The sequence below is a fragment of the Fundulus heteroclitus genome, unplaced genomic scaffold (assembly GCF_011125445.2).
Source record: "Fundulus heteroclitus isolate FHET01 unplaced genomic scaffold, MU-UCD_Fhet_4.1 scaffold_370, whole genome shotgun sequence".
Taxonomy (NCBI): Eukaryota; Metazoa; Chordata; class Actinopteri; order Cyprinodontiformes; family Fundulidae; genus Fundulus; species Fundulus heteroclitus.
Genome location: NW_023396782.1, coordinates 14,911 through 86,999, shown reverse-complemented (window position 1 = coordinate 86,999; position 72,089 = coordinate 14,911). Strand labels below are relative to the sequence as shown.

The 72,089-nt window shown below is 41.2% G+C and overlaps 4 protein-coding genes across 4 annotated transcripts in view; 3 read left to right on the top strand and 1 right to left on the bottom strand.

Moving 5' to 3' along the window:
- The window catches only part of LOC118560058, a 2,195-nt gene extending 1,680 nt beyond the window's left edge, over positions 1–515 (top strand). Inside the window, exon 2 of the mRNA XM_036130697.1 lies at positions 1–515. This exon is cut by the window's left edge and continues 1,213 nt beyond it. Coding sequence (XP_035986590.1) covers positions 1–313 — 313 coding nt within the window. The 3' untranslated portion in view covers positions 314–515.
- Positions 516–12,871: 12,356 nt separating this feature from the next.
- Positions 12,872–28,742, top strand: LOC118560055 (bone morphogenetic protein receptor type-1A-like). Its single transcript, XM_036130693.1, has 11 exons — positions 12,872–13,105; positions 14,921–15,083; positions 15,319–15,421; positions 16,368–16,467; positions 16,547–16,634; positions 17,613–17,748; positions 17,978–18,170; positions 22,626–22,923; positions 23,118–23,293; positions 28,274–28,404; positions 28,560–28,742. The coding sequence occupies exons 1-11, from the start codon at positions 13,042–13,044 to the stop codon at positions 28,683–28,685; spliced, it is 1,578 nt and encodes a 525-aa protein (XP_035986586.1). The 5' UTR covers positions 12,872–13,041; the 3' UTR covers positions 28,686–28,742.
- A 2,376-nt stretch (positions 28,743–31,118) lies between these two features.
- LOC118560056 (NACHT, LRR and PYD domains-containing protein 5-like) lies at positions 31,119–39,391 on the bottom strand (the record flags this gene model as incomplete). The annotated part of the gene is made up of 7 exons (XM_036130695.1): positions 31,119–31,633; positions 31,773–31,819; positions 36,105–36,278; positions 36,728–36,901; positions 37,020–38,796; positions 38,940–39,168; positions 39,320–39,391. Coding segments are annotated over 7 exons (2,988 nt in total), but the record flags the coding sequence as incomplete, so codon positions are not given.
- Positions 39,392–42,685: 3,294 nt separating this feature from the next.
- On the top strand, positions 42,686–45,481 carry LOC118560057. The gene is made up of 4 exons (XM_036130696.1): positions 42,686–43,009; positions 43,878–44,802; positions 44,857–45,102; positions 45,378–45,481. The coding sequence occupies exons 1-4, from the start codon at positions 42,686–42,688 to the stop codon at positions 45,479–45,481; spliced, it is 1,599 nt and encodes a 532-aa protein (XP_035986589.1).
- Positions 45,482–72,089: the final 26,608 nt, after the last annotated feature.

Below are 72,089 nucleotides of genomic sequence, written 5' to 3'. Positions count from 1 at the left end.
TGTGCTTTATCAGGCATGCATTGGGGTGCAGGAGAGACGGGTGGACTTCCTGTTTGAGCTTGCCAAAGAGTTGGGTAACTCTCATGTGAGTGAGAAGAAGGCACACAAGGAGAAGCTGCTTCGGCAACAACCTTCCACACCCAGCTCAGGCAAAAGGGCAAAGTGTCAGGTCAACCATCGATGCAGGAACAACTGTGCAACTGTGAGATGCGTTGACTGCTACAAATACACATGTGGCAAATGCACCAGGGTCATACCTTGGCAGTGCCAGGTATGTTCCGACAGTGCAGACAGACTGCTAAATGAGTGCTGAAATGCCAGTCACACAAGGACATGCCACTCACACACACGCAGCCCCCCACTGTGCCTAGTGTAAATATGTGTGGAATTGTTTTATTTCTTGTATTTTTTGTATTGTTTTTAATGACAAAAATAAAAAGCATTCAAACAAATAACTGTTGTTCTTTTGTATATTTCTCATGCTGGAATTTCAGTCCTCTTGACTTAGACACAAATACTTCTGGTCATTGCTCACAGCTGTAACTGGCTGTAAAATATATCTCCATAAAAAATATTAAAATTAATTCATTGTGCTTTTTTGCTAAAATAAAACTAAGCTAAATATAATATATATAATCTTTATATTGTAAAATACAATATACTGAATAGAACTAACTAGACAGTTAGTAGGGAGTTAAGCTTCCCCCTTCCTTTGCTGCACCAGTAATGGCCTTATTTACAGAACAAAAGCGCCGGTTCACAATTGCTTATAGGATGCTAATTAAAATCCTTCAGGTCAGTTGACCCGTCTCTGGGCTCCAAAGGTAGAAATGTTAAATGACCCTTCTCTGGTAATTCTAGTGTTAAATACTAAAATATTGGAAAATCTTGGGGTATTTGTCTTACCTTCCACAGTGTCAGCACACTGATTCAATTGGTTTTAGTGTCTTCCCTGTGTTGTATTCTGATGTTTCTTTAATGACAACAGTTTACATAGAAGACAGACATTTTGCCTTCCTGCACACAAATCTTTTTTCAAACACTTGTATCAAACCTCTGCTTAAGAAGAACCTCTAAAAACATTTGATTTAAAATCCCCAAGCAATAAAAGCCTACAACCAAGGATAATTTTTAAACAACCAAAGATATTTGAAATAAGCAGCATTCGATCTGAACAGCTTACAATTTCCTTTCCACCACATACAGAGAGAGACACATTTATAATTCTTACAAGCTCTTAACAGATATACCTTACACCCTACAAAAGCTCAGCCTAACCAACACTCAGAAGCTTTGCCTTTAACGGTTACGCACACCACCAGGCGGGTGCCTTCTTCAACTTCTTCAGAAGTTGAACGTTTCTAGTTAGGCGCCCGCCTATGCATTGAAAATGCATGGCGGAGGCCTTATGCTATGCACCTAATAAGGGTTTCTTTATTATTATTAGGCGCCCGCCTATGCATTGAAAATGCATGGCGGAGGCCTTATGTTATGCACCTAATAAGGGTTTCTTTATTATTATTATTATTATTATTATTATTATTATTATTATAGTACCGTTAATACAGCCCGAACCGCAGGGTCTACCCCCACAAACTATATATCAAAACGTGCGTCTCGACGCCGCGATCAGGGCTTTTTGTACTTGACGCCATTTCGACTTACAGTTGGAACAAAATTCGCAAAAAACACTTCTTAACACAATTGACCTCTCAATAATCCTCGGCTGAGCACGACACTGGTGTTTTGGTCGAGTGGGTTAGGTGTCGGGCTGCAAAGCAGAAGATCGAAAGTTCGAATCCAAGCTGTGCCAATTTCAGAGAATTACATTTTCACCCAATATTTCATTTCCCTTTGGCTTTAAAAAACGATTTTTTCATTTAAATCATTAGCCAGATTAATTTATTCAGCATATATCTTAAATATACCAAATACAATATTTCATTTCCCTTTGGCTTTAAAAAACGATTTTTTCATTTAAATCAATAGCCAGATTAATTTATCCAGCATATATCTTAAATATACCAAATACAATATTTAATTTCCCTTTGGCTTTAAAAAACGATTTTTTTCATTTAAATCAATAGCCAGATTAATTTATCCAGCATATATCTTAAATATACCAAATAGTACAATAAGACAATCAAATTCATCACAATCTCTTTAATCTTACATATGAAAAGTTATCCCTCGAGCCCTGACGTCAATAGTCCGTCGATTTAAACAAAAATACGCCGCACAGTGCTGGGGTATCGTTAGTGTGTTCAGCTTGAATCAGCAGGTTAGGGTAGCAGGTCGACCGCCCCAAGATGGCGGCCGTATTCAAATTCATCACAATCTCTTTAATCTTACATATGAAAAGTTATCCCTCGAGCCCTGACATCAATAGTCCGTCGATTTAAACAAAAATACGCCGCACAGTGCCGGGGTATGGTTAGTGTGTTCAGCTTGAATCAGCAGGTTAGGGTAGCAGGTGGACCGCCCCAAGATGGCGGCCGTAATTCGAGGGGCGCTGTGTATTATTCAGAGCAGACAAGCAGTACTCTTTCAGGTCCGGGTCAGAGGTGAACTCCTCCATCTTGTGGCTTGCTGTGCTGTGCTGTGCTGTGCTGCCGTTTTTCCTAAATTACTGAAGGATATTGTTGAATGAAGTCCAATTTACCCAGACGAAGGGTGTTCCATTGGGTGTTTTCCTTGCAACTACGTGACGGTGAGTCGTTTATTTAATGTCGGTTTTATATTATGGTAGAAATGCGGTGGCTAGGCTACACGGCACTGAGGGATGGAAGAGCTGCATGAAGCTGACACCCCACCCACAGAAATAACTCCGTTAAATAGACGGAATGGTTAGTGCTTCGCTTGTGCAGGTTTGTGCCGTTAAAATTAGCGTTTGTGCTGTTATGGTTTTGAAGATATTAAAGAATATTTGTTAAGGTCATCCAGAATTCACCATCTCCCCAATTTGCTTCGAATCCGATCAAACTGGGCTACTTTTTTTAGTGCTTCGTTTGTGCAGGTTTGTGCCGTTAAAATTATCGTTTGTGCTGCTTTGGTTTCGGAGATATTATGAATTTTAATTTCAACCGATGACGTCATCCCAGCCCGCCGCTTCAAAATAAAGTGCTACGGTAAATCATATGTTATTGCCGTCACTGGAAAAAACGTAAGTCTTTTTAATATATTTCGACTGATAAATCAGTAACATTACTATGAAGTTGTGTCATCTACCGAGCCTCCCCCCCCCCTACAGCATTCTTATAAAATGATTTATATATTCCTGCTTATTGGCAAAGATCTCTTGGGACACATGTTTTTGTTTGTTTTTTTTAGTTTCCTGACTGAGGGGAGAGGCTGAAACAGTCTCTGTGCAGGATGGCTGGCGTCCTTAATGATGTTCCTCATTTGTGTAAAAAGATGTTGTCAGATCTACCTTTTGGTCTCAACACTTTTCTCAAGAAAGCAGTTATTAATTTTATATTTTTCTTTTATCATGCAAGTTGTTTTAGCTGCTATTGTAAAATGTGTGTTATATTGTTTTGTACTTTATTCCTGAATAGATATTGCGATTTATTTTGTCTCATTTAAAGAACTTTACTTTAGATAGCAATGTCAAGTGACATTGCCAAAAAAGGCATTTCATTTATTAGAATGTTCAACTGTTTTCATAAAGTCTATTTTTCCTAATCAGAAGGGTTTATTCTTCTTCGAGAGTATAATGTTTATAACATTTTCAAACAATAACTTGGTTATAGTTGATCTTAGTAGTCATAGTTCATTACTCCTCTGAATTAATTAGAATAGCAAACCTTTATTGCTCTACAATAGGGAGATTTGGGGGTGTCTGCACCTAACAAAAGGGAAATTAAAGTATACAGGCTTATATAACGCAGAAAACATACCCAAACTAAAATCAATAACAGAAAAACTGCAAAAAATAAATCACACTGGTCAGCCTATAAAGTATAACAACACTGTAAGGAACGATCTCCTAAAACGTTCCTTTGTCCACCTAAGCTAAACCTTTAATTAGGCTGAAGGACCATTCCACTTTTTATTGGCTTTATGCATGAAGTGGGAAATATTGTTCAACTATGAATATATTGACTGAGATGAGCGTGGCCCACCGCGACCCGAGTCATTGGATTAGAACGGGAGAAAATTAAAAATTATTATAAAAAAAATAGAAAGTACAGTAGGACAAATAGTGACTCGTGTGTATTTCACTGCTCTTTTGACTGAGGCGCTGCATCCGTGACTCCGCTCTGTAGCGTTTTTTTCTTCTAAAGCCTGCGGTGCAGGTGAGGTTTTTTTTTTGGGGGAAGAACACATTTTTATCGGTAGTTGTCACTCTTTTTTCAAAAAAGATTCTTATAAACCGACACGCCACCTGATGAGAACTGTAATGAACGGCTCATCAATGCAAATCTGTGAAGCAGCGAGACCGTGAAAGGTGAACCGCAATGGACCTTACCAGAGGGGCCGCTTTTCATTGGCTGATGCCCATTCTACGTCATAGAGTGGCTACAACGTTCGAAGAAGTCTCACAAACACAAGCTAATGTAGTGCTAGACTACTGCTGTACTAGCATACCGGCATAAAGTTTTCGAGTTAATAATCGAAAAATAATAAAAAATAATGGTTCTCCATTGCCAGTGGGGTATCTGTACTGGTGATGTCAGATATCCTGATCGTATTTGTGGTGGGAAAATTCACAGATTTCCAAAATCAGGTGCAGAATGCCGGGCTTGGATCAAAGCTTGTGCACGACCACACGAGCAGCTCAACCTTCGTAGGATCAACAAGAACAAGGGAGTGTGTGCTGGTGTACGTATTATAAATTTGCTTTAATACTTAAAGCAAATTTATAATACTTATTGCTTATTATTTATTTATTTATTAGCATTTTGTCGGCGGGGATGGGCCAACAGCGTCCCATCCTTATCCGACACCAGCAGACAGAGCGCGAGTGCATAAAGCTAGGCGCGCACCAAAAACAGCATCGGAAAGTGCAAGTAGGCAGGACAGCAAAGACAAGAGACCATCGATTAGAGCAGAGAGCTTGTTAGTACACACAATTTGGACGAAACTGTTCCTCGTGTTAGCCACTCTAGCACCAAGTACAGCGTATCAGGCTAGCCACACAAACATTTGCCAACAAACCACAGGAATTATCCACGGATTTCAAAAGTAACAGACAAAACGATGAATGCACAACTTACCCAGCCTTGCAAGAACAATAGGCATCAGTTATCTTGTCCACATCTATATTAATGCTGAGGGAGTGAGGGTCTGCCGTTTCCCTCATCGACCGATTTTGCTGTGACCTGCACAACTTTGGAGGCATCGCGTGGCTCAAATACCTTTAACTCATCCAAAAATGATGACATGAACTTGTTAATTCCTCTGTCCATTGTTGTCGATGATATTTTTTCAAAATCAGGCAGAAATGACGCACTAATCGAGTCAGGAATACTCCGCAAAGAATCAGTCCAAGTGGAAACCGCCATGTTTACATAGAAACTTCCGTAGAATTAAAGCGCTGCGAGGCTTTGTTTGTGAGACTTCAGAATTTTAGGTCAGTTGTGGGCGGAGCTTGGTAAGGTCCATATAGCGAGGGTTCACTATATATATATATATATATATATATATATATATATATATATATATATATATATAATGCTGTTTATTCACTAATGTCTAACAACAACTTTGTATCTCCTAGTATTAGAAAACTTACATTCTGATCAAAAATATAAACAATGTCTTTTCATCTTGCTTGTGAAAAGTTATCCCTCGAGCCCTGACATAAATAATCCCTCGATTTAAACAAAAATGAGCCGCACAGTGCTGAGGCATCATTAGTGTGTCAGCTTGAATCAGCAGGATTAGGTATCAAGTCGACCGCCCCAAGGTGGCGCCCGTTATTCCTGCGCAGCGACAGTCAATGCGGGGTCTACTCTTATATTATGTCTATGGACACAACCATGTTAGCGGCTAACGCTTAGCATGTTGCTAACCGGAAGTAGCTCTAGGAAGGTCTCACCAACTTCTGCTTCACAGAGTTTGTACTTCCTTTAGTAGTTTGTAATGCCTTTAACATTTTTATTCACATATTTAATTTTTTCATGTTACATTGAAGTATTTAATCATGTTTTAATAACACCAATTTTCCATGCTGCTTGGATGCAGACCTTCTCCTGTCGACTGTTTTTTTTGGGGAGGCTTAGTTGCTAAAGGAGGCCGATCTGACACATGGCCTTTGGTGAGCTTTGGTGACATTAAGTATTGGCACCCTTTTTGAGGAACTTCCCAGTACAGGATTTGGACCAAACTAACAGAGTACAATCACCCGGTGATACTGGACACAACCATGTTAGCGGCTAACGCTTAACATGTTGCTAACCAGAAGTAGCTCTAGGAAGGTCTCACCAACTTCTGCTTCACAGAGTTTGTACTTCCTTTAGTAGTTTGTAATGCCTTTAACATTTTTATTCACATATTTCATTTTTTCATGTTACATTGAAGTATTTAATCATGTTTTAATAACACCAATTTTCCATGCTGCTTGGATGCAGACCTTCTCCTGTCGGCTGGTTTTGACGAAGACAAATCCTTTTCACACTCAGAAGATTTGATTTAAAATCCCCAAGCGATAAAAGCCTACGACCAAGGAACTCGGAAGCTTTGCCTTTGACGGTTACGCGCACCACCAGGCGGGCGCCTTCTTCAACTTCTTCAGAAGTTGAACGTTTCTAGTTATTATTATTATTGTTTATTAACCTTCCGTCACAGGTAATACAGGCTGAACCGTAGGGTCTACCCCCACATACTATATATCGAAACGTTCGTCTCGACGCCGCGATCAGGGCTTTTTGTACTTGACGCCATTTCGACTTACCGTTGGAACAAAATTCGCAAAAAAACACCGAAAAATGGTAATTTTCAACACTCTACTGTGTCGTCATGCTTTCACCTACGAACATCGTTTAACTTCCAGTTTGTAGATAGATCTTTGAACTATTCAGAAGTGAAAATGGAATGTGCATATCTTTTATCGTTTTCTCATCACGCCATTTTCAGTTACCATGGTGACAAAATTCTCCAAAAAAACAGAACAACTTTAGCCTACTTGCTCAGTTTTCACTCTATGTGCACAAATTATACATCAACACGTAGGTATTTCTGTCTGGATTCAGGAAATGTAACCCTCATTGGTGTAGGTCTTTTAGATTTCTTGCAAATCACCTCAGACCGGCAACAACCCCAAAGTGAAACTTATGCGAAAAAGACCGAACAACTTCAGCCTACTCGCTCAATTTTCACTCTACGTAGACAAATTATACATCAAAACGTAGGTCTTTTTGTCTGGATTCAGAAAATGTAAACCTCATTGGTGTAGGACTTATAGATTTTTTTCATCACGCCATTTTCACCTACCCTGGTGACAAAATTGTCTAAAAAACAACAAACAACTTTAGCCTACTCGCTCAATTTTCGATCTACGTGCACAAATTATACACCAAAACATAGGTATTTCTGTCTGGATTCAGGAAATGTAACCCTCATTGGTGTACGATTTATAGATTTTTTCCCAAATCACCTCAGACCGGCAACAACCCCAAAGTCCAAATTATGTAAAAAAGACCGAACAACTTCAGCCTACTCGCTCAATTTTCACTCTACGTAGACAAATTATACATCAAAATGTAGGTCTTTTTGTCTGGATTCAGGAAATGTAACCCTCATTGGTGTACGATTTATAGATTTTTCGCAAATCACCTCAGACCGGCAACAACCCTAAACCCTCCCCAAATTGAGCTGTAGTTGTTGGGATTTTTCCATGCAGAAGAGAGCCAGCCAGGGCCGGTCAAAGCCATAGGCGTACTAAGGGGCCGCTTGGGTTCTCTGGTGTAATGGGGGGGGGGGGGGCCCTCAAATTTTTATTTTTTATTTTTTTTTTTACAAGTAACAATTCAATAACCTCAGTTATACGCACCACCAGGCGGGCGCCTTCTTCAACTTCTTCAGAAGTTGAACGATTCTAGTTATTATTATTAGGCGCCTGCCATAGCGTTTGCAATGAGGAGGCAGTGAAGCACAGCACTGCCTCCTCATTGCAAACGCATGGAGGCACCTATTACTATGCAGCTCTAAAGGCGTCTCTATCTTATTCTTTATTTTTCATCCGTCACGATTAATGCGGCCCGAACCGTAGCGTGCACCCCCACAATATAGGTATAAAAACGTGCGGCTCGATTACGAGATGTGTGCTATTACTTTTATTGGGGTTTCAAGTTACCATGGCAACGCAGTTAGCAAAAAACCACCCCCAAAAAACCCATAGGAATAAATGGAGTTGGGTAGAAAGAAAGCCTCGAAAAAGCCTCCAAATGACCATTTTCAACGCTGTACTGTGTCGTCATGCTTTCACCTATGAACACCGTTCCAGTTTGTAGATATATCTGTGAACTACTCAGAAGTGAAAACAGGATGTGGATATCTTTTATCGTCTCTTCACAGTTACTCCTCAAAGCTCATGTCCAAAAATCAGCGAAATCATTGTTTACAATGAAAGTCAATGACGGAATACTCCAACCGCCAGAGTGGCCCACTCTAGCTTTTTTAAAGATTTCAAAACTCCAAACAAGTTGAGCTTACTCGCTCAATTTTCACTCTACATAGACAAATTATACATCAAAAAGTAGGTATTGGTCTGGATTCAGGAAATGCAACCCTTATTGGTGTGGCATTTATAGATTTTTCGCAAATCACCTCAGAACGACACAAACCCGAAACCTCCCCCATTCATTTCCTATGGAGCGGTTTTGAAAAATGACGTCTGAAAATCCAAAACATCACATGTTTTCGCATCGTCGCTACTCCTAAACCGTTTTATGTACAGGCATGAGACTTTCACACATGAATGTCCCAACCCTTCTGGCACTCACAAAAAAGGAATTTTGTGGAATTTTTTTACATCGTCGCTGTGCCTACACAGATTCTTGTACAAACATAAAAATGAGCACCATAGTCCTCAACAGCCTGCTGATACTCGCGGTGAAAGAATTATTTTGATATCTCTTATACTTTTTGAGCTAAAGCGATTTGTTCGGGACCGTTTTTAGAGGATTTCTAAAATTCCATAGAAATCTCCTTTATATCATAATTTTTTACGCCTTTATTAAACTTTTTCCAGCAAAAAAACGATAGCTTGTGTTCTTCCCCTATCCGTTTCGAACTAAACACAGAAAAAATTACGTCTCTACCATTCACGGATCAGGAGATATGGAGCGTTGTTCGAGGCAAAGTTCTCCATTATAATCCAATAGGCAGACTCTGACACAAAGTGTCTGCACTTCTGTAGAATTGCCCGCTGCAGGTGTGTGAGTGAGTTTCCATGACGACGGAACTCTGAGGGCCAGAGGGTGAGGCTCCATTGAGATAGAATGGCAACTTTCGACTCTCACTGCAGTTGCCGTGATTAATGTAGAAATCTGAAATTCGCACAGTCACTTCTTCTTGACATTTCAAAATTTTCAAGTGACTCTCAGCCATGTGTCACTTTTCTGACCCATTTTGGATTTCACATGCTTTCCTATTGGGCCTTTGCTTCCAAGAGGACCTGGCATGATGCCCAGACACGACCCAATTGGCCAATACAGCACCACCCACCTGTGGGAAATGGCACTACACACCAATTTGGTCAAATGTTGAGTTCTGGGCCCAGATGTGGTGAGGCTGAGTTGCTAAAGGAGGCCAATCTGACCCATGAACTTTGGTCACGTTTGCTGACATTAAGTATTGGCACCCCTTTTTGAGGCACTTCCCAGTATAGGATTTGGACCAAACTAACAGAGTACACTCACCCGGTGATACTAAACACAACCTTGTTAGCGGCTAACTGTTAGCATGTTGCTAACCGGAAGTAGCCCTAGGATGGTCTCACTAACTTCTGCTTCACAGAGTCTGTTCTTACTTTAGAGAGAAAGCTCCACAAGAAATTTGGGCTACGTCACATAAAGCATCTCCAAGCTATGAGGTGTCAAACATACAATGCTTTTCAATGGGGAACCAAACCCCTTATGGTCCCATAATGCATGCCAATATATGGTGCTACAGTATAGCTCAGATGGAAAGTGCAGGCTTTGCATACAAGAGGTCGTGGGATCGATTCCGGGTGTGGAAGACTTGGAGTTTTGTATTATAATCCCCACAGTGTGTATATCAAAACATGTGTGCTGATCCCATGAAGTATATTTTTGTACCACCCGCCATTTTGAGTTATGATTGCAACGTTATAAACAACGTATTTTCTCCCTATTTGAGGCTCTTCCCAGTACAGGATTTGGACCAAACTGATTGAGTACAATCACCCGGTCATACTGAACACAACCATGTTAGCTGCTAACTGTTAGCATGTTGCTAACCGGAAGTAGCTCTAGGAAGCTCGGACAAACTTCTGCTTCAAAGAGTCTGTACTTCCTTTAGAGAGAAAGCTCCACAAGAAATTTGGGCTACGTCGCATAAAGCATCTCCAAGCTATGAGGTGTCAAACACCAATGCTTTTCAAAGGGGAACCAAACCCCTTATGATCCCAATAATGCATGCCCATATATGGCGCTACAGTATAGCTCAGATGGAAAGTGCAGGCTTTGCATACAAGAGGTTGTGGGATCGATTCCCGGTGTGGGAGAATTGGAGTTTTGTATTATAATCCCCACAGTGTGTATATAAAAACATGTGTGCTGATCCCATAAAGTATATTTTTGTACCACCCGCCATTTTAAGTTACCATGGCAACGTTATAAATGACGTATTTTCTCCCAATTTGAGGCACATCCCTTTACAGGATTTGGACCAAACTGACAGAGTACAATCACCCGGTGATACTGAACACAACCATGCTAACGGTTAGCATGTTGCTAACTGGAAGTAGTTCTAGGAAGCTTGTACAAACTTCTGCTTGACAGATTTGGTGACTTTAGGATTTTCTCCCTTTTTAGGCACTTCTCAGTACAGGATTTCAACCAAACTAACAGAGTAACATCACCCGGTGATACCGAACACAACCATGCTAGCGGCTAACCGTTAGCATGTTGCTAACCAGAAGTAGCTTTAGGAAGGTCCTATCAACTTCTTAGCCAGGGTTTTTCTGCCTTTACAGACAGAGAGGGCTGCAGCTGTCAGTGAGTCTCCATGACAACGCTGCTAGCAAGAGGCTCCTAGGAGGTCTATTGACTTAACATGGCACCTTTCAACGGCCGCTGCGGGGGCTGTGAAGACCGTAGGAAGCTGAAATTCTCAGTGTTGGTTCCTGTTGCTATTTCTGACGGTACGGTACGCACCAAGTGGCAGGCGCCTTGCTAAATTTCTTCAGATATTTTCTAGTTATTATTGTTGTTGTTATTATTGTTATTATTATCATTATTCAGCCCAGATGGTTGGGTTAGGCGTTGATGATGTTTCTGGGGAACCAAGCGTTCTCCTCTCTGCTCAGACCTGCAGCAGCAGCAGGACCTCAGAGGTTCTACCAGAGTCCAAAGGTTCAGAGTCGCTGCTTTTCTGCCATAAATATAATCTCAAACCTTCAGACTCAGTGAAACATCCAACTTATTAACCCTGAGGAGGATTAACTGGGAGGTTCTCCCCATAATAAAGTTTATTCACTGCTAATGTAGGCGTTCCTGTCTGTAGCTCTGTGACACGTGGTTTCAGTCCAGGTTCCCTGATCTGACGACAGGAATCAGGTTTGGACTTTTTGTCTGAAGCAGCATCAGAGCCTCACGTTCAGCTGATGGTGTGACGACGTCTGGTAGAAAAGATGAGGGGACATGTTCTGATTAGTTCTGATGGGTTCTGACGGGTTCTGATGGGTTCTGATTGGTTCCGATGAGTTCTGATTGGTTCTGATTGCTTCTGATGGGTTCTGACGGGTTCTGATGGGTTCTGGGGAAACTGCAGCAGGTGATCCTGGTTATTCTGGTAGGTTCTGCTTCCTGTTGGCGCTGAATTAAAGTTCACAGCTTTCAGACGGAACTGCATTTGATCGTTTCTGGTTCTGATCTAGAACCTTCAGAACCCACTTGAACTGGATCAGTCAACATGAACAGATTCTCCAGAACTCGCTGTTTATCAAACCCTCTCAGACTGGAAACGGGGTCCAGCACCAGGTCTGCTTTGGGCCTTTAGGCAATAAAACCTCAAGGTTCTGGTCAGGGTTCTGTTCTCAGGCCACTTTTATTCAAGTTGACCAAAGCAGCATAAATGTTTGGACCCGGCGGATCTGGACCGGGTGGTTCTGCACGGATCACGGGTCGATTCAGATGGTTTAAAATAAAATGAGAGGCTGTTTAAACACTCAGCTTGTTATCAGATAAGCAGGAGGTCCGGTTCTGGTGGTTCTGTTTAGCCGTTAATGATGCATCTGGCTCGGTTCTGGACAGAAACCCGTTTCTCAGCTGGTTCCTCCTGGAGGTTCTACGAGTGAACTGATGGGATCAACCAGCAGGTTCTGTCTGCTCTCTGGTGGAACTGTGTTTCATGTCCTGAAATAAACCGACACCAAGACGGTTCTGGACCATCAGAACCGCTGTCAGCAGAAGAAAAGCCCGTTTGGATCGGAGCAGCAGGAGTTTAGCTCCGTTCTGGAAGCTCTGAAGGCTTCTAGAAGGTCAGTGGACCATCTGGACCCGTTGGGTTTGTTCTGCAGAACCTGGAAGTTCTGGTTGGAGTGAACAGACTCCAGCTGCTGCTGCTGTAAATGTACTGGTTCTGGATCTGACCCGTTTGCTGAATCAGAACTTTCAGTAAAATGTTAGAGCTTCAGCTTTCATTAACTCTGATCTTTGTCTCCCTGTTCCAGGCGTTTGGACCTTCAGAACCAGTGAAACCCAGGAGAACCTGATGTTCTGATTGCTTCTTGACCTCCTCGTTTCTTCTCGGACCTTCTCTGCTGCTTCATCAGAACCGCTGCTGGTTCTGCTGTGGACCCACGACTCTCTGAAGCTGCTGTGCTGTTCTGGACCCGGTTCTGGCTGCAGGATGGCGGTTCTGTCCAGTTTGGCCGTGATGGTTGCTGCTGTCCTGCTGGTTCTAAGAACCCACGGTAAGATTTAAGGTCCAGTTTCTCTGTTAAGTCCAGGAGTATCAGCTCTGACTAGGAGATCCAAACACCCAGAACCCCTGGTTCTGTGGTTCTGGTCCCTGGAGCTAAAGCTGGAATCATCAGACCAGAACCGAGACAACAGAAATCTGTATGAACCAGTAGAACCAGGTTGGTGTTCAGCTCCCCGCTCCAACAGAACCGGTAAATGATCTCATCAGCACAAAGGTTCTGTACAGGCCCGGTCAGAACCCAGAGTTCTGTGTAAAGAATCCTTCAGCAGACTAATCGGACTCGTCTGGAGCTAAACGGGTTTCACTGGTTCCTAAAACTCTGACCTGCTGAGGGAAACGGGTCCAGGTCCGTTTCTCTGCAGCAGAGGAGCTGCTGGTTTTAGGCCCGGTTCTGCCTCCAGTCGGGTCGCTCCTCCTCCTCCTCCTCCTCCTCCTCCTCCTCCTCCTCCTCCTCCTCAGGAAGCTGTTGAGCTGATTGTTGCCGCTCTCTCTTCCTCTCACTCATAAACCGTTTCCTGTATGGCCCGGTCCGATCTGTCAGCGGCGCTAAGCGACCCAAACAGCCATTGTTCTCCGGAAATATCCTCCATTCCCCCAGAGGCTCATTCAGCCTTTGAAGCCCGGTCCGTTTCCCTCAGAGTGCCACGGAGCAGCGGCCCGGCTCTGGTTCTGAGAGAGAACCGCTGGTCTGCCAGACAGAACCTGAAATAATGGACCTGCTTCGGTTCCTCACGTTCAGCCATGATGAGGTTCTGGTCTGAGGTTCTGTCTGCAGGCTGAGGTTCTGCTGGATAAACCCTGAAGATGACTGACAGGTCATGGTTCTGGAGACCTGATGTTCTGGTCTGAGGTCTGATCTCCCTGCAGACGGGTCTCCTGCAGAACTTCTGAAGCGGTTTCGGTCTGAGGAGGTTCTGTGGACCTCGGTACCAGCCTCTGATGTCAGCCGCTCACATGGAGCATAGATAAAGCTGCTGAGTTACCCAGCATGCATTGCCAGACCTCAGGCTCCGCTCTGACTGACGCTGCCATTAAACACACGTAGACGGAGGCAGCAGCCAATCAGAGAGCCCGACAGGACGACTCCCAGCCAATCAGAGGCAGTCAGACCTCAGCTGATTAGATCAGGTTATTGATGGAGCTGCAGTCAGAGATCCTGATGAACTGGAGGACAGAGGTCTCACTCTGAGGGTTCTGGTAGAGCTGAATTCCTGGCTGCTTAGTTTTACCTCCAGCTTCTTCTGGACGGGTGGAACCAGACCTGCATGAAGCTACAAAAAAGAAGATTCTTTCATCAAACTAAGGTTCTGTCAAGTTAAAGGAACCAGCGGATCTAAGCTGGTTCCTCTGGTTCCTGATGTTCTGCAGCAACATCTGACATCAGAACCTGGAAACATTAGAGCTTCATGTCCTGCATCATCGAGTGTTTTACTATGAAATGTTAATCTGGGTCAGTTTGAGGTGAAAGTCCAGAAAATCAGAACCACTGGACCTAAAATGAGAGAAAAACCTGTTCTTCACCTCCTGCTGCTCCTCCCAGCATGTCCTGGTTCTCCTCCAGCAGGAGGCGCTCTGGTCAACCTGGGGTCAGTTTAATCTGCTGCGTCTGCAAAATGTTTCACAAACGGTTCAGAAATCTGCAGAAAATTATAAAAGTTGCAGGAAGAACCGGAGAACCCGACCTTCATGGTGATGAAACCACAGATCCTGAGTTCTGACAGGAGTTCAGCCTCCTGTTTCTCATTTTAACTGATAGGATCTTTGTGCATCAGCCCAGCTGTACATGTGGTTCTGTCTCCTCCAGCTGCAGGTCAGAACCCGGACCACGTTCTGCAGGGTACCGGTGTGAATCCTGAGGCCCGGCGTCCCGGAGAGGACTCCACCATCGCCCCCGAGGATCTGCCTCGGTTCCTCAGCTGCTTCTGCTCTGGACACTGTCCTGACGACGCCACCAACAACACCTGCCAGTGAGTAGAGCCCCCATCAGGAGAACGGGTCCCAGAACAGAACCAGGACCAGAACCAGGACACAGTGATTAGATAATGAGAGGCTGATGTTCTAAAGTATCTCAGGTGAAGATCAGAGAGCTGCAGCAGACTCTGCAGATCAGACCCAAAGTTCTCCTCAGGTCAGGGTTCTGGGTTTGGTTCTGACTTGGTTCTGGTTCAAAGCTGTGACTAACAGCGGGTCTGATGTGTTCAGGACCAACGGTCAGTGCTTCGCCATCATCGAGGAAGACGAGCACGGAGAAGTTCAGCTCACCTCCGGCTGCATGAAGTACGAAGGCTCCCACTTCCAGTGCAAGGTAGGCAGGAAGTGACCTGCTCAGACAGGAAGTGACCTGCTCAGACAGGAAGTGACCTGCTCAGACAGGAAGTGACCTGCTCAGACAGGAAGTGACCTGCTCAGACAGGAAGTGACACACTCAGACAGGAAGTGACACGCTCAGGCAGGAAGTGACCTGCTCAGACAGGAAGTGGCACGCTCAGACAGGAAGTGACATGCTCAGGTGCAGCGTTGTTTCATGTAGAAGCTGATCTCAGAGCAGATTAACGTCTAGTTGCATTCAGCTGAAGTTAAAGTTGGACTCTTCCAAACATCTTTTTTATGAATGTAAAGAAGTATTAAACTTATGGGATCAACTTCGGAACTTTCTGTCTTCTAAAACAATAAATATAGATTTTATTTCCTTGCAAAACATTCAATTCGGTTTATCCATTAAAGAAAAAAATTTGGAATTTTTAATCAATATTCTAATAATTGTAACAAAGTATTATATCCATAAATGTCGTTATGCAAAATGCTCCCTCTCAATCTCTGCTCTCAAAAACGAACTTTCCCTTTTCAAAAGATGTCTGAGAAAGATGCAAAATTTAAATGCAATTAAATTGTTTAAGTTAATTGAAGATTTTCAGTTGGTAGTCCCCACGGATTAATTTATTTTAACTACTATTATTATTTTATTTATTTTTATTCATTTTATTTTATTTTATACTTTGTTCCAGCCTTTGTATTTAACTGTATTTTTCAAAAGCAGGAGTTGTGATATTTCTAATTGTATTGAAATATTTGTTATTGACTTGTTAATTGAGATTGTTATTGTTTTTCTATATATTCAATAAAAAAAAAAAAAAAGTAAAAAAAAAAAAAAAAAAAAGTTGGACTCTTCCTGATGTGAAACCTTCATCCTTCCTGTTTGACCCGAACGGGTCTGTTCTGCTCTCTGATTGGTCGACTGCTGTGATTGGCAGGACTCTCCCAACGCTCAGACCAGGAGGACCATCGAGTGCTGCAACACAAACTTCTGTAACGAGGACCTGAGGCCCACGCTGCCGCCTGAGCTTCCCATGGGTGGGTTCCCAGCTGATCTGGGATCAGGGGTTCTGGAGAACCTGGACCTCGGTTCTGACGGATCTGTTTGTTTCTGCAGAGAGCAGCTCTCATTGGTTGGCCTTCATCATCTCAATGACGGTGTGCTGCTGCACCCTGATCTGCCTCACCATCGTCTTCTACTACAGGTACGACCTCAGCTGGACTGTAGAACTGATCCTGGTCTGCTGCCAGAACTGATCCGGTTCTGCTGCCAGAACTGATCCGGGTCTGCTGCCAGAACTGATCCGGGTCTGCTGAGTCCTCACTGAGCCTGTCGGACCCTCCATGTTGTCTCCAGCCAGAGTCCCGTCCTCCTTCTGTAGAAGCTGGGGGAGACCTTCGGTCTCTCTGCTGCTGTTCCCACATCTGGACCCTGATTGGGTTTTTCTATCTTCATCTAGACCTCCAGAACCAGATCCCAGGAACATTTAGTCATTTGGAGCAGTTCAGTGAGAAAGATGATGACAGAACCAGGGTTCCTACCACTTTATACTGTTTCACCAGAACAGGTCCACGTGGTTTAGTGAAGAAAGAAAATCAATTCTGCCCAGTTTTGACTCTTAAGGTGAAACTTTTTGAAGTTTTAATCTTTGATCCATTAAATAAAAACTTTTAGTTTTTACCAGAAACATACAGTTATCAAAGGTGTCCAACTTTGCTCTAAAAGTTCTTTATTTAGAGTAAAAATAATCCACTCCAGCTCTTTATTATTTAAAACAGCTGATCTGAGTTGATCCAGAGACCAAACTGTAATCCATGACGTTTCGCTTCCTCTCCAGGAAGCTTTCTCAATTCAAAAGGTCTAGAGTAATGTGGAGTACCAAGCTTTATACCACTGCCCAAACAAAGGCCTTGTAATGGCTTAGATAACATGCAGATTCAACCTTGTTTTCCGTAGTTGAAGACGTTTCGCTTCCTGGACAGGAAGCAAAACGTCTTCAACTACGGAAAACAAGTCCAGTTGCTTTGGTTTTTACTTTTTTTGGAATGACCATGACCTGGATGACTGAGAATCTTCCCCGACATGTGATCCAAGTCCTAGTAATTTAAATTATAGCAGCGTTATTAAAAAGGAACGTGGAAACGTTCTAAATGACCAATAAAAACTGCGCCTGTGTCTTCAGGTACAAGTGGCAGACGGAGCGGGATCGTTTTCCCAAAGACTTGGAGCAGGAGGTCTTCATCCGAGGAGGAGAGTCCCTCAAAGACCTCATCCACCAGTCCCAGAGCTCCGGCAGCGGCTCAGGGCTCCCCCTGCTGGTAGGAAGCACAACTACACCCAGCTGAAACATCAGCTTTACACTGAAAGTTTGGTTCTTCTTTCAGGAAGTTTGGGTTAGACACCAACGACCTGGACTTTAGACGTTCCTTATTTAAACATAAATGAGTCAGGACTGTAGATGTAGAGTTATATCATCAGACCTCCTGTAAAGATCATTTCAGAAACCTAAATGTTGCGTTTAATCAACGTGACGTTTGCTTTCTCCAGGTCCAGCGAACCATCGCCAAGCAGATCCAGATGGTTCGTCAGATCGGGAAGGGTCGCTACGGCGAGGTGTGGCTCGGCCGCTGGAGAGGAGAGAAGGTGGCTGTCAAAGTGTTCTTCACCCGCGAGGAGGCCAGCTGGTTCAGGGAGACCGAGATCTACCAGACGGTCCTGATGAGACACGAGAACATCCTCGGTAGGTTCCTCAGGTTCTCTGAGCATGGAATATGCTTTGGTGATGAGGTGCTGCACATTAAAAAAAAATACAGCTGATATCTGTAAATGTAGAAATATAGAATAAACAAAACAAATGTACTATAGGAAGCAAGGATTGTTAATGATTAATGAAAAAAACGTTGATACAGAACATTTCTGTGGCAATCACTAAAGATCAGTTTTTATCCCAGAGACATGTAAAGCAATTTTTCCACAAAAAACTTTCAGAGTCAATGTTGCTGCAAGTTTTTGAAACTGAAATCTTTGGATAGAAACAACATGATGAATATTTTTTGTTGGCTAACTTCAGAATGGACATTTTTGTAAAACAATTTATCTACAAATAACTTGATTTAAAAAAAATCTGTCAGAATAATTGCCTCTGCAAGTGTTTGAAACTCAAATGTTTGGATCAAACGTGAAAAAAGATAATTGCACTCACTGAAACAATAGAAATATTGTTTTCCTATAAGATGTGAGACTTATAGATATTGAATTTAAGCTGCTTTTTATTATGCCTTTATTTTTACAGGCAAGTCATTAAGAACAAGTTCTTATTTACAATGGAGGCATGACAAGTGGAGTAACCACTTAGGAGAAGGGAAGTAGGGCTAAAATACATTAGTAATACATGCATAAAATACAATTTAAAACACAACAGATGCTGAAATTCAAAGACTTAGTATAAATGTTGATACAGAACATTTCTGTGGTGATAATTAAAGATCAGATTTTGTCCCAGAGACACAGATGGTCCTAGAATGAAGGAACCCAGAGTGTTACGTATAATACTGTCTGGGCTTACTTTTATTATTTTGTTTATAATCTCCTCATTCAAGGAGGAGGACCTCTACATTCGATGTCACTTCCTGTTCGCGGTGAGGCGTATTGTGTCACTTCCTGTTTTCTGTTACTGCGTTGTGAATTGTGGTTTGGTGTTCTACACCTTCGATTTTATCTTTAATTTATTTGATATGACATCTATCTGTTTCTAACACTTAAGCACATTTAAAAAACATTCTATGTTGCTGCACATCACGTTTGGGAACTCCTCGTGTTTGACATGGTTTGCTTTTCTTGGTGTGGTAAGAAGTCGTTAGCCTAGCTTTAGCTCCACAATGGCTTCCTCCCCTACTCTTCCCTCCGCTTCTCCGTCTCTGACTAAGTCTCCCCTTATCTCCTGCTCTCTGTGTCAGATGTTCAGTTATTCATCTGCCCCCTTTAATGATAATGTTACATGTAATAAATGTAGCATTTTTGTAGCTTTGGAGGCGAGGGTGTCAGAACTGGAGACCTGGCTCCGTGCTGTGGAAAAACCAGCTGATAGCTGCTCCTTTTCTAGCGCGGAGCCACATAGAGTAACTTTATTTAGCGAACCAAAAGTGGCACTAGAGACACCAGGGACCATAGTTAAATGCTTGCCAGGGGCCAGAACGGGCGACATAGAATCTTACCTGAAACTGCTGGCTAAGGATAAGAGTAAATACAGTAAGATAGTATTCACGCTGGTGCTTGTCTCACAGAAACCTGGCTACAAGAGGACTACGTTAGTATAAATGAGTCAACTCTCTCCAATTATTAAAATTTCCACATTCCCATATCTGTGGGAATAGGAGGAGGAGTGGCAACCATCTTTCAGCTTGATTTATTAATTAGTCCCAGGCCAATTAATAATTACAGTTCTTTTAAACATTTAACCCTCAGTTTCCCTCATCCAAACTGTAAAGCAATAAAACCTCTTCTGTTTGTTGTTTTGTATCGTCCACCAGGCCCTTACACTCAGTTTTTGGATTAGTTGTCAGACTTCTTATCTGATTTGGTGTTAAATACTGACAAGGTTATTATAGTGGGTGACTTTAACATCCATGTTGACACTGAATGTGATAACCTTAGTGTAGCCTTTAAAACTATCCTAGATTCAATTGGTTTTGCTCAAAATGTGCGTAAACCGACGCACTCTTGGCTCCATACTTTAGACCTTGTTCTGACATATGGCATTGATTGTGAAGAATTAACAGTATTCTCTCACAACCCTGTCCTGTCTGATCATTTTTTAATAACATTTGAGTTTAATCTAACTGAGTTCTCCACCCCCAAAAGAGGGTTCCATTATAGTAGATCTTTATCGGACAATGCTGCATCAAACTTTAAAGAGTCTGTCCCCCTTTTAATATTGTCAGTATTGCAGAAATACCCTGCAGATAGTAGCAATGTTGTTTCTTCCCATTCACAAATCGACACCTTTGCTAACGGTGTGACTTCCTCATTGCATTTTGCATTAGACAACGTAGCTCCCTTGATAAAAAGGTGATTAATCACAGGAAGCTGGCTCCCTGGTTTAATTCAGAGCTGCATTCCTTGAAGCACAATGTTAGGAAATTGGAGAGAAAATGGCGCTCTACACACCAAGAGGAATCCTGCTTAATCTGGAGGGACAGTCTATTGTTGTATAACAAGACCCTTCGCAGAGTTAGAGCAGCATATTTTTCATCATTAATTGAGGAGAATAAGAATAATCCTAGCTTTCTCTTCGGTACAGTTGCCAAACTTACACAGAGTCACAGCTCCATTGATCCATCGATTCCCTTAGCTCTTAGCAGTAATGATTTTATGGGATTCTTCATAAATAAAATTTATTCCATTAAAAATAATATAATTGGCATCCTCCCAAACATGATTACCTCGTCCTCAGTAAGTCAGGCAGCGTTGGAGGAATCTTTAGAACCTGCGCAGTGTCTGAACTGTTTAAAAGCAGTAGAGCTTTCTAAGCTATCTAAAATTTTAGCTTCATCTAAACCTTCTACCTGTATGTTAGACCCAATCCCAACCAAGTTGTTTAAGGAAGTATTCCCTCTGAACAGTGGTCCTATTTTAGACATGATTAATCTATCCTTAGTAAATGGATATGTACCACAGGCTTTTAAAGTAGCTGTTATTAAACCTTTACTTAAGAAACCATCTCTTGATCAAGATGAGTTAGTAAATTACAGACCTATATCCAATCTTCCTTTCTTATCTAAAATTCTTGAGAAAGTAGTTGCTCATCAACTTTGTGAACATTTACAAAGTAATGACCTACTTGAGGAGTTTCAGTCAGGCTTCAGAGCTCATCATAGCACTGAAACGTCTCTGGTGAAGGTCACTAATGATATTCTCATGGCCTCAGATAATGGACTTGTGTCTATACTTGTCCTGTTAGATCTCAGTGCTGCATTTCATACAGTTGATCACAATATTCTCCTACAAAGACTTGAACATACTGTAGGGATTAAGGGGAAAGCATTTGGCTGGTTTAAATCTTATCTGTCGGACAGATTCCAGTTTGTTCATGTTAATAATAAATCTTCCTCAAACTCTAGGGTCACCTGTGGAGTACCACAGGGTTCAGTCCTTGGACCAATTCTCTTTACTATATATATGCTTCCGATTGGCAAAATTATCAGACAGCATGGGATTAATTTCCACTGTTATGCTGATGACACTCAGCTATATTTATCCATAAATCCTGATGAATGCAATCAATTACTTAAACTGCAGTCATGTCTTGATGACATCAAAAGCTGGATGACTTTAAATTTCCTGCATTTAAATTCTGACAAGACAGAAGTTGTAATCTTTGGGCCAGAGTCCTCAAAAAATTAAATTCTTAACCAATCACTTAATCTGGATGGCATTAACTTGGCCTCTGGTAATAAAGTAAAAAATCTTGGTATTATTTTCGACCAAGACATGTCATTTAAATCGCATATTAGAAACATTCTGTCCAGGAGTGATGCTGAAAAACTAGTCCATGCATTTGTTACTTCAAGGCTGGACTATTGTAATTCTTTACTATCAAGATATCCACAAAATGCAGTTCAAAGCCTTCAGCTGATCCAAAATGCTGCAGCAAGAGTTCTGATGAAAATCAACAAGAAGGATCATATTTCTCCAATTTTAGCTTCCCATCATTGGCTTCCTGTTAAATCAATAATAGAATTTAAAATTCTTCTTCTAACGTATAAAGCCCTTAATAATCAAGCTCCATCATATATCAGAGCTCTGATTACCCCGTATGTTCCTAAGAGAGCACTTCGCTCCCAGACTGCAGGTCTGCTGGTGGTTCCTAGAGTCTCTAAAAGTAGAATGGGAGGCAGATCCTTTAGCTATCAGGCTCCTCTCCTGTGGAACCAACTCCCAGTTTTGGTCCGTGAGGCAGACACCCCGTCTACTTTTAAGACTAATCTTAAAACTTTCCTTTGTGACAAAGCTTATAGTCAGAGTGGCTCATGTTACCCTGAGCTACCTCTATAGTTTTACTGCTATAGGTTTAGGCTGCTGGAGGACATCAGGGTCTATTTTTCTCACTCTGTTGAGTTCTCCTACTACTCTGCTCTGCATTGGTTGTTGTTATTTCAGCTTTTAACTTTTTGTTCTCTGTCATTTTGTTCTGCAGGCTTCATCGCAGCCGACATCAAGGGTTCTGGTGCCTTCACGCAGCTCTTCCTCATCACAGACTACCATGAGAACGGCTCTCTGTACGACTACCTGAAGGTGAACACTCTGGACGCTCCGGCGCTGCTCAGACTGGCCTACTCCGCCGCCTGCGGCCTCTGCCATCTGCACACGGAGATCTACGGCACGCAGGGCAAGCCCGCCATCGCCCACCGAGACCTGAAGAGCAAGAACATCCTGGTGAAGAAGAACGGCACCTGTTGCATCGCCGACCTGGGCCTTGCTGTCAAGTTCAACAGGTGATCTCATGAGTTAGAGGTGACCTGACGGGTTTCCTGTTTTTAAGCTGAGATGCGTCTGTCTTTTTTTATCTTTCATCCTCTGAAGCATGAACTCAGGAAAAACATCTTCCTGATGGTTGTTTAGTGAAGGATTCACCACAGGTCACTCTGATGTAGCTCAGGTTATTAATCTGTCTCCTGTGTTGCTACAGCGACACCAGCGAGGTGGACATTCCTCTGAGCACCCGGGTCGGGACGAGACGCTACATGGCCCCGGAGGTCCTGGACGAGAGCCTCAACAAGAACCACTTCCAGGCCTACATCATGGCCGACATGTACAGCTACGGCCTGGTGGTCTGGGAGATGACCAGACGCTGCGTCACCGGAGGTAACCACTCTGATCAGCTGCCAACGTGTTCAGGGCCTCATTTAGAAAACTGGTGTACACACAGAATGGGGATTAAATCTTGCATCACTTTCCATTAAAGTTAGAGATGTTTAAAGAAAAACTTGACATCAGAATGTGCCGTTACTTACAGTAACTCTGACCCAGGCGTACGCTTGTTTTGGAGATTGAGAAACTGGTGCCACCGATGGTGAAGTGGTGAACTGCAGCCGAATTGCATCATAGTTCCTCTGATGTTCAATTTCACTCCATATCAGACTTTAGTCATAGATCAACTTCGTTGTCAGCATTCAGAACCGCTGTGTTATTTATGACACATGACTATACATCAAGACCTTGCAAATATATAAAAAATGCCCCTAATCCCCTGCTTAATCATTTAACACTGCAGTCCACTAGGTGGCAACAGCGCGTCTTTAACTTGGATGCCAACCAGCAAGAGAAATGGAAGTAGTGGAATCAGCAAAGAGGGACAGCATGGTGATGAGATCTTCATTTATCTAATACTTAAGGTTAGAAAACATCTCAGCGTTGTGCTTCTCTTAACATCTAGTCAACATCAGAGATTTTGATGTAAGGATAATAAAGTGTCATGAGCCATGATTTAATTCACTGGTACCGGGTGCTGATGACTTTCAACTTACGGATTGTTGTGGGTCGGTCGAGTCAAAGTCCAGGACTGATTAGTGGGCCCAGTTCCTCCCTGACTATCCCCTCTAACATCCATCGCTGCACATGGTCTTCATGCAGCACACAGACTGACAGCTGTTGGTTAGCGTTAGCCTTATACATTTGTCCTTATTTGTCCCTGGTTCTACAGTAATGAAGCTAACGTTGTTGTTAACAGAATATGAGTTTGTGAAGCTAGGGTTAGGCTTCACTGCTGTCACCTGATTGGCTGACAGGCATGGATGCTCTGAGCAGCAGATGGTTGGACTCTAACCGCCAGAGATAGTCAGATCCTTCAACAACCCAACAGTTAATACCACTAAATCCTGTTTCTTCAAGCTTGTCTCCTGTTTTTCTATAGTTTGCTTTCGGGAAACATGATTCTAAGATTAGCCAACTCGGAATACATGCATTAGTAACCATATTTTCAAAAAAATTGGCATCAGAACCGTGATTGCGCCGTTAAATGTTTGTTTTCGGGGACTAAAAGTTGGCCCTTGGAAACAGCTAGACATAAAATCCACAATTTGGGTCACGTGGTACAGTGATGTAGTTTGTTGACAGCTCAGACTACACTACATAGAGTACAATGGAGTACACAACGACAAGTTCACATGGCAATTCAGAAAGTGATGATTTTAACACGAAAGACAGCGCTAGCGTCTGTTACGATTCGGGTAAGTCTGAGAAAAACATTTTAGGAGAATAAACGAAATGGGTTGCTGGTGTATAATTGGAATCGGGGCCTGTAATCGCCCTGTTCTGGATGACAGTTCATAGGAATGGTTGGGGGCATTCCTAATGATGGCTGAAATTCGCCAAAACAGAACATAAAACAAAAAGACGTACATTCAGCACAAACCACAGTGTCTCAGTATCATGTGTTCCCGGAATTGTACTTAATAACCCAGAGCTGAGCGAGGCTGTAGTAAAAAAAAGGAAGCCGGAGTTGGGATTATATGATTTCAAATTCAATTCAGTGGATTATTAGCCCTTTCAATCGAAGCTGAGGAAAGTTAGAAATAGGAATAGGAGCTTAGTTCTTTAACCATAAAGTTTCATTCATGTTATTAATTATGACCTAATTAGTGAATAATAACTAACTAACCCTGTTTTTCAACTGGCTCATTTATGATAAGGTTAGGAATAACATTGATGTCATCACCACAAGCAACTTTAGCTGCTGCTGAGCATCTCTCATCCACCAGTGCAGCATTTAATAACTGTAATGATAGAATCAGACAGTTAACTGAAGCGGACTGTTTATCATTAACAGACCTTGCCTAAATTCTGTCATTGAGTGTGATTGAATTGAACTAATAAATAAATGGTATATTTTAGGCATTTTCAGGTAATCAAATAGCAATAAGATATTATAAAATTTAGATGGGGCCTGCCACGTGGTGCGTACCGTAAAAAATATTAACAGGAATTAACTTTGCGAATCTCAGATTCCTACATTCTTCACAGCCCCCGCAGTGGGCATCAAAAGGTGTCATGCTAAGCCAATGGAGCATGTCCCTGATCTCCTAGGAGCCCCTGGCCAGCAGAGTTCAGTTATCATGGAAACACACTGACAGCTGCAGCCCTCTGTTTTATTCATCATTAGCTTTATCATGTGGGGGACTGGGTGGATTATGGGATTTTGCTGTTTCTGGAACATTTCTGCAGCACGTAGCAGGGGCAAAAAGGGGTTAAAATGGGTATAAGATATCTTATAACTTGGAGATGCTTTAACCGATGTGGGCCAGATTTATTGTGGAGCTTTCTCTGTAAAGCCAATACAAACCTGGCTAAGCAGAAGTTGGTATTATCTTCCTGGAGCTACTTCCGGTTAGCAATATGCTAATCGTTAGCCTCTAACATGGTTGTGTATAGGATCACCGGGTGATGATACTCTGTTAGTTTGGTTTAAATCCCTTAGTGGGAAGTGCCTCAAAAAGGGAGAAAATACTAAAGTTAATCAAAGGTCATGGGTCAGACCGGCCTCCTTTAGCAACACAGCCTCACCAAATGTGGGACCAGCACTCAACATTTGACCAAAATGGTGGGTAGAGCTATTTCCCACAGATGGGATGCATAGTATGCATGCATATTTCTAATGCATAGGCCACAGACTGGATTAAACATAGAGCCCATTCATTTCTATGGTATTTTTGGGCGTGGTTTTTCACTAATTACGTTGCCATGGTAACTCAAAATGGCGTGTAGTACAAAAAGCACACCTCACAGGATCAAGACGCACATTTTGATATTTACATTGTGGGGATAAAAAAATTAATACCCTAAGCCTCCCACGCCAGGATTTGATCCATCGATGTATTGCATGGAAGGCAGACACCTTCCCTCTGTACCATACAATAGGGATGCAACACCCTATATCTCTGGAAGAATAAGTGCTGCAGGCGTAATATTTACTGCGTTTAATTCGTAATGGATTAACACAAGACTGTGTTTTTGTTGGAAATACTTTAATAAAGGTGCAAAAAATAAAGAAATAAAGGAGATTTTTTACGAATATGCCCTAAACAGGCTCACGAACAAATCCCTATAACTGAAAAAGTATGAGATATCAAAATAATTATTTCGCCGTCAGTGACCACTGTGCTTATTTTTATTTTTGCACAAATATCAGTGTAGGCTTGACAACGATGTAAAAAAGTGGATCATGTGGAGAGTTTGGACTTTTGGCGCTTTGCGGTGATGTGCGAGAAATCTATAAATCCCACACCAATGAGGTTTACATTTTCAGAATCCTGACAAAAATACCTACATTTTGGTGTATAATTTGTCTACATAGAGTAAAAATTTAGTGAGTAGGCTAAAGTTGTTTGGATTTGTGAAATCTTTGAAAACGGTGTTTGAGGATTCCGCCATAGACTTCCATTATAAACAATGATTCTGCTGATTTTTGGACATAAGCTTTGAGGATAATGATGCATCCTCAAAGTTCATAATGCTGATCAAGATGCTAATCTTCCGGCGGCGCCTCCGGGCAGCGGCTACGCGTACAGCTTCGTCTAAGTGTGAGGAGTAACTGTAAAAAAACATAAAATATATCCACATCCTGTTTTCACTTCTGAGTTAATCAAAGATATATTTACAAACTGTAAGTTAAACGGTGTTTGGAGGGGAAAGTATGACAACAGTAAAGCGTTGAAAATGGTCATTTGGAGGCTTTTTTGAGAATTTCTTTCTACCTGACTTCATTCATTACTATTGGACTTTTGGGTGGGGGTTTTCGCAAATTACGCCGCCATGGTAACTCGAAACCCCAATAAAAGTAATAGCAGACATCCAACGATCGAGCTGCACGTTTTGATACCTATATTGTGGGGTGCATGCTACGGTTTGGGCCGCACAGTCCGAATAATAAAGAATAAAGAGACGCATCTAGAGGTACATAGTAATAGGTGCCTCCATGCATTTGCATGGGAGGCACCTATTACTAGGTGGCCCCGTCATGCGGTTGAGTATGCAATGAATCTGTCTGATTTGGCTGACTTGCCGGTGACAGATTGCCGGAACCTGAAGACAAGACAAGTGCGCCCCTCTTGAAGATTGTTGGAACGGCATCAGGCTTCAGTAACGCCTTTATACTGCTGTGAAATGGTCACTACAAATGACACGAGAATTCCAGGCATAAGTGGCGTAGAATTTTGGTGGTCTGACACAATCAGCTCGGGTTCTCCATACTTGGCGTTTCTATTCAGCGAGGATTTTCTCACCTCCAGGAGGTTTCTGGTTTGGAAGTGTGTGTAAGGAGACGTTATCTTTGTTTGTATTTAAGCAACCGTAGACGACACACTTTTTAACCACGTTTAATCCGTTTGTTTGTGTTTGTGAAAAGCGAGTTTGGAACCAGGAAGTAACTTGTTACTAAGTCAGCAGATCAGCTCGTGTCATCGAACTAAGTTATCGGTGACGTGACATCCGGTGCAACATTTTTAATGAGCCTTGTGCTAAAAAGCCTTTAAAAATCCACTTTTTCATCAAATTTTTTTTGTTTTTTTTCCCTCATGTTATCTATATAAGTTTCTAATTTATAGTAACTTGTATGATCTCATAATCAAGAATTACTTTAACGTTTTAAACTCATTTTATCACCAGTTTAAACTAACCTGAGACCGCTTCAGGTTCAGCTTCTCCTGACAGTCTTTGGTTACTTATTCCTTATCTCAGCAGCTTCAGCCCTTCATATGAAGAAGTTCTGGCCTCTGTGGGTTGGATGTTGAACAGAACCCATCAGAACAGGGAGGATCCGCTGACTGAAGGTGTTTTCTCTCTCTTCAGGTATGGTGGAGGACTACCAGCTGCCATATTTCAACATGGTGACCTCAGAACCCTCCTATGAAGACATGCTGGAGGTGGTTTGTGTTAAAGGACTTCGACCCACGGTGTCCAACCGCTGGAACAGTGACGAGGTGAGACTGTAGATGGAAGGTCCTCCTGCTGGGGCTCCAGGAGGTTCTGATTAAAGCCATGGGTCCATTAATGTTGGTACCAGGCTGGATCAGGAGGGTAAATAAGTCCTGGAGGCTGAAAACATGTTCCTGAAGTCATCTTGTTGTTTCCTTAGTGCCTTCGAGCCATGCTGAAGCTGATGTCAGAGTGCTGGGCCCACAACCCCGCCTCCCGCCTCACCATCCTCAGAGTGAAGAAGACGCTGGCCAAGATGGTGGAGTCCCAGGACATGAAGATCTGAAGAACCTCCTCCTCATCCTCCTCCTTCCTCTGCTGCATCCAGATTAACCGACTCAACCTGGACTGGATCAGACCGGACCGCTGCTCCCAGGCTGCCTCCTTCATCTGGAGGAGGAAGAGGAGGAGGAACTGGGAGGTTAAAGAGCTTCCTCAGAGCTGAACTGAGCTCCTCCTCCTCCTCCTCCTGGTTCTTCATCCAGACTAAGACAGCCGGGCTCGACGCTTTCTGTGAAAGCCGGAAAAGACAATAAAAATCCCTGAACTGAGACGATATGAACGGAGAGAAGCAGCCAGAGGAGTTCTTCTCTGTTTCCTCTTCAGGACTGAGTTCTGCTGCCATAAAGGAAAATATCTGCATCTTCCAGCAGCTTCTCTCTGAACTAAATCAGCTCCTCTGATGACCTGAGAACTGAAACGTGGAAATAAATGTTTCTGTCAGAAACAGAGCTTCACCTGGGAGCTCTGTGGAGTCCAGGAGAACATCTGCCGTCCTCTTTCTGTCTGTCCACTTCCTGTCTCTGTCAGGTCAGGTGGTATCTGTAGGGGCGGGGCTTCATCTGTAGCCCCGCCCACAATCAGATCAAACCAGGAAGTGACAGGAGAACCATCAGAGCAAAGAATCCTACAGGTCAGCGTCTCAAAGTCTGAAAGCTTGAACTGAGCAGAACTTCAGAGAACCTGCTGCCTGGAACCAGCAGCTCCTCTCTGATGGATCTTTGTTGAATTTATGTGGTCACATGACCTGCGTCCTCACTGGGACCTCTGGCCTACAGCTGGACCACCACAGAACCTGGAGCTCTAAAGAACCCTTCAGGAACATTGGACCCTTCAGTCTGGTTCTGAACCAGAACCGACCCGTTTAGCAGATAAAATCCTCCTTCTAAACACTCCAGAAGTCTTCAGCTTGATGTTCTGATCCGAGAGCAGAGATCAAAGTGGTTCTGTTCTGCTGCAGCTCTGCTAACAGTTTCCCTCCACTTCCAGTCTTTGTGCTAAGCTACGCTAACAGCTCCCTGAAGCTGAAAATGTGGGACTGTCCCTTTAAGAGCAGCAGCAGGACGCGTTCACATGTTTCCTGTGTAAAAATAAAAGAGCAGAACAGGAAGAAGTTCTGATGTGGAAATGTTCCATGTGGTTCTGTTGTTGGTGATGTTTCTACAGATTCTGGTTTGGTGCCACAGGAGAAAATCTGGTCTTCAGTCTGTCCAAGTCAGCAGTTTGGAAGTAAAGAAACTTCTTTTAGTCACAAACTGTCAGCGTCGGCTTTTCTTTCATGTGTTTAAGTTTTGGAAATGTGACGTCCTTAAAAAAGGGATTACCACATTTATATGTTAAGTTAAACATTAACAGCTTTAAACACAGATGGTCCCTTTACTGTTAATGTAGTCATTTATTTAATTATTGACACATTTAGGCTGGAAGTCGAGGTGGAACCTTAGTTATGCATCTGTTGTTGTTGGGACCTGTAATGGGACGGCTCCATCTGAATACTCTCAATAAAACCTCTCCTTCACCTTTCATGGTGTTACGCATGTTTTTAAGTTTAATGTTTATCAAATAAATCTGTCAGGTTTGTCTGATGAATGTCAGGCCAACCGGCTTTGATATCAAGATAATAGTTGAGTGATTCGAGTACTGGCATTATTTTTTAATTTATAACTTTAACAGGTACAGAAAAAAACAGAGGCTCAGACAGATAGACACAAGTTGATTAGACTAACCTAATGCTGCAGGGGAGACCAAAGGAGAATTAACTGGAGCAGAAATATAATTTTATAGTTGCTTTGTCTTTCTGCTGCTATTTCATTCTACTAAAGAAATAAAATTGGTTATTAAAAAACATGTCAAAGAAGATGGAAATTATTTACTGTAAATTAGGACTACTTGAAAGTTAGTGTGGAGATTTATTGAAAAGAATCAAAAACAGAAAAGAATGAGCAGCAAATGACTCAAATACAGAAGAATACAATTTTTTTATTGTTCATTAAAACACATGAAGTACAACTGCAGCAAATATACAAAAGATACATTCGGTGATAAATCTTGTTTAAACATTTGTTTCTGTCAGCTCTTATTTTTTTTTTTTGAGAAAAACTGGCAACATTTCACTGAAATCTGACTGATGAATGAAAGTAAAAACCTAGAGAGAAAGTCAATATGCTGATATTCAGAGTGAAGCTTTGACTGGAAACAGGCAGAAAAACAACATGTGGATCCTGGAATAATCCCAGCTTCCATCTTTAAAGGACTGGAAGAGGAAGAAGTTTCCAAGGAATCATTTAGAAGAGTTTCACAAAGAAACAGATTGAATCCATGAATGTGAAAACGTGTTTCTGAGTGAAAGAGACAGACATGAACAGACTGAACTATCTGTTCAACAGGGAGAGGCTTTCCCTGACAGGAGGAGACTCTTTAGACTCAATCAGCACAGAAACACAGAGGAACCAGAACTGGACCAGAAGAACCCAAAGCCAGGAAGCAGAGGTTCAGTAAATGTGGTGTTGAAGGTGTGGAGGTGGATCAGTGAGTCAGAGGAGACTCTGTAGAAGGACAGAATACCAGCAGGACAGTCCACATACACTGCTACTCTGCTGGAGACGGAGGAGGAGGAGATAGATGTTCGAATGTTATTGTGACAGACAGAGTAACCATCATCAGAGCAGTTCAGACTCCAGGACTGATCATTCCTTCCAAACCAACACTCTCTACTGTCTCCTCTTCTCCTGATTCTTCTGTAACTCGCTGATATATTAACATACCCTCTCCACTCAACCTCCCAGTAACAGCGACCAGTCAGACCAGTATTACACAGCAGCTGAGGAACATCAAATCTGTCTGGATGATCAGGATATGACTGAAGCTCCTCCACATGTGTCACCTTCCTGTTGTCTTCAGACAGTTTGAGTTCTCTGCTCACTGTGTTTGTGTCGATTGTGAGTTGACAGGAATCTGATGGAGAGAACAAAGACAGTACAGCTGCAGTTATTGATCATTTATTGATGTTGACTCCTGAATGAGTAATGGGCAGTCTGAAGATGGTTGAATGTGAGCTGCTTTGTTGTCATGAATCAAATAAAAACACACTTACACTTCCTCAGACCTGGTGTCAACCATCGGACTCCAGCAGGCTCCACCCTGAAAGGAGGAGGGGGGTCAGACCATCAGTCTCTTTCAGCAGCAAACATGGACATTACATGTCTCTCAGACACACATTGTCCTCCACTGAGAAAGGACCAGTCCAACATTTGGACACGCCCACTTGTAAAGATTATGATGGAAACACTGCAACCTGCAGTGGATGTAGGAGGACAGTAGGTGGCGCTGTAGCACAACTAATTTGTCCAAACAGAGGAAAAGCGGCAACAGAGAGGAGAAAGGAAATCCCTCAGTAACAACCTGAAGAAAACAGCCTGAAGCCTAAAAGGACATCAGGAAACTAAGTCAACATTTCTGAAGCTCCACCTGATTTATTAATCAGCATTAAATACAATCAATCTAAACATTGACACCAACTCTGGATCCCTGTTCCATCCACACTCCCACACACAGATGGAGGAATGAAATACTAAAGAGCCCTGTGGAAATCTGCTGTGGCCACACTGGAAGATCCAGAAATACAAACATTAAAAAGGAGAAGCTGCATCACATTCAACAAAGAGTTCAACCAGAATCAAAGATCTGATCTCTGAGCTCAGACTCACAAACCAGGGAGAGGCTTCCATCATCACAGACCTCTGACAAGCACCTCCAACCTTTCAGCTCTTCCTCTACCAAGCAGCACCACCAGGTGGCGCTGCACACATTTACAATGAGACCAAGAAGGAGAAGCAGCTTCCTGAATCCAGCAGCTGCAGTAATGGCTTGTGAAAGTGTCCAAGCAGCCTCTGGAACAAGGCCCCCAGCAGATAAAACAGTCCAGAGAGTCTTTGTTTGCATCTTTCCACACAGATTTCCAACCTGCTTTGAGAGGGAAATGAAGTCCCGTTCTACTGATGACACGCTCTGATATCACAGATCAGGAGCTGCTGGACTTCTACATTTCCAGTATGGAGGACATAGAAGATCGCAGCTCTGATGAGGAGCTCGCCTGCCTTCAAACTGATTCAGGCTCAGAGAAATATTTGCAGATGAAGTCAGACTAAAATGTTGGATTGTCATGCTGCTGCAAGCAGACAGGCCAAGAAGAAAGCTTCAAGTTCTTCTCCTGTTCAGCTCTACGTTCCTGTCAGAGACTTCAGCTCCTCATGAGGAGAACAACTAAAGCCTGGAACAGACTGTCACAAACATCCTGACATCTCCTCCCTGAACAAAGGTCTGCAGCATCAAGAAGCTTCATCTATGGAAAGATCTTCTCTAAAGGGGGCGGAGCCTGGATTGGAGGTCCAAGTAGGAGCTACCAGGAACAAACCATGGGAACCTCTGGAGTACCACATGTCTCTGAGATTACTGCTTTAATCAGTGGATCAATTGATAGAAGACATGATGACTAAAATATCTGAGAGCTGCAGCTCCATTTTCTAGAGATCTGCTGGAACATCAGTTAGAAGTGAAGAATTTCATCATTTCAGATCCAGTCTGTTCATCTTCCGTAGAAACACCTGAATTGTTGAGCTGAACTGGTTCTGAAGGTCTGCATGGTAAAAACCTCCATTGATTTTATTTCTAATTAGTTTTCACAAAGAGGTGAAATATTCCAGAAGCATGTTTCTATCAGCTCAAAGCAGATTTCTCCCTTCTCCAACCTGATTGTATCCATGAAGCAGAACACCTCTGCTGCTGCAGATGAAGGAGGGAGCTTCTCCAGCTCTGGACTTCTACTCTAACTGTTTGGAAACAGATAAGGACTAACAGCTATTTCTCCATGGTCCTCACTGACTCTAGTGCCACCTACTAGCCAGCAGCCCTGCTAGATCACCAAGGCCAAGCAGTCCTGAGGACTGTTTCACAAAAACAAGATATAGGCTAAAGCCAGGATTTTCCAGATATCCTGGCTGAATTAAGTTTAGACTTGGTTTCATTAAAGCAACAGCACATTAGTAACCATGGTGATTTATTTTGGCTGCTATCCTGAGCCAGACCATCCTAACCACTGAAACCACTGAGTTTACCACTGATTCTGTTTCCTTATCTATGTTTTTTATCCGCCTGCATTTAAATACCACAGATACACATCAGTAATTAGTAAAGTACTGTTATTATTCTAAAATTATAACAAGAGAATATACCATTAATAACTTTATTATTATCCATGTGGGCATTGTTACTGTTTGTGCTGTTGAAGACGAAGCAAAGGTGTTGTGAATAAAGTCCAGTGTTAAACCATTTTCCCTGAACATCCGGGACTTTACGGACGCTGTTTTGCTGGCTCCTCCAGAACAAACATATTCTACTTCAAATGAACAGTCTCACAGCTACAAAATGAAAAGAAAATATACAAACCATGAAGCTCAATGACCTTCATGATTGATTATTTTGCCAAAGAAAGGGCTCCTGCACCAATGTTTTGATTTATGTCCTCTCAAACCCAGTGTGGGACGATTCGGTTCTTAACAAACCTGGTTCTGCTTTAGAAAGTTCTTTCTTTCCACTGTCTCCACCTACTTGAGTGCTGCAAAGTCACAATGACTCGATGAGCTCACCTACATCTCTTACGTCAAGAACACGGGTCTTTGGATCAGACTGGATCTCACTGAACCAAACTAGACCAGTTGTAAAGAGGCTTTGAGATAACATCTGTTTTTAATGGGATCAGTGTATAAAACTGCAACCGCTAATGGAAAGAATATTATATTGATACATTGGTAACACCTTACAATAAGGTACAGGAACTTTTATAAACTACCAGGAAACACCCTGGGAACTAATCATGTACTGATGGGTACAGCCTTAATATTAATATATTATTTTTTATGAATTTCTTTTAGTGTATCTTTTAATATTTTTTTATCTTTTTTTTAGTCTTTGTTTTATTTACCCTGTTTATTTCTTCAATGCTATTTATTCCACTTATCTTTTTTGACATATACGTATGCGATTCTGCCTTATCCTGCAAATGAGTAAGGATGTGTTTTATGGGACAAATTCTGCTTATTACTGTATAGCTGCATCTAAATACTGCTGCCTCTGGTATTAATGGCTGCAGCTGTTGGCCACATTAAACAAAGAAGATGTCTATTGTTATGCAATTATGACGTGTAATGGAGATAGCTTCCATTACATCAGAAAACTTGATTATTGATTGAGTTACAGTCTAAACAGTTGCATTGTTGTATTATTTTTGTTGTATTTTTTGTTCAGACATTTAGGTGGACCTTCTTGAGATGCAGGGGGACTGGCCATCCATTCTGTGTGAGGGAAGTGTCAATATATGAATGTCAATTTATGTTTCCTTAAATTTCCAGATGTTTATTTTCTTGCTTTGACAGAACTCTTAGTTGTAAGCACCTACCTCTTCCTAGTTTGGCTCCTCAGCAGGATGTGGCAGCAAACGGGAGAAACATCTTATTCTTCTTTTCCTTTTATTGGCGGATCGCAAACAACTTATAGGTGCATACCGGCACCTACTGTACATGAGTGTGTAGCTCTATGGTTCCACCTACTATATTCTATTAACGGGAAGAACAAGCTGCAGGTGCTGCTGAAAGCTCTTGGAGCAAACCATTTGTAAGGAGGGTAGAGCTTTAAGGAATTATGTTTAATTTGAAGTATTATTTTGATTGACTTTAGATTTGTTTAGTTGAAATGATTTGCATTTATGTAAATATTTGTTAGGTTTCATTTACTGTTTTTGGGTGTTGTTTTTGTGTAAGTATGGTTGGTTATTTTCTGATCATCCCCTTCATTGGTTCTAGCAAGACACTCAGGGTGCACTGCTATAAAAGCCAGTCATTGTTGTTGTTGTTCAGTGTGTGTGGTGCAAGTCCTTGAATAAAGCCACCTCAAAAGTTATTCATGGTCCTGCCTCTATATTCAACGTGGAGCCTCTGCCAGTCGAAAGCTGACATGACGTGACAAGCTGCTACTCCCAGTATGTAACACATTTGGGATTACAACTTCTCGGCGTCTACAGCTTCCCAACACTACAGAGGTGGTGACTGTCAAAAATAATAATACAGATCTGTTTTTTTGGGTGGGGGTATAGTTTATAAGCCTTCTGGCTAAATTAGCTCACTATAGCGATGAGATTCAATACACAGACGTTGTGAATTAGTTTAACAAGCCATTAATTTTAAAATGGACTCAACAGTTAATATTTATTACTACATTAATTTTGGCAGCATATGGTAGCCACCATCATCATGATTTAAATCCATCATCATGAGTCTGTTTTCGGTCAGACCGACAAAAGGACAGATAAAACATTTCTCCCTCATCCTCCTCTACCAGATCTTCTGTCCACCTGCAGCAGGTTCCTCCATACCTGAGAGCTTTCAGTCTCCAGGGTGGATCCCTCAGTCCAGCTGACAGCAGCTTCACTCCTGAGTCTCCTGGATGATTGTAGCTCAGGTCCAACTCTTTCAGATGGGAAGGGTTGGAGCTCAGAGCCAAGTACAGAGAAACACAGCCTTCCTTTGAGACCAGACAGCCTGACAAGCTGCAGACACACATCAACACATGATGAGAACATGAGAAAATTCAGGTAGAAGTTCTGAACTGGTCATTTTCAGCTGGGAAAAACCCAAGAATCTGCTAAAATCTAAATCAGACACATTTAAACAGATGAATCCTGATTAGAACTCCACTGTGATGGAAACTCAATTTGACACCAACTCTGCAGAAGAGGATGGCTTCAAGCTTTCTTCAAACTGGACCTAAAATACCAAAGATTAACTGGTGATCTCAGTAGAACCATTGTTGTGGTGTTTAGATAGCTTTAATCTCATTGATGGAGCCAAGAAATTAAGAATAAAGCAATGGTGTTTGTAGACAGTAGAAGTCAGACTAGAAAAGTTAACAAACCTATTAATGAAATAACATTTAGATTATCTTTGATAGCAGATGTTGGACAGAAATCTGGTTTCAACAGGATGGAGAACTTTGTACCTGAGAGTTTCCAGTCTGCAGTTTGGACTCTTCAGTCCAGCAGAGAGAAGCTTCACTCCTGAATCCTGCAGGTTGTTGTTACTCAGGTCCAGTTCTCTGAGACTGGAGGACTGGGAGCTGAGAACTGAGGACAGAGCTTCACAGCTTCTCTCTGAGAGGTTACAGCCACTCAGTCTGAGGAGGCAGGGAGAAACATCTGGTAATATAAACTGAAACAACATGAATCAGTATTGACTTCATTATCAGATTTCTCACTATCAGAAATAGAAGCAGCAACAATTTGTGTCCTTACAGAGCTTTGTTGGAGGCTTTAACCACTGGCAGCAGCCTCAGAAGAACCTCCTCTGAAGCAAAGTATTTCTTCAGGTCAAACACATCCAGATCTTCTGCTGATGACACTAAGGTGAAACCCAGAGCTGACCACTGAGCAGGAGACAGTTTATCTGTGGAGAGACTTCCTGAACTCAGAGACTGTTGGATCTCCTCCACCAGAGAACGATCATTCAGTTCATTCAGACAGTGGAACAGATTGATGCTTTTCTCTGCAGACACATTCTCACTGATCTTCTCCTTGATGTACTGAACTGTTTCCTGATTGGTCTGTGAGCTACTTCCTGTCTGTGTCAGCAGACCTTGTAGGAGTCTCTGATTGGTCTGCAGTGAAAGTCCCAGGAGGAACCGGAGGAACAAGTCCAGGTGTCCATTTGGACTCTGTAAGGCCTGATCAACAGCTGTCTGGTGAAGAGACTTCAGTCTGCGTCTCTTAGCGGTTCTTTTTGTTTCTTCCATCAGGATGACACCAGAGTTGATGAAGGTCAGATGAACATGAAGAGCAGCCAGAAACTCCTGAACACTTAGATGGACGAAGCAGAACACCTTGTTCTGGTACAGCCCTCTCTCCTCTCTAAAGATCTGTGTGAACACTCCTGAGTACACTGAAGCTGTTCTGATATCGATGCCACACTCTGTCAGGTCTGATTCATAGAAGATCAGGTTTCCTTCCTGCAGCTGATCAAAAGCCAGTTTTCCTAGAGACTTGATCATCTTCTTGTTCTTTTTACTCCAGAGTGGATCTGTTGCAGCTCCTCCATCAAACTTGACCTTCTTCACTTTGGTCTGAACCACCAGGAAGTGGATGTACATCTCAGTCAGGGTGCTGGGCAGCTCTCCTCCCTCTCTGGTCTCCAACACGTCCTCCAGAACCGTAGCAGTGATCCAGCAGAAGACTGGGATGTGGCACATGATGTGGAGGCTTCTTGATGTCTTCATGTGGGAGATGATCCTCCTGGCCTGCTCCTCATCTCTGAATCTCTTCCTGAAGTACTCCTCCTTCTGTGGGTCAGTGAACCCTCTGACCTCTGTCACCATGCCAACACACTCAGGAGGAATCTGATTGGCTGCTGCAGGTTGTGTGGTTATCCAGAGGCGAGCAGAGGGAAGCAGTTTCCCCCTGATGAGGTTTGTCAGCAGAACATCCACTGAGGTGGACTCTGTAGCATCAGTCAGGATCTCCTGGTTCTGGAAGTCCAGAGGAAGTCGACTCTCATCCAGACCATCAAAGATGAACAGAACCTGGAAGTGTTCAAAGCTGCAGATTTCTTTGGTTTCAGTAAAGAAGTGATGAACAAGGTCCACCAAGCTGAACTTTTTCTCTTTCAGCACATTCAGCTCTCTGAAGGTGAATGGAAATACGAAGTGGATGTTCTGGTGGGCTTTGCCTTCAGCCCAGTCCAGAGTGAACTTCTGGGTTAGGACTTTTTTCCCAATACCAGCCACTCCCTTTGTCATCACTGTTCTGATTGGTTGGTCTCTTCCAGGTGGGACTTTAAAGATGTCTTCTTGTCTGATGGTTGTTTCTGATCTGTGTGGTTTCCTGGATGCTGTTTCAATCTGTCTGACCTCATGTTCATCATTGACCTCTCCAGTTCCTCCCTCTGTGATGTAGAGTTCTGTGTAGATCTGGTTCAGAAGGGTTGGACTTCCTGCTTTAGCGATCCCCTCAAACACACACTGGAACTTCTCCTTCAGACGAGATTTAAGTTTATGTTGACAAAGTGCAGCAAGATGTTCTAAATTAACAGAAAAAGTGAAATCAGGAAGGAAACCAAATGATCTTCTGAAGATGATGTGAATAAATGTGATTCCATCTCTTCAGACATCAGTAAATGTGTGATTTATCTATCAGGTTAAATCTTTGTAGAAATCCTCTTACTGCTCTGCAGACGGTCAGCCAGCTCCTCCTCCTTCATCCTCCTCAGGAAGTTCAGAGTGATCTTCATCAGTGCCTCTCTGCTGCTCCTCCTCTGCTCTTCATCCTCACCTTCCAGCACCTCCTCATCATCTCTCTGACTCTCTGAGCAGTCTGGGTCATCTGGGCTCAGAACCTTCTGGATCTTCTTCAGCTCCTTCTTCACAAAAGTGACAATGTTGTCTTCCAGCAGCTGGAACAGAATAATATATGAAGGACACATCAGACTGAGATCATGGATCCAAACATCAGAACCATGTTGGACAGACTGACGGTCCACAAAGTCCAGCATGGAGACGACTGAACAGAACCAATGGTAAAGTAGTAGTTCTACATGTACAGACCATAAATATGGAGTCCAGCTGGGCTTGATGCTGCCGGGCAGACGGACCTCTGGGAACCTCTGAGTTCTGCTGGTCCACTCTGTGGAGGAACCAGAACAATTTTTCTGTTCACAGAGACAAACAAAGTAAACGTCCATGAACTGATAACTGGAGGTCAGCAGTGAAGCAGTGTAGTCCCTGCGGTGCTGAAGGTTTACTGCTTCTGTTGGTCTGAGAATAATATTTTAGTCTCAGTAATGATGATAAAATTGTCTCATTCTTTTTTTTTGTTTCTTTTTTTTAACCATGTGAAGCGGCTAAAACATCAGGAAATCACTGCAACAAAATTCCTGTCATACATTATGTTTATAATGGCGAAATACAATCAAGCAGTTGCTCTATACTGGTTTTTAAAGTACATTTTAAAGTACTTGGTATTTTATTTTGAAATCCAACTTTTTGTAGGTATCAGTATTGAAAGTAAATCAATCTTGGAAAAACCCATTTACCATCTAATGTAGAACAGATTACTAGATCAATGTGTGCTTCTGTGCTTTTTTGTTTCTCTTGTTGTGTCTCTGCTCTGTCTTCTGTAACCCCAGTCGGTCGAGGCAGATGACCGTTCATACTGAGCCCGGTTCTGCTGGAGGTTTTCCTTCCCGTTAATGGGTGGTTTTTCTTTCCACTGTCGCTTCATGCTTGCTCAGTATGAGGGATTGCTGCAAAGCCATGGACAATGCAGATGACTCTCCCTGTGGCTCTACGCTTCTCCAGGAGTGAATGCTGCTTGTCGGGACTTTGATGCAATCAACTGGTTTCCTTATATAGGAAAGTTTTGACCAATCTGCATAATATGATTGATTTGACTTTGTAAAGTGCTTTGAGATGACATGTTTCATGAATTGGCACTATATAAATAAAGTTGAATTGAATTAAATAAAAAAAAAAAAAATACTGTAAGAGGGAAAATCCAAAGCCTGTTTATGATGTTTAAGACGTTTCCAAATGAAAACTAAAATTTATTGTGAAAACATTATTCAAAGAAGCTTCATGAAGCATCAGTGATAGTGACACCAACAGTAGTTTCACAAGTAACATGAATATTTGATAAAGTCAAAAGGTTTATTCCACAAACAGCATAAACCTTTTATGTAAGGATAGTGCCTATCTCTTGAAATCATTGGGTGAGAGAGGCGGTCCACCCTGGACAGGTCACCAGTCCATCACAACTCAAAAAGAGACACACATGACAGACAGCTGCTCCTGCCAGCAGATAGCTACACCTAGGGGACTGAAGCATGGCCCAAAACGTCATGGCTTCACTATTGCATTAGCTCTGCTGATTCCTATGCTGTTGTTATATCTATAGAAATCTTGTTTGATCATGTTTCATTTTCAATTTTGCTGGATAATAAAAGTCTCCTAGAGCTAAGAGGGTGTTAATAGTTAACCTGACGCCGCCAGATAGATTTGCTTCGCATATCCATCTGGAAACCTTCCGTTGAAGTAATTTTGGGAAGGGGCGAAAATACTGGTTAGCTGATTGGCCTATGTTGGTGATAGACGGGCCAAATGAACCAATCAGATTCGTCGTCGCTCGTAACAGAGCGATGACGAAAACACAACCACAAGCCAAGCTACTCTTGCTGCTGCAGGTAAAGGCTCGTTAGCTCAGCAAAGAAATACTCTGTAATTCCGATAAAACTTGCTCGATAGCCACGCTAACGCTAGTTTCATCGGCTGAAGCCGCCATGTTCTTTAGACTGAACTGTCGATCTTCTCGTTGCGTCACACCTCAACCCGCCTCAAAGCCAACGCTGATTGGACATTCGTTTGGTGAACGGCTCCAAATTTTCTTTAACGGAGAGTAGCCAGACTGATCTGCGAGTGAAACCTTGAAAGCTCGCGAGATCAGGATGGTCTCACGAGGCTAGTTAATAGTGACTCCAAAGCTAAATTGTAGTGTTCCAAACGTTCAAAAGATGATCTGATGACATACCCAGATGAAAACAGATGTTTTTCTGAGTAAATTAAGTCTTCCTGTGCAACTTAATATTGTCCCACGTAACAGGTGTGAAAATACTGGTCTATATTTTATCTCAAGTTCATTCCTACTTTTCAGGTACGTTTGTTTTTCTTTAGATGTACTTTATATCTAACACAATTAGAATATTACAAAAAAGTGATTGAAAAGTGAAAAATATATTATATATTATATAATATGTAAAATATATTATACAGAATAATTTTTCTAGGCTCATATTGAATACAATGCAGTGACAGTTGCGGCACTGCAAGAAACCCAAATAATTAACAATCAATGTGTCCACTCCCATTGGTTACTTGCAGTTACGACTCAAGTTACTGAGACTGTACAGCGCTGTAAATATTTCCAGAAGAATAAAGTTTGACCAAATGAACCCTCTAACTAACCCTAACAGCTGCAGCAGCCCCAGATTTCACAGGAAACATTGGGCGCTAGAGAGGATAATGTTCGAGTTAATTTCAGAATAAAATAACTCCACCAAATCGGCAACCCCAAGACACAAGGGACTTTTTCGTTTTTTAGAACAAAACTCGTTTTCTGTGCGCTTAAATATCCTCTTTCATCTTCCAAACCATAGCTGTTTTTAGTTATTTATAAAGGACAGCAACAGAAGGACCACATGAACTTCTGTTCTCACAAGCGGCCATTCAGCAGCCGAAGTTGCTGTTTTCCTAGGAGCAGTGTGAGTGGGGGTTTACAGCAAAGCAGGACTGGATCAGGACTACCACCCGCATCATGGTTTGTGTGAGCCCACAGAGGGTTATATTCCAATCCTTTGTTTCTTGTACTTTTGTTTATTTTACTTTTGTTGAAAAAGATAACAAATTGTTAAACTGCTCCCCCTGGCACCGTTTGCTGCTTTGTTAGTGGTGCAGTTGAACTAGAAATTAACTTCAAACTTCTGTCGAGGTTGTGGTGGAAGTTTTCATAATAAACTATTTTCCAAAATAAATACTCTACTGACCGCGGTTAAAATTAGAACCTTGACAAACCAGTAAAGTCACCACGGAGAAAAAAGTCACATGGAGCTGGTACACTGCACCCCAGCTACTCCTCCCCTAGCCGATGTGTCCCTCCACATTTCACATGCTTCCAACCCCACTGCATTTAATCCTGGTCTAAACAGGAGATCAGAGAATTCTGTGGAGTAGTTGCGCTCTAATATACAGGCTCCTCCAGAAAAGGACATGGCTTTTCTGTAACCTTTCTTGTGCAGGTAATGCTCCCCATCACAGTAGAACCCAAAAGAACTTGGTTCTGTATATATCAGTCACATAATCACACTGATCATCTCCCTTTGGTCAAAGACTAAAGCTTTAAATGAACACTGACCCGCGTCAATGACGCGGGTCATTGACGAGACCCGCGTCAGACCCAGCCTCCCGCAGCCCCTCCGGTCGGATGCCTCTGGAAGCCGGCGCGTTACACCGGGCAGCGGCAAGATGGCTCCAAGGAAGAACGCGTCTGAGGATATGGAGAAACTAAGAAGAGCGATTGAATTCCTAACCGAGGAGGTTTCCTCGGTCAAAACGCAGCAAAAAGGAATTTTCAGCTTAGTGGAGGAGATCAAGGCACTTCGTATTCAAAATGCAGAAAAGGACAAGAAAATCGAGCGACTACAAAGTCGGGTTGCAGAGCTGGAGCAACACGCGAGATTAAACGAGGTAATTATTACAGGCCTCAGGGTGAAACCTCATTCGTATGCTCGCGCTGTCACTGCAGACGAAGGAGAAACGAATATGGAGATGCAAGCGTCCACGGAGCAACAAGTTACTTCCTTTTTCCAATCTAAAGGAATTGAGATGGACAATGGGAGTATCGAGGCTTGTTTTCCAATCACGAAGAGAAATGCCGGTGATAGGCAAGCCATCCTGATACGTTTTTGCAACAGAAAACACAAGGCGGCACTGTTGAAAGAGGGGAGGAAATTGAAAGGAACCGATGTTTATGTAAATGAACATCTGACCAAGGAAAATGCGGAAATAGCCAAACAAGCGAGATTCCTTAAAAAACTGAAGAAAATACAACAAACGTGGACTGTAAACGGCAAGATATTCATCAAGTTAAATGGGGCTCCGGAAGTGGCTAAAGTTGTTCAAGTAAGGAGTATGGAGGAGTTGAGAAAGTTTGAATGAGGAACGTCTTGGGAGCTACCGTAAGGTAACGCAAAGACTACACCTACATGACAAGCATAAAAGAAGATTTGGCGGAGGCCAGTATGTCACACCTTCATAATTTACAGGACATTACGGAGTTAGGCCTACACCAATTTCAATACACAGAGCATACCCAACTAGATATGGAACAGGATATAGATCCCGACAACAACTTCTACACTCACATCAACAGTGACTGTCGTTACTACACCGACAAACAATACAATCAAATAAAGCAGGACGGGAAATTATCAGTACGACACATTAACAGCAGAAGCCTGTATAGAAACTTTGTAAACATAAAGGACTATGTGTGTCAAGTTGTACATCCCTTTGATGTCATAGCAATAACAGAAACGTGGATAAACAACGAAAGGATTTTGGGATGGAAGGATATGAGTTTGTGCATCTGAATCGAAACAATAAGACTGGTGGAGGTGTGGGATTTTTTGTGAAAAATGAGTTGAATGCTAAGATTGTTGACAAAATGACGGTATGTGTGGATGACTTACTGGAATGCGTCACAATTGAAATTGGTTTAGAAAAAATGAAGAATGCTGTTATCAGTTGTGTTTACAGAGCACCGGGAGGAAATGTTGAATTATTTACTGAATGGTTTGGGCACTTCTTTAATAAGACACAGATGCTTTTATTCATCTGTGGAGATTTCAATATTAATCTCATGAATACAGGACATAGAAAGACGGAACAGTTTATAAATACAGTCTACAGCATGGGTCTATATCCAACCATTACCAGACCAACAAGATTAACTTGTCACAGTGCCAAGTTGATTGACAACATATTTACAAACTACATGGAAAATAGCATAGAAAGTGGTATATTAATTACAGACATATCTGACCATTTACCAATTTTTACATTATTTAATTGCAATTATAGAAGAAAGAAGCTTGCAATTAATGGGTTTAGATATAAAAGAATTAAAACAGAGGGAGCCATGATGGCTTTAAAACAGGATTTATTACATCAAAACTGGGAGCTTGTGTACATCGAAGAAAATGTAAATGCAGCCTATGAGAAATTTATGGATATGTTTAATATGGCGTACAATAAGCACTGCCCAGTAAAGAAATTTAAAGAAAGCATTAAACAGATAAATAGTCCATGGGTGACAGAGGGGTTGAGGAGGGCGTGTATGAAGAAGAACTCATTGTATAGACATTTTCTTAAAAAAAGGACAGTGGAAGCAGAAGTAAAATACAAGTGGTACAAAAATAAATTAACTAATATATTGAGGTCTTGTAAGAGGGAATACTACAATAAATTGCTGGAAGGAAATAAAAATACGGACGGACGGACGGACGGACGGACGGACGGACGGACGGACGGAAATAAAAATAATATTAAAGGTATATGGACTATCTTAAACAGCATTGTGAGAAAGGAGTCAAAGGGAATAAAATTACCGGAATATTTTACTGAAAAGGACAAAATTATAAAGGATATGACTGACGTTGCAAATGGTTTTAATAGGTTCTTTGTCAATGTTGGACCTGAGCTTGCGTCAAAAATATCAGAGACAAATACATCTGTCTGCGAAGACATGGGGGAAAGGAACCCATACACAATGTTTCTGGGTGAGAGACTTAAGGATATACCTTCTGCCACTTTTTAATTGACGGATGATTTATGACCCTAATCATTTCCGGTCCCCCTTTGATTTCCGGCCCCTCCCCATTTCCGCCCCCCCCCATTTCCGGTCCCCTCCCCCACTTCCGGAATCCATACCCCTCCCCCATTTCCGGTCCCCTCCCCCACTTCCGGAATCCATACCCCTCCCCATTTCCGGTCCCCTCCCCCACTTCCGGAAGCCGTACCCCTCCCCCATTTCCGGTCCCCTCCCCCACTCCAGGAAGCCGTACCCCTCCCCCATTTCCGGTCCCCTCCCCCACTCCAGGAAGCCGTACCCCTCCCCCATTTCCGGTCCCCTCCCCCACTCTAGGAATTCGAAACTGACACAGATTCAACAAATAGGATCTTCTCACCAACATGACAATCAAAAACGGGGTTTACCGGTCGATGGTTTCTTCCGTGCAACTCCGAGACAGGCTCAAGATAAAACAACTCCGGTTATTTTTCTGCTTGACGCATTACGTGACAAGATGATAGCAGACCGGATGTCAACGCTGTTCTGCAACTGTTGCAACTGGAGAGATGTTTTGAGGATCAAGAAAGTGGTAGCTTTTTAGACCCGCCCTCCTCACAACAGCCAATACCTCCCCCCTTCAACGTTAACCACACCCCTTCTCAGTATAAGAAAAAAACAACCAGGCAGACCGATCGGGACCTCCATGCAACTTCACTGACCAGACTTCTAACATCTGAAACCATGAGGAACTACGCGGGCAGCGGTTTGACGGTCTGGATAGAGAACCTACTCCACCACCGTCTCCTTCAACCGCTCAGCCGCTAAACCGCAGGACTCTACGTAAGCTTTGCTGAATACGAATCCTACGTGAAAAAACCTCCGTCCCGCATCTCTATACGGTGAAATAGAGGATCCTTAATCTTTAATCCTGATATAAAGATTAATTCAGTTTGGCGGGACAACATAAAGCGTCTTAATAGTGCAGCCGCTCACTCTCTTACTGATCACGACCCCAAGTTTCACGAGATCTGTTAAGGAGGGGAGGAGTTGTGTCAAAACACATGTGTGGCACTGCAGGAAGGGGGGACAATATCAATCTTTGCTGACTTGCAGTCAGCAAATTCGTGCAGGGCATTATCTTATCATTTCATACATCTAACAGCAAAACCGTCGCTTTCAACAAGCATGACATCCTTTCATTGTTAGTTAATAAACAAAAACACCGAGCCTCTCTGTTATCTTAATCAACAGACTGACTGGTCAGCGTAGACATCATACTTCCTGGTTAACTAGGGAGCCGAACAGGAAACCTCCCCCTTATCTCAATAAACCACTGACCACCGCAGCTCAGTAAAAATCAAAACGGTCAGTAAAAGTCATTACGCTGGTAGAAGTCACGCCTTTCTTATCCTACAACTCTCTTAGTTAAAATATAGTTGTTGTTTTTGTTTTTTACCAACTCTGAAGGCAGCCATCTCTCTACAGATGGTGCTAATATTTGTCCTGTCACCTGTACATGTCCTAACTATGGCTCTTATAAACTAATGATTGTTCAGACAATTAATCGTGTAATCGTTAAAAATGTACAAATTCTGCTGATTCTGAACATAATTACTTAAGCTAATTCTATGAGTAATAGAAATGAAAAAAAAAGCTAAATCGGTGAATATTTCACTCTGAATAACAAGGCTAAATCTTCAACTAAAAAAGTTCTAGGATCAAAATGTTAAAAGTTCAGCCCTTTCTGGTGGACTTGCAAATGCAGTGCAAATGCATCTGTAGTGAAAATAGTCACAAAAAAGTATCAAGTTACACCTGTACATTACATTCTGGAGTTTTTCTTTTTTAGAATAGAATAGATTTTATTCTATTTATATAAAACAGATCCTTCTAGTGTACTGCAGGGACAATGTTAAACTAGGGTTTTTTTAGTCGACAAATGATAATATAATGATAATGACACATTTATCAAATAAGGTACACATCTAGTTTAAATTAAGGTATGATAAATACTACCTTTTTCATATCGTTCTGACACAGTTTTAACACAATAGAAATAGCTGTACCGTCCCAAAGTGGGGAGATTCAGGTGACAGCTGACTTTAGACAATACTGATTAAAATGGAACAAAGCTCAATTTAAAGTTAAGTTAGTACAGCAAAGGAAAAAGAAAACAAACTGCAATTATTAATACATAAGGCCTAGTCAGATAACAATTGAAAAATAAAAACAAGTTCATTTGCAGAATAATGTAATATTTTAAACATATTTTGTTACACAAATTAACAAAAACTGCAAAGACTTTCTCCACAGAACAGAACCAAAACCAAACTTTGCTCTCAATATATTGCTCTGATAAGACTCTGCAGGTTTTTCACTGGAACCTGCTCATTCTGCTCCACTTTATCGTCTCCATCTTTAAACTAAAAAACTAGATGCTTTGATTTTGCCTCTCCCCCATAGTTCATTTTATAGAACTCAGGGTTTCCCCAGAACCTGGGCTAATCTTTGCAGTAGGTGTCTTGGTGGGTTGAGGGGTGTTTGCGGTTAACTGTGCCGGCGGGGATTTTTACCAAAATATTGCTTTTTCATCATTAAAAACAGCAGAACAGTATAGCGTTGTACCAGACAAGTAAAAGTTAGGTAACCAAAGTAAGAAGAACATGATTTTTAATTGTGATGGCAGAAATATCCAGTCAGTAGCTTTTGGTTTTACGGTTATAAACATTGATCCATTATTTGGTGGATATAAAGGCTGCTGATCATCAGGCGGCTGCAAGCAGCAACAGAAATCCATGCAGGGTACAGGCCGGCCTGCAGCACAGTAAAAATGCAGAGGTTGCTGTCAGCAATACCTGTTGGCGTGTAATCAGTAGAGCCAACATTTACACTGCCGATTTTTTTTTTTTTTTTTCTTCACACAAACCACGGTCTGTTTGTACTAACAGACCGATCTAGACTTAGGTTAAATCAGTCGGTTTGGAAGTGGCTTTTTTCTTGTTGAATAATGCCAGTAATTGTCTAAACTTTCTCTTTTATTTGACAAAATTGCTGACAAGCACAAAATTGTTGGATTTTGTTTGGAAATCAGTGGCAACCGCAGAACAACAGACTCTCTAACAGCCAAACCAGTGCTACAAATCCTCTAAAGCTACATGAGGTGAACCCTGAACTAAGGGGGGAATTTTGTGGTGGATAGATGCTAAACTTTCTTCAGTGATATTTTTCATTTAGTTTCCAAACACACCTAGAACCAGCACCATTGGTTAAAAAATGTAGTTGAACCTGCGGAGAGGTTTAGCCTGTATAAGTTTTGACCCTGTCTAGAGCGACAAACCCCCACAATGAATTCACAGCTTTTCACCAAATTGCTTGTCTTAATTTTTTTTCTTCCAAAATTCATCTCCACGATCAGTGTATGTAAACTTCTGACTGGAAAATACCAGGATATGTTGTCCCTGTGTAGGTGAAACCAAACCGTAACAACTATTTAAAAATATGTAAACAGTTTTAATTGACTAATTAACTCTTCTACTCCTATTTTGCAAAATCAACACTTACACCCTTTTGGGTCCTTTTTATTTTTACGTTATTTGTTGTTATTTCAACTTTACGTTCTCTCTGTTTTGTTTTTTTCTCTTCATAGTAGGTACATCTACCCTGGTATTCTGTTTAGCTGTGACGCCATTACCGTCTTTAACGTAGAAACTATTTGTGGATCAGTGTTTCTGTGATGCTTTTGTATCTCTGCTTATGCCATATTGATAGTGTTAGTAAAATTGTATTGTATGTAGTAGTGCTTTCTTATTTTTTATTTTTTTTTTTTACTTTCCAGATATTGTATTATCTGTCCACTCTGAAAAATAAGTCCATAATTAGCATTAAGAACCCAAAATACAATACGAGTGTGGATAGTAACTATATTTGACGCCCTAAGATGTGTGTGTGTGTGTCACTTTATGGCAAATATGCCATAAAAACCCACCAGTTATTACTCCTTTGGGGGTTCTCTTGTAGAAAAATAGTTTATTGCTAGTTTTTGAATCTGTCTTTGGTAAAGAGGATGGATAGTATGAAGTTTATCAGGTGTCTAATTTCAATGGTTAAAAACATGCTGCTTTGTTTACGAGCAACATTTACGATTGTCACTCAAGTTATTTATTTTATAGTGTTAACTGTTTGCATTTGGAGGACCTAGTTGCATGAGACTATGTGCTAAAATTCTAAAGGATTGTTCATTTGAAACTGAGATCAGAATTGAGTCAAATAATGAATCTGGTATAGTGAGATTTTACAACAGTGACAAAAAACTATTTTACACATCTTTTTTATATAGCTTTTACTTTACGTGAAATTTTACATAAAATATAATCAATACATTATCAAATCTACAATTTAATTACTCAAAGAACTTTTTTGTCACAGAAACATTGCTTACAGTAATCAGTTACATAGAAAAAATCTATTCTACTGGAGCGCAGTGTTTGTTTATCTGTGTGAGCTTTAATTGATGTTTAATTAACTGAGGTGTGTTAGAAAACCAGAGAGCAAAAGTTCTGACATCAAGTCAGAACCTGACGGTGCACTGGAAAGTTTCCACACCCCATCCACACGTTGGTTACTGGTCAGACCTTTTTATCTATCGCTATCACTCAAACACAACGTCTCGTTCCTTATTTGGCACAAAGGCAGTTTTTTCTTGTAAAAAGACAAGAAAAGGTACACATTTTAAATCCCATGAAAAATTTGCTGAGAGCGGAATAAAGGTAGAATGCAAGGTAATAAATATACAGAAAAAGATGTGTTCACAAGAAATCTAATGACAGTGGATAACATATTAGGTAATGAGGAAAAAGGGGGAAATATGCTTGTAAGGTTACCAATATTACCCAGACATTCAAGACGGTCTTAACTATGAAATTAAAAGCTCACCTTTATGTGAGAGGATTATGTCCTGTTTCTGCTTTTCTGTTTTGGCTATATTTTTTTTTTTCAAAAACTGAAACAAATGTATAACATCTGACAAATGAGCTGAATGTATCCAGAAGCTTTTTAAATTATTGTATTTATTAAGGGGTATAAAGCTATCCAAACCAGCCTATTATGAAAAAGTTATTGAATGAATAGATGTTATTATTCACATTTTTTGTAAGCTGAGGCTAATTTTAATACTCACGCCAAGGTCTATTTAATGTCAGACCTGTAGCCCAAAGAATTCAGGTAAATAGATTCAGGCTACAATATCTCAGAAGGCTACATATTATGCCTGGATCTAAATAAATTCAAAAGCAGAATTTGACATTTATCATCGGCATCTATCTGTCTGATGAGGGTATCGTGCCATTTTATCCTTTCTCTTCAGACACCCAGTGACCAGGACAATATTATTTCCAAAAGTACACAAACAGCTCATCCAGGAGGCCGCAAAAGAACACAGAACATCTTAGGCACTGCACCTGACTTGTTTCAGTTAAGTTCAGTAAAAGTAGATTTATTGTTATTTTTATGAAGGTGTGCATCCTGGTAGGTTTCACGTAAAACTAACAATTCAGAAAAAGAACTATATACTCAATCAAATCTGGTGGTGGACTGAGGCCAACTTGCCATGGGAGATCCTACCAGGAGTAAGAATCTCTGGAAAACATAGTTCTCAGAATCATAGCAGATTCAAGAGAGGGGTGATACATGGTGGATATTTGACATACTCACTAATTATTAAATTCATAATGAAAACTATATTTTGTTTCTTTTATTCTGCAAGTTTGCCCTTACTCTGCAAGTTTGCCCTTACTCTGCAGAGCCTTAAATTAATTATGTTGTACCTCTGTGTCGGAATCTTTACATTTACATTTGACTTTGCAGTTGTGGTACTTGAATTTCTCTGTGAGGCAGAATAAAGCCTATTTCAACTCTATTCCCTCCTATTTTTCTTGTATTTCATGTTTCAATCCTCATAAAAAGTATTTGTAGGTTTTTTTTATGTTATTAATTACGATATGAAGACGGTTTTGAAATATTCTACTATCCAATACTCTGCTTTTTCATGATTGTCATGATTGGTAAAACTGGAGTTGAGGCTTTAATTAGCAACACAGTTCAATAACAGTCAATTTTAACCAGCTTTAGGATAAAAAGATGTTCGATATAGTGCTGCAGTTACTACAAAGATTTGTCTCAGAAACATTGCTTACAGTAACAGAACTTGATAGAAACCAGTTTAATGAATTAAAAAGACACAGTTATATTATCAAGCTTATTTGAACTATTAATAATGAGTCCACAGCATTCTGTATAACTTTTAAACGTCGTAGAGAGGCTTTGTCTAGTCTCGTTTACAGGCATTACAATTGTCTAATTGAGAAATATATGTGCATGTGCATGTTTTTCAAGTAAAGCTGCCAGCATATTTCCAACGTTCCCTAACAGTAAGATGCAAAAGTGTAAGATGATGCTATAATCATTTCTGTTTTGTTAGGAGATATCAGCCAGGCAGTTGCTTTGGTTTTAGTGAGGAAGTCGATCAGTTCAGTTTTATCAGGAAAATGGTGAGGTTTAAACAGCATGTATGATTAAAGAAAATAAAATGGTAATGGCCCAAGTATTGACCCTTGGAAAACCCCTTAGGTTAATAAAGCTTTCATGGAGAAGGACTCACTGGGTTTGTTTTTAATAGTGAAACATCTATGCGATAGGTAGGAAGAAAACCAGTTTGTTGCAGCTCCAGAAATACCAACAAGTTGTTAATGCCAATGACCAAAAACATTCTGGTCTACAATAACGAATGCCACATTTTAACATTTTTTTCTATGTAATTGATTACTGTAAGCAATGTTTCTGAGAGAAACTTTGTAGTAACTGCTGCACTATATCGAACATCTTTTTATCCTAAAGCTGGTTAAAATTGACTGTTATTGAACTGTGTTGCTAATTAAAGCCTCAACTCCATTAATTGTGCAAAGTAATGATTTCTATCTCTGCTTTAGTAAATGATGGATAATCATAATCTGGTATTTTAAATGTTACTTTTGGCAGTTTTACCAATCATGACAATCATGAAAAAGCAGAGTATTGGATAGTAGAATATTTCAAAACCGTCTTCATATCGTAATTAATAACATAAAAAAAAAACTACAAATACTTTTTATGAGGATTGAAACATGAAATACAAGAAAAATAGGAGGGAATAGAGTTGAAATAGGCTTTATTCTGCCTCACAGAGAAATTCAAGTACCACAACTGCAAAGTCAAATGTAAATGTAAAGATTCCGACACAGAGGTACAACATAATTAATTTAAGGCTCTGCAGAGTAAGGGCAAACTTGCAGAGTAAGGGCAAACTTGCAGAATAAAAGAAACAAAATATAGTTTTCATTATGAATTTAATAATTAGTGAGTATGTCAAATATCCACCATGTATCACCCCTCTCTTGAATCTGCTATGATTCTGAGAACTATGTTTTCCAGAGATTCTTACTCCTGGTAGGATCTCCCATGGCAAGTTGGCCTCAGTCCACCACCAGATTTGCTTGAGTATATAGTTCTTTTTCTGAATTGTTAGTTTTACGTGAAACCTACCAGGATGCACACCTTCCAAAAAATAACAATAAATCTACTTTTACTGAACTTAACTGAAACAAGTCAGGTGCAGTGCCTAAGATGTTCTGTGTTCTTTTGCGGCCTCCTGGATGAGCTGTTTGTGTACTCTTGGAAATAATATTGTCCTGGTCACTGGGTGTCTGAAGAGAAAGGATAAAATGGCACGATACCCTCATCAGACAGATAGATGCCGATGATAAATGTCAAATTCTGCTTTTGAATTTATTTAGATCCAGGCATAATATGTAGCCTTCTGAGAAATTGTAGCCTGAATCTATTTACCTGAATTCTTTGGGCTACAGGTCTGACATTAAATAGACCTTGGCGTGAGTATTAAAATTAGCCTCAGCTTACAAAAAATGTGAATAATAACATCTATTCATTCAATAACTTTTTCATAATAGGCTGGTTTGGATAGCTTTATACCCCTTAATAAATACAATAATTTAAAAAGCTTCTGGATACATTCAGCTCATTTGTCAGATGTTATACATTTGTTTCAGTTTTTGAAAAAAAAAAATATAGCCAAAACAGAAAAGCAGAAACAGGACATAATCCTCTCACATAAAGGTGAGCTTTTAATTTCATAGTTAAGACCGTCTTGAATGTCTGGGTAATATTGGTAACCTTACAAGCATATTTCCCCCTTTTTCCTCATTACCTAATATGTTATCCACTGTCATTAGATTTCTTGTGAACACATCTTTTTCTGTATATTTATTACCTTGCATTCTACCTTTATTCCGCTCTCAGCAAATTTTTCATGGGATTTAAAATGTGTACCTTTTCTTGTCTTTTTACAAGAAAAAACTGCCTTTGTGCCAAATAAGGAACGAGACGTTGTGTTTGAGTGATAGCGATAGATAAAAAGGTCTGACCAGTAACCAACGTGTGGATGGGGTGTGGAAACTTTCCAGTGCACCGTCAGGTTCTGACTTGATGTCAGAACTTTTGCTCTCTGGTTTTCTAACACACCTCAGTTAATTAAACATCAATTAAAGCTCACACAGATAAACAAACACTGCGCTCCAGTAGCATAGATTTTTTCTATGTAACTGATTACTGTAAGCAATGTTTCTGTGACAAAAAAGTTCTTTGAGTAATTAAATTGTAGATTTGATAATGTATTGATTATATTTTGTGTAAAATTTCACGTAAAGTAAAAGCTATATAAAAAAGATGTGTAAAATAGTTTTTTGTCACTGTTGTAAAATCTCACTATACCAGATTCATTATTTGACTCAATTCTGATCTCAGTTTCAAATGAACAATCCTTTAGAATTTTAGCACATAGTCTCATGCAACTAGGTCCTCCAAATGCAAACAGTTAACACTATAAAATAAATAACTTGAGTGACAATCGTAAATGTTGCTCGTAAACAAAGCAGCATGTTTTTAACCATTGAAATTAGACACCTGATAAACTTCATACTATCCATCCTCTTTACCAAAGACAGATTCAAAAACTAGCAATAAACTATTTTTCTACAAGAGAACCCCCAAAGGAGTAATAACTGGTGGGTTTTTATGGCATATTTGCCATAAAGTGACACACACACACACATCTTAGGGCGTCAAATATAGTTACTATCCACACTCGTATTGTATTTTGGGTTCTTAATGCTAATTATGGACTTATTTTTCAGAGTGGACAGATAATACAATATCTGGAAAGTAAAAAAATAAATTAAAATAAAATAAGAAAGCACTACTACATACAATACAATTTTACTAACACTATCAATATGGCATAAGCAGAGATACAAAAGCATCACAGAAACACTGATCCACAAATAGTTTCTACGTTAAAGACGGTAATGGCGTCACAGCTAAACAGAATACCAGGGTAGATGTACCTACTATGAAGAGAAAAAACAAAACAGAGAGAACGTAAAGTTGAAATAACAACAAATAACGTAAAAATAAAAAGGACCCAAAAGGGTGTAAGTGTTGATTTTGCAAAATAGGAGTAGAAGAGTTAATTAGTCAATTAAAACTGTTTACATATTGTTAAATAGTTGTTACGGTTTGGTTTCACCTACACAGGGACAACATATCCTGGTATTTTCCAGTCAGAAGTTTACATACACTGATCGTGGAGATGAATTTTGGAAGAAAAAAAATTAAGACAAGCAATTTGGTGAAAAGCTGTGAATTCATTGTGGGGGTTTGTCGCTCTAGACAGGGTCAAAACTTATACAGGCTAAACCTCTCCGCAGGTTCAACTACATTTTTTAACCAATGGTGCTGGTTCTAGGTGTGTTTGGAAACTAAATGAAAAATATCACTGAAGAAAGTTTAGCATCTATCCACCACAAAACTCCCCCCTTAGTTCAGGGTTCACCTCATGTAGCTTTAGAGGATTTGTAGCACTGGTTTGGCTGTTAGAGAGTCTGTTGTTCTGCGGTTGCCACTGATTTCCAAACAAAATCCAACAATTTTGTGCTTGTCAGCAATTTTGTCAAATAAAAGAGAAAGTTTAGACAATTACTGGCATTATTCAACAAGAAAAAAGCCACTTCCAAACCGACTGATTTAACCTAAGTCTAGATCGGTCTGTTAGTACAAACAGACCGTGGTTTGTGTGAAGAAGAAAAAAAAAATCGGCAGTGTAAATGTTGGTTCTACTGATTACACGCCAACAGGTATTGCTGACAGCAACCTCTGCATTTTTACTGTGCTGCAGGCCGGCCTGTACCCTGCATGGATTTCTGTTGCTGCTTGCAGCCGCCTGATGATCAGCAGCCTTTATATCCACCAAATAATGGATCAATGTTTATAACTGTAAAACCAAAAGCTACTGACTGGATATTTCTGCCATCACAATTAAAAATCATGTTCTTCTTACTTTGGTTACCTAACTTTTACTTGTCTGGTACAACGCTATACTGTTCTGCTGTTTTTAATGATGAAAATCAATATTTTGGTAAAAATCCCCGCCGGCACAGTTAACCGCAAACACCCCTCAACCCACCAAAACACCTACTGCAAAGATTAGCCCAAGTTCTGGGGAAACCCTGAGTTCTATAAAATGAACTATGGGGGAGAGGCAAAATCAAAGCATCTAGTTTTTTAGTTTAAAGATGGAGGCGACAAAGTGGAGCAGAATGAGCAGGTTCCAGTGAAAAACCTGCAGAGTCTTATCAGAGCAATATATTGAGAGCAGAGTTTGGTTTTGGTTCTGTTCTGTGGAGAAAGTCTTTGCAGTTTTTGTTAATTTGTGTAACAAAATATGTTTAAAATATTACATTATTCTGCAAATGAACTTGTTTTTATTTTTCAATTGTTATCTGACTAGGCCTTATGTATTAATAATTGCAGTTTGTTTTCTTTTTCCTTTGCTGTACTAACTTAACTTTAAATTGAGCTTTGTTCCATTTTAATCAGTATTGTCTAAAGTCAGCTGTCACCTGAATCTCCCCACTTTGGGACGGTACAGCTATTTCTATTGTGTTAAAACTGTGTCAGAATGATATGAAAAAGGTAGTATTTATCATACCTTAATTTAAACTAGATGTGTACCTTATTTGATAAATGTGTCATTATCATTATATTATCATTTGTCGACTAAAAAAACCCTAGTTTAACATTGTCCCTGCAGTACACTAGTAGGATCTGTTTTATATAAATAGAATAAAATCTATTCTATTCTAAAAAAGAAAAACTCCAGAATGTAATGTACAGGTGTAACTTGATACTTTTTTGTGACTATTTTCACTACAGATGCATTTGCACTGCATTTGCAAGTCCACCAGAAAGGGCTGAACTTTTAACATTTTGATCCTAGAACTTTTTTAGTTGAAGATTTAGCCTTGTTATTCAGAGTGAAATATTCACCGATTTAGCTTTTTTTTTCATTTCTATTACTCATAGAATTAGCTTAAGTAATTATGTTAAGAATGAGCAGAATTTGTACATTTTTAACAATTACACGATTAATTGTCTGAACAATCATTAGTTTATAAGAGCCATAGTTAGGACATGTACAGGTGACAGGACAAATATTAGCACCATCTGTAGAGAGATGGCTGCCTTCAGAGTTGGTAAAAAACAAAAACAACAACTATATTTTAACTAAGAGAGTTGTAGGATAAGAAAGGCGTGACTTCTACCAGCGTAATGACTTTTACTGACCGTTTTGATTTTTACTGAGCTGCGGTGGTCAGTGGCTTATTGAGATAAGGGGGAGGTTTCCTGTTCGGCTCCCTAGTTAACCAGGAAGTATGATGTCTACGCTGACCAGTCAGTCTGTTGATTAAGATAACAGAGAGGCTCGGTGTTTTTGTTTATTAACTAACAATGAAAGGATGTCATGCTTGTTGAAAGCGACGGTTTTGCTGTTAGATGTATGAAATGATAAGATAATGCCCTGCACGAATTTGCTGACTGCAAGTCAGCAAAGATTGATATTGTCCCCCCTTCCTGCAGTGCCACACATGTGTTTTGACACAACTCCTCCCCTCCTTAACAGATCTCGTGAAACTTGGGGTCGTGATCAGTAAGAGAGTGAGCGGCTGCACTATTAAGACGCTTTATGTTGTCCCGCCAAACTGAATTAATCTTTATATCAGGATTAAAGATTAAGGATCCTCTATTTCACCGTATAGAGATGCGGGACGGAGGTTTTTTCACGTAGGATTCGTATTCAGCAAAGCTTACGTAGAGTCCTGCGGTTTAGCGGCTGAGCGGTTGAAGGAGACGGTGGTGGAGTAGGTTCTCTATCCAGACCGTCAAACCGCTGCCCGCGTAGTTCCTCATGGTTTCAGATGTTAGAAGTCTGGTCAGTGAAGTTGCATGGAGGTCCCGATCGGTCTGCCTGGTTGTTTTTTTCTTATACTGAGAAGGGGTGTGGTTAACGTTGAAGGGGGGAGGTATTGGCTGTTGTGAGGAGGGCGGGTCTAAAAAGCTACCACTTTCTTGATCCTCAAAACATCTCTCCAGTTGCAACAGTTGCAGAACAGCGTTGACATCCGGTCTGCTATCATCTTGTCACGCCATGCGTCAAGCAGAAAAATAACCAGAGTTGTTTTATCTTGAGCCTGTCTCGGAGTTGCGCGGAAGAAACCATCGACCGGTAAACCCCGTTTTTGATTGTCATGTTGGTGAGAAGATCCTATTTGTTGAATCTGTGTCAGTTTCGAATTCCTAGAGTGGGGGAGGGGACCGGAAATGGGGGAGGGGGGACCGGAAATGGGGAGGAGGCCGGAAATCAAAGGGGGACCGGAAATGATTAGGGTCATAAATCATCCGTCAATTAAAAAGTGACAGAAGGTATATCCTTAAGTCTCTTGGGTGCAGTGACTGAGACTGATGTTAGAGAAATAATACAAAACTGCAAAAATAAAACCTCTGCTGACTGGATGGAAATAGATATGAAGACTGTTAAGATTGTTATGGAAGAAATTATTAAACCACTAACCTACATTTGTAACCTGTCCTTTCAAACAGGTACATTTCCAGACAAAATGAAAATAGCCAAAGTTATTCCACTGTTCAAAACCGGAAACAGACACCATTTTACAAACTATAGGCCAGTTTCTTTACTCCCTCAATTTTCCAAAATAATTGAAAAACTATTTACCACCAAACTAGATATCTTTATGGAAAAACATAACATATACACTGACAATCAATATGGATTTAGGTCAAACAGATCAACATCCCATGCACTACTACAACTCATGGAGGAAATCACAGATTGCTTTGACAATAAAAAAGTGGCAGTTGGGGTTTTTATTGATTTAAAAAAGGCTTTTGATACCATTGACCACAACATATTGCTGACCAAACTAGAAAGGTATGGGATAAGGGGAGTTGGGTTAGATTGGATAAGAAGCTACTTAGGAAATAGACAGCAATTTGTTCAAATAGGGGAACATAAATCAGAGCTCTTGGAAATTACATGTGGAGTACCACAGGGTTCAGTGCTTGGCCCCAAATTATTTATCATCTATATAAATGACATCTGTAAAGTTTCAAGGGCACTGTCATTGATTTTATTTGCAGATGACACAAATGTATTTTGTTCGGGCGAAAGTTTACCGCAGATCTTGGAGCTAATTACAACAGAAATGAATAAATTTAAAATTTGGTTTGACAAAAATAAATTATCTCTTAATTTGGACAAAACAAAGTTTATTATATTTGGAAGAAAGAATTCTGAGATTAATGGAAATATTTTAATTCATGATAAGGAAATCAAAAAAGTGAATGAAATAAAGTTTCTTGGTGTGATTTTAGACCACAAGATCTGCTGGAAACCACATGTAAGCTTTGTGAAAAATAAGCTTGCCAAATGCTGTGCTATTCTTAGTAAGGCGAGTCATATATTGAACCCAAAATCTCTAAAAATGCTTTATTTTTCATTGTTCTTGCCATATTTGATTTACTGTGTTGAAGTTTGGGGCAACATCTATAAGAGCACATTACAATCCATATGTACACTACAAAAAAGAGCAATAAGAATAATATGTAAAGTAGGGTTTAGAGAGCACACCAATCGATTATTTTTAAAGCTATATACATTAAAATTCACAGACCTGGTAAAATTTAAGACAGCGCAAGTAATGTATAAAGTAAAAAACAAACTCGTGGCTAAAAATATAAATGAATTGTTTCAAGAACGAGATGAAAAATATAACTTTAGAGGAGATGCAGTATTCAGAACGAAGATGGTACGAACAACGATGAAAAGAATGACTATATCAAGTAGTGGAGTGAAGTTATGGAATAGCTTAAAGCCGTGGTTAAAGCAGAGTGTGAACATAAATTTGTTTAAGAGAAGGTACAAAAAATTACTTTTGGATAAATATGTAGACGAGGAAAGATAAAAAAAAAAACAGGTTTATGGAAGAGTGAATGTAATTAGTTAAATGAGCAACTTAGGTCACTTGAATCATTAGGGATGGGAAACTTAAAAGTTTATACTTCGTCCCATTCCTTTTCGAACAATTTATTATGGTTTATGTATTCATTGTGTTGTGTTGTATTTACACATCTTATATTGTTTTGTTGTTCGAATAAACTGAACTGAACTGAACACAAGCTCCGCCCACCCAACACATCTCTTTGCTCATTGGCTGATGAATGCTGTACAGCCGCTGTCTGAACTACAGCTGATAAATCTGAAGCTTCCAGTCAGTCCCTGAAACTGAAGAAACAAGGAAGGAGGTCCATACGAAGCTTGAGGTGCACTTCCACTGAATCTATTCGGTTCAGCTCACCCAGCTCCTCTGTTTTCTATTTGGGTTATCTTCACCAGTTTGTGATTTGACCGGCCTGGAAGAGGGAAACACCTCCTGGGGGTCTGTTTAGACCCCATACTCCTCCCCCCACTCCCCATTCAGACCCTGTTTGCAACATTCACACTTTAAAGAAATGTGTGAGAAATGGAAATCAATAAAAACATATATGATTATAAATAAAATATAAATTAAAGAAAAGAATTAAAAAAAATGTTTCTACAACTGTATATGCAAGTTTGTCTTGGATATTTTTAAGGAGGAATCCTCCTACTATCTGCCTGCAAGGAGATGGGCTTCACGATTCTCAACGTGTGAGAGAAACAGAAGCAGAGAGTAGTGACGACTTCTAAAGATTTTTAACCACAGCAAATTTAGTTTTTATCGGTTTAACTTCTCGCTGACTCCCAGGCAGCAGAGGGAGCTTTCAAGCTTTGGCTGAGATCAACCTGCTTTCAGTGGCCACCTCTTTGAAATAACCCGCTGACCTCCAACCCTCTGGTGCTCAGAGTCTGAAAGTCAGAGAACTGCTGCCTTGTACCACATGAGGTGGATGGATGGAGACTTCAGAGACAAAACTTACCAGATTTCAGTGTGAAACGAGAGAAAGATGATACAGTCTGGGTATAAAAAGCTGAAGAGTCGTTTTTCTTTTGTTCCTTCAGGTGTGGTACATGGTTTGTAAATAATAAAGTTTGTATCTCTGTTTGACCCTCTCTGTTCATAGTGGTTTTTAGTATTGTCATCACTCTTCAGTTTTTCTGGACATCCTCAGATAAAACATTCAATTTGTCCTCTCCCCTCCTTCAATCACTGAAAACAGGTCAGTTCACTCTAAACTTCTCTCTAGTCCTCTCGGTTTGACCCTGCTCTCCAGCAGAGCCGGAGGAACCCGGCTGGCCCTGAAAATAACAAACTGCTCCTGAAACTCTCCAAGTAGGGGAACCTGAGTGGTTCATGACTGATAGGAGCTGCAGGAACTGGAGCTTTGGTGACCAATAATTATATTTAATCAGATATTATATGAGGAGAAACAGGCCCAGATGTCAGGAACATAGAAACATTTCAGACTGACTCAGTTTCCACAGTTACAGCAGTTAGATTCAGCTCACCTCTCTGAGGATGCAGGTCCTGATGATTTGAAGTCAATGCGAAAATCACAAGAATCGTCTGTCTTTAAGGACACACCGCTGGGTTCTGGTTCAGCTTTATGATGGATCCTGACAGAAAAACTCTTATAAATTCTCTTCAAAACAAAACTCTACAGAAGGTGTTTTAATACCATGACTGATTGTAACATAAAGAGCAGTGAGACACAACAGAAGCAGACAGATCATAAACTTGATGTTCTAACTGGTTCCATCAGAACCGATCCAATCCTCCACCATGTTCCTGATCATTGATCCTCCTGAATAATGTCCAGCCTGGTCTAAAGAGCAGAAATAGCTGTTTCTGAGACAATCATGATGGTTAGAAATGACTGAGAGGACAGTTTGGTGATGTTAGTGTTGAGCTCTGACATGGAGGAGAACCCTGAGTCCTTTTCACTCGGACCATCAAGGAGGTTCTGATGGAGCTTCATTCAGGGCAGGGTTCTACCTGTGGACCCTGAACCTGTTTAGTCAGAACTCTGGCTAATCTCTCCTGGGCTGCTGGTTCTGACTGTTTCCACTGAAGCAAAGAGGACCAGCAGCAGCTTCAGGACCACTTGGTCTCTTCTGGCCTGATATAGTGAGAACGCTGTGTGAAAAGGGCTCTGGACACTTAGAGATGCTGATCTCACCTCTGAGCGTGGCTCTGGCTCTCAGCTTCCCCACACAGAGTGCTTTTAGAGGGAGGGACTCCCTCCTCTCTGTCCTCACACTGATCCATGCTGCTGAATTCACATCCACACACAGAGACACATGTTAGAGACCAGCTGCTGGGAGGAGGTTAATTAAGAAGATTATAATGTTATTACTCCTGTCATTACCATGAAAAACACCCTGAAATTTAATCAAATGTAAACAATCAGAAAATGTCTGAGAACAAAGAGAAACTAAAGGATGATGTTGAAGGAATGAAGTGATTCCAGTTTGACTGGAAAGACTTAAGGAGCTGCTGAACCACAGAGGATGGTTTAGATCCAGGAAATAAAAATGTTTTTGACTTACTTACCAGGAAATAACTAGACAATATTATATATTTAATTTAGAATATTTTCACCTAGTACATAAATAATTCAGATTCAGACACATTAATATTTTTTCCTATAGATTAATCTTAAAATAAATAAATATTTCCCTTTATATTCCCACAGAGGGTAAGTGTGTCTCTGTGTTTAATCGTCTCTTAGTGAACAGCAGCTCCTGACACTGAGTGACACACAGGGAGAAATCTGTGGTTAAGAGTTTTGATTCTAGTCCATAAATAATTCAGATTCAGACACATTAATTAGTTTTCCTGTAGATTAGTCTTCAAATAAATAAATATTTCCCTTTATATCCCCATAGAAGGGAAATGTCCTCTGTGTTTAACCGTCTGTTAGTGAACAGCAGCTCCAGACACTGAATGACACACAGGGAGAAATCTGTGGTGATGAGTTTTGATTCTAGTCCATAAATAATTCAGATTCAGACACATTAATTCGTTTTCCTGTAGATTAGTCTTCAAACAGCAGAGATGAAACTTTGAGCTGAAATCAGTAATAAACATTTTCTCCAGACATCAGAGAGCAGAAACAACCAGGAAAGTTCTTCAAGACAAAATCATTGTAGGAAACAAAGCAAACTTAAATAAAGGTTAAATAAATAAATAAAATAAACTTACAGTTTGTTCAAACGCTCCAAAGGGTTGAAGAGGAAGATCTGAACAGACTGAGACACAGGTGAGCTGCTACCTGGAAGGAGGCGGAGCCTCACCTGTGATGACAGGTAGGAGGGGTTAGTGGGAGGAATGCAGGTCTGACTTCCTTCTAACTGGTTCTATCAGATTCATCTCTGTTGTTGTTCTGCTGAAGAACCCGGGGCTTCTCAGAAATCAGGTTCTGTAAAAACTCAGTTTAACTCTCTGCTAACCATGAAGATCAGAGAAACTCTGGTAGTTTTCTCCAGAGACAGAGACCAGTCCATCTCTGAGGACATCTTCCAGATGCTGAGGTCCATTTGGACATTCTTTAGCTACTCTGCAGTGCTGCTGTACAATCATGAATTTTGATTATTTTTCTCACATTGTTGTGTAAATCGGCTGCTCTATTTCCTCTGATTAACTTGAATATGTCATTTTTATCTGAAAATACCATGTCATCAAATGTTGTGCAATACTTTCCCCTCCCTGGGCTGCCACCTTACTAGTCTAGGGGTTTGAGTGTCCCAATGACCCTAGGAGCTATGCTGTTAGGCCTTGGGGGACCCTACGAGGGTCATAAAGCCCCTAGTAGACCTGTCTGCCTTGGGTGAACCAAGGCAGACAGGTCCTAGGTATTGTTAAACGGCTGGCAGTCGAGAGCAGGGACTTTGGCGTTCCGATCCTCGGCTTCAAAAGTGACTAGTCAGACCTGTGGCCTCAAGGTTGTCGTTGTCTTCTAATACCCAGCAACAGCCCCGCAGTCAGACAAAACAGAGCCAGTCTATCCTAGACAATCCGTAGTCTGCATAGTACTGCATAGTAACATGCAAGCATTGACCTTGCAATCAGCAAACAGTGGATCTCCTAGACAGACATTATGTCTCCTGGCCCCTGTGTCCGAGAGGCAGCCGGTCACAGTTATTATAGGACAATATTCTGACAACAAGGGTCCTGTGGGGGAGTATGGAGTACCGGGCCCTTTAATAAGGGCTGTCAGGTCTTTGTACGACCGGTGTCAGAGTCTGGTCCGCATTGCCGGCAGTAAGTCAGACTCGTTTCCGGTGAGAGTTGGACTCCGCCAAGGTTGCCCTTTGTCACCGATTCTGTTCATAACTTTTATGGACAGAATTTCTAGGCGCAGCCAAGGTGTTGAGGGGATCCGTTTTGGTGGCCTTAGGATTGCGTCTCTGCTATTCGCGGATGACGTGGTCCTATTGGCTTCATCAGGGCGTGATCTACAGCTCTCACTGGAGCGATTCACAGCCGAGTGCGAAGCGGCCGGGATGAAAATCAGTGCCTCCAAATCCGAGACCATGGTCTTGAACTGGAAAAGGGTAGAGTGCCTTCTCCGGGTTGGGGAGGATGTGCTGCCCCTAGTGGAGGAGTTCAAGTATCTTGGGGTCTTGTTCACGAATGAGGGGAGGATGGAGCGGGAGATGGACAGGCGGATTGGTGCAGCGTCTGCTGTGAAGCGGGCGCTGTACCGATCCGTTGTGGTGAAGAGAGAGCTGAGCCAAAAGACAAAGCTCCTAATTTATTTGTTTGTGTTCAGATTCACAAACACATCGTCGAACAGAGGACCTGAGGTCATGAGTGCAGGTTTGCGCCTCATTCTGTGTTTTATTTCAGATGTCTGTTTTTGTCAACATAGGGTGACTGTGGCTTGATGGGTTGAGTAGTTGTCTGGCAATCAGAAGGTTGTGGATTTGATTCCGGCTTCCCCTTGCCACATGTTGATGGGCCCCTGGGCAAGGCACTTAACCCCAAGTTGCCTACTGAGCTGCATCTCTGTGTATAAATGTGTGCGCGTTAGTGAGAGCGACTGGGTTAATGTGGCTATAGTGTACAGCGTGTTAGCATGACTGGAAAAGCGCTTTATAAGTTCAGTCCATTTACCATATCGTGCAGAAATCTTCATAGCTACAGAGAGTCAAGTAGAGAAATGAAACACATTTCATTCAGCATGACCTGTTTCTGGAGTTAAAAAGTTTTAGGAAGTTATGTTTGTCTGATATTACCATGAAAAAACTAATAATGCCAAGGACTTTATTTCCTATTTGGTTGCTGACCAACCAAATCTGAATGACACCAGCACCATGTTGTTACAATCCTTAGGTGTTTGGTTATTTAAAAGTGGTAAAGTTCGTTTGATTGTGCACATTTTCAGTTAATGTGTTTCACCCCCTGTTTGTTGTACAGGGATCAAACCGGCAACCCACCAGTTACAGTTACAGTTACTCCCTGGGTCTTGCTCCACTGTCAATGGAGTTATGAATTTTTGTCAGACCCGTGTCAGTACCTTTAAAATCCCCAAGTTGCTGCCTTGAGTTGTTGGCACAACAACTCAAGGCAGGACAATCCCTACAATCAGTTAATTGTCCTCAGGTTTTGAAAACTAGTGAAATCCTCTTTAAAAAAAGAAAATCCAGAAGTTCTGTGTTGGTATCACTGGATCTCAGTTCTGCATTTAACACAGTTGATCATGACAAGCAGATGATAGAATATTGGGTTGTATTATCAGGTTTTAAACAAATCTATTTCAGATCTAATTTTGGCGCACATGGATAACTTTGTTTCAGACGGTAATTAAAAATCTGGGACAAAAAAGGAAAAAATAGTGGCGTTGCTCAAGGGTAAATTTTAAGGGTCTATATTATTATTATTATTATTATTATTATTATTATTATTATTATTATTATTATTATTATTATTATTATTATTATTATTATTATTATTATTATTATTATTATCCATATGATTGTAAATGGCCTGTACTTGTGTAGCACAACCAAATCGTTCCATACTACACTCAGTTACAATAAGACACACATTCACACATTCATACCCTGACGGTGGTGAGCTGTGGTTGTAGCCACAGCTGCCCTGGGGTGAGGCTGTCATAAATTAGGTATCGGTGGGTGAAGTGTTTTGCCCAAGGACACAACAACTGACGTCTGAGCTCAAACATGCAGTTCTACAGCATCTCCTCCTTTAATGCTGATGATACGTGACTTATCATCTTCATGTCTCTACATGACTATGGTCCACAACACTCAGAGTCAGTTGTCCATAATGTCAATGAGTGAATGGGTCAGAATCTCCAGCAGCTTAATGCAGATAAGATAGAAACCATTGTCTGTGGTCCCAGAAATGTGAGGACTGAGATCAATGCTTAACTATTTATTATATTATTCTTTTAACTAGAACAAATGGGGCTAAGGACCACAGAGCAGCCAATGAACCTGGCTGTAGCTTTGGACTGTGATTTAAATTTTGACAGCAACATAAAATCTGTTACTAAATGAGTTTAATATAACCTAAACACATTGAAAGAAAAGGTGATTTCCTGCCTAAACAGGAAATAAAACAACTCCTTCCTGTCTTTATTCTCAGCAGGTCAGATCTTTACTGGTTTCTGGAGAAAAAACAACAAGCAGGCAGCTGCAGCTCATCCAGAATGCTGCTGCCAGAGTCCTGACCAGAACCAGAACCAGGAACATGGATCAGTTCTGACGTCACTGCACTGGCTCCCTGTTTGTCATAGAATATATTTATAGGTTCTACTGTTGGTCCATGAAGCTCTAGATGGTCTCAGAGCTGCTGGTAGGAACCTTGTGTACCCTTCAGGTCCTCAGAGACCTGCTGACTCAGTGTTTCCAGAACCAGAACCAAACTAGGTGAGGCAGTATTTAGTTTCTAAAATCCTCTGATCTGGATTAAACTCCCTGGAAACCTGGGATGTTTAGAACCTGTTGGTAAATGGTTGAGGTGGAGATTTCAGACTATATTATTATTTAACTTTTATTTCTTTAATTCAACGTTTTTATATCAGTATTAATGTTGTAAAGTTTCTCCTTTGGTTTAGTGAGCAGAGCTGTGGATCAGCTGGTGATGAATCCTGCCTCACCTTGAACACATGAACCTTCTCATGACTCCAGTGTGAACAAACTGCTGCTGTTTAAATGAGTTCAGGGTTATTCTGCTGATCCAGGTTCTGTTCTGATGGAACCAGTACCTGAACCAACTGGACTCTTCATCAGTGAGGATTAGTCTGTATGTTTCTGCCATCATGGAGCAGGTTGTTTTTCTCAGTGTAGGGCTGCATGTAATTGCTGCTACTTTGGCTCATGCTGGCTCCTCGCTCTGCTGCTCTGCTTCACACAAACCAGAAAAACAGGAAATCTTCAGGAAGTTGTTTCTATTTCTGTTGGTTCTGGTTCTGCAGCTCAAAGTCAGCTCAGCGTTGAAGGCGTGTCAGTGGTGGGATTTGTTAACGTGAGTCTTTTAGTTACTGCTGGATAAACAATAAAATGGATTTAACATATTAAGTCTTAAGAAAACTGATCGAATAAAATTACACCTGGATTTTTCCACATCTATCAGAGTCTCCATTTAATGAGACCAGAATATAATTAATTTAATATATAAATTATAAAAATTGCTGTTTATTGGAGAAAATGTTGAGGTCATCACCTGTATCAAAGGAGAAAGACCCTCAGCTCTAGAGAGCAGAACCGGTCCTGTCTCTAATAATTGTTTTAATAACAAACATTTTAATGAAAGTTACCCTCTGCATCTAACCCATCCCTCAGGGAGCAGTGGGTGGAGCCCAGGAAGCTTTCTGGGACTTTGTGTCGTCCTCAGGTTCTGGAAAAGCTTGTGGACTGCAGCTGCTCTTCTTCCAAAAACTCCTCATCCACCTCATCGTTTGCTGCGTCAAACGTTTCTTGGAAACAAAGTAGCTAGCCAGACATGGTGTACATTGTGTAACACAAAATCAGAAGAGAACCTTCTTGTTGCATAAAATTGACAACAAGCGCTTGTGGCTGCTCAGTAATAAGGCACGATGCCAGATGCTGTGATGCCCCAAAGCATTGTGTGAAACCCCAACCCCCCTGAAGACGTTCACTTTGCCTCCAGGAGAGATCGACCAGTATGGAGACCTACATGGTAGAAACTGAGTCAGTCTGAAATGTTTTATTCCAACATGTGTTTAACGTGAGCTCAACTCTTTTTCCCACATTTCTATGTTCATATGTGAAGCGGTGTGTGTTAGATGTTCTCCAGAACCACAGCAGTGAAAGTGGAAAGAATGGATGTTGTTGGAGGCGTCCTGGATGCTGCTGCATCATGTTTAACAGCTCTGATCTGTTTGCTTTTGTTCCTTATTGATTAGTCGCCATCATTAAACACTTTTCTCTGCTTAAAGTCAAAGATTTAGTTTGGACTGGAGCTCACTCTGACTGGTTCTGTTCCATGTTAATGAGCTAACTGGACTGTTTAGTCCCTCTCCCATATTCATAGTGATTGAATCAAATTAAACTGTTCTGTAGAACCCTGTTCTATTCCTATGCACCAGAAAAATTCCTAGAACCTAACGCTTCTTCATTATGATACAAACATCTTATGATTATTTTTCTTCATATTGAAGCTAATGGTATTTAAAAAAAAAATTATGGAGTTTTGAAAAAATAACAGTTTATACCACTTGGATTTTCTTGACAATGAACCTTTCCCAGAAAACTTTATTATTGAACTTCCCCCTAAAATAACTGATAAATGATTAATTTAAACATAAAGAAAAATACACACAATTTTTTGCTTCCCCAAAGTTAAAATAATTCCTAACAAAATATACCCAAATTAAATTAGACGCTGCTTCTGAACCCTTTGGAGAAGAGGCAAAAGTTTGGTGTCTCTGTAAAGATAACACTTTGTAGTTTTAAACAAAGAAGTCCAGTGTGGTTTTCTGGTAACCAGTTTTTAGTTATTGTAGTTGGAACACACATAAATTGTCCATTGTTTTGCTCTTGTTTTCTTGTTTCTGGTGAAAATGTACGTCTAACACCAAAAGCTGGCTTTTACACACAAGAATTCACAGAGTGCAGTAATCTGATGATCTTTACACATGCTGTTGCTATGGAGCTTTAAATGTCCTGCCCCACAAGTGTTACATCCACATGACAGTAATTTCACTGGTTATAATCTCCACATGTGGCAATGATCATCTAAACTATCTGGTCTGAGTAACGTACGTCAATCCAGGAGGAGGGACGGTTTTAGAAATGAGCTATGGTGAATAACATTAGCTCTGGAGAAACTGTGGATCAACACGGTTGGTCAAAAGATGTCAATGAAAGAAGGTGTCATGACGCAGCTTTGCTTGCTGCACCATGGACATTTCAGGGAACTTTTCACCCGTCATACATCCCAGTCTCCTCTCCAGTTCAGTAATCATCCACACCTGTCAGCCAACAATCAGCCAGCATTCAGCACACCTGTCAGCCTCACTATTTAAGCTCCCTGTTTTCAGTCCTTCATTGTCGTTTCGTCTGCTTATTCCTGCTACCTCTGCCAACTCCTGTCACCGTTGCTCACCTCATGCAGTCTTGTCCAGTCCGAAGGCCCTTCATCTCCGCCTGCCTAGACAACCGTCTTGAAACAAGAGTTTTTAAAATAGAAGTCTACAGTAGGAACTACATGACTTTGAAGTTAAACTTACTCTCCGATGGGGCCCTGGTGACCAGTTGCCAGTTCCCTGTACAGATTTTGTGTAAAAATCTCTAAACTGGACATAAAGAAAGGAGGCCTGCTAACCAGCACAGCTCCACAGGGTCCAGAGCCTTGAGCATTTCAGGATGATTCAGATTTCTCTTTATTTGCCATTTACAGTTTAAAAAATCGACATTGGAATAGAGATGCATGTAACTGAAGTGCACAATTCGACATTTACAACGACAGAGGGATGTAAACCATAGGTACCCAATCTAAGACTACAAGAGGGGCACATAAAAATTTTAAAGAAATGCTAAAACCCTAATAAATAAAATAAAACAAAGCGCCTCAGGTGCTTTTATCATTCATCATAGAGTCTGTAAGTTTAAAATCATCACAGCTTGAGGAAAGAAGCTTTTACTGTGGCGTGATGTCCCACATTTAATCGCTCCATAGCTCCTCCCAGAAGGGAGACGTTCAAACAGATCTCTGGCAGGATGCATCCATCCATCCATTTTCCAAACCGCTTTATCCCTCATGGGGTCGCGGGGGGTGCTGGTGCCTATCTCCAGCGTTCACTGGGCGAGAGGCAGGGTACACCCTGGACAGGTCGCCAGTCTGTCGCAGGGCAACACAGAGAGACAAACAGGACAAACAACCATTCACGCACACTGGCAGGATGCAGAGGGTCCTTAATGATGCTAAAGCCTGACAGCAGACAGGATGATCCACTCCTGTTACCATGACCACAGGGAGCTTCTTAACTGCTTCACTGACCTCAGAGAAAGTGATGGACTCACCTTCCTCCAAGGACTCAGACTCTGCCTTTTCCATGGAAGACATGGTGACCAGACTGAGGAGATCCTTGGAGCGCTCCTTCCACCGTTCAAACCTTTGTTTCCAGAACCCAAGTTGTTCATGGAGGTGGGTCCAATCATCTAGCTGGTACCAGTGAACCTCCTACACCAGCTCTAGTTCCTGACCCACCAGTGAGATGAACTTCCATGTCTCTAGAACCAGATTATGATCCCAGCATTTATACACCTAGCTCTTCGTATTCACCTTTACTAAACTCCTATAGAACCCGACCTCCCTGCAGATGGTGGCCCACATGGAGGGAGTTTTGTGGCTTGTTGGACCTGGGTCCATCCAAGCTCAAGGAGTCAGAGCTAGACCATTAAATGCCCACTTCTGAACCCCTCCTGACCCCCACTCTGCAGACCTGGCTCCAGGTAGGGGTCGGATCACTCTTTGTCAACATGCCATGGAGACCCGACCAGCCAAGGACACCATGGTACCAGGATCTCAGGAACCAACAGAACTGCTGTTCTATTTCATCCCTACTGACCGCCAGAGGCGGTGCTTAAAGCACTGAATGATCACTGTTGCGCATGCACAGGTCGGGAATCTTATACCAACATGGTCACGTGTGACCCCCGGTGATGCCGGAAGTCCATATAGTCACGTGACAACGACAGTTCAGTCCCCTTTCATCTTCTCGCATGCAGGTTGTGCAGGTGGTAAGTCACTGATTATTGCTTGTCACTGGTAGCCTCGAGACTACGGTCAGAGCTGCGAGGATCATCTCGTCCTCCAGAGGCTGCACAAGTTACTCTTCATACAACTTTATTCTTTTATTCTTTTTCGGGCTTGCCTTTCTTTTCATTCACCATGCAGCCGTGTTCGGCTTGCTTGTATTTTATTAATTGCAGCCGCTTTTCGGGATTGACTCGTTCATTTACTGTGTAGCTGTGTTTTCGGCTTACGTGTGTTTGTTGATCTCAGCCGTGTCGGCTTACCTATATTCGTTAATCGCAGCCGTTTTCAGGCTTGCCTTTTTCCATTGACGGTGCAGCTGTGTTCGGCTGCCTGTTTTTTGTTAAGCACAGCCGTTTTCAGGCTTGCTTTTCCTTTCATTCACTGTGCAGCCGTTTTCAGGCTTAACTTTTTAATTTACTTTGCCGCCGCGTTTGGTTTGCCTATATTTTTTAAACTTAGCCGTGTTCTGGGGACAGCATTCTGGATCACTGCTACACCACAGTCAGAGGTGCTTATCACACCGTCCCCCGTGCTGCACTAGGCCAGTCTGACCACGTCATGGTTCACCTGATTCCTGCTTACAAGCAGAAACTAAAGCTCTGCAAACCTGTAGTGAAGACATCAAAGAATTGGACCAGTGAGGCTGTAGAAGATCTTCAGGCGTATTTGGATTCTACTAACTGTGACGTTTTCAGGGCTGCTACCAACAGTCTGGATGAGTTTACAGAGTCTGTGACATCATATATCAGCTTCTGTGGGGACTGCTGTGTTCCATCATGAACCAGAGTGTGTTACAATAATGATAAACACTGGTTCACAGCCAGACTCAGAAGGCTAAGGTTGGAGAAAGAAAATGCTTTCAGAAGTGGGGATAAATGCAGATTTAGAGATGCAAAATACAAGTTTAGCAGGGCAGTGATAGAAGCTACTGTACTCTGTACTCTGACTGTACTCTGAGAAGCTGAAAAAACAGTTTTCAGCCAACGACTCTGCTTCTGTCTGGAAAGGCCTCAGACACATAACAAATTACATGCCTAAAACCCACCACTCCATGAACAATTGACAGTTAGCAAACGACCTGAAAAACTTCTACTGTCGTTTCGACAGACAAAGGGACAGTCCTGCAATCACCCCCCACGACACCACCCAACAGATCACCTCCACCTCCTCCCCAGTGACAACTCCTTCCATTCACGAGAGAGATGTTAACAAACTCTTCAGAAGACAGAACCCCAGGATAGCTGCTGGACCAGACTCTGTCTCTCCATCCACCCTGAAG

Bases quoted from the DNA above. Each gene is read 5' to 3' on its own strand.
- LOC118560057 (XM_036130696.1), top strand. From the start codon at position 42,686: ATGACGCGGGTCATTGACGAGACCCGCGTCAGACCCAGCCTCCCGCAG. The intron at 43,010-43,877 runs GTAATTATTACA...AAACAACGAAAG, and splicing joins AACACGCGAGATTAAACGAG to GATTTTGGGATGGAAGGATA. The intron at 45,103-45,377 runs GTGAGAGACTTA...CCCCCACTCCAG, and splicing joins CCCATACACAATGTTTCTGG to GAAGCCGTACCCCTCCCCCA.
- LOC118560055 (XM_036130693.1), top strand. From the start codon at position 13,042: ATGGCGGTTCTGTCCAGTTTGGCCGTGATGGTTGCTGCTGTCCTGCTG. The intron at 15,084-15,318 runs GTGAGTAGAGCC...TGATGTGTTCAG, and splicing joins GCCACCAACAACACCTGCCA to GACCAACGGTCAGTGCTTCG. The intron at 16,468-16,546 runs GTGGGTTCCCAG...TTGTTTCTGCAG, and splicing joins GCCGCCTGAGCTTCCCATGG to AGAGCAGCTCTCATTGGTTG.